The sequence below is a fragment of the Coffea arabica genome, chromosome 4e (assembly GCF_036785885.1).
Source record: "Coffea arabica cultivar ET-39 chromosome 4e, Coffea Arabica ET-39 HiFi, whole genome shotgun sequence".
In the NCBI taxonomy this organism is placed as follows: domain Eukaryota; kingdom Viridiplantae; phylum Streptophyta; class Magnoliopsida; order Gentianales; family Rubiaceae; genus Coffea; species Coffea arabica.
This window is the reverse complement of record NC_092317.1, coordinates 47,358,034-47,426,878: the sequence shown is the minus strand read 5'-3', so window position 1 is coordinate 47,426,878 and position 68,845 is coordinate 47,358,034. Positions and strand designations below refer to the sequence as shown.

At 35.1% G+C, this 68,845-nt stretch overlaps 3 protein-coding genes, 1 long non-coding RNA gene and 1 pseudogene across 11 annotated transcripts; 2 read left to right on the top strand and 3 right to left on the bottom strand.

Moving 5' to 3' along the window:
- Nucleotides 1-32,541: 32,541 nt before the first annotated feature.
- On the bottom strand, nucleotides 32,542-38,440 carry LOC140005654 (ABC transporter A family member 9-like; annotated as a pseudogene).
- A 419-nt stretch (nucleotides 38,441-38,859) lies between these two features.
- LOC113742329 (ABC transporter A family member 7) lies at nucleotides 38,860-47,591 on the top strand. 5 transcript variants are annotated; one of them, XM_027270154.2, is made up of 18 exons: nucleotides 38,866-39,302; nucleotides 39,601-39,892; nucleotides 40,077-40,141; nucleotides 40,289-40,388; nucleotides 40,693-40,803; nucleotides 40,909-41,027; nucleotides 41,309-41,467; nucleotides 41,966-42,128; nucleotides 42,205-42,330; nucleotides 42,405-42,488; nucleotides 43,512-43,861; nucleotides 44,253-44,453; nucleotides 44,593-44,702; nucleotides 44,821-44,905; nucleotides 45,646-45,774; nucleotides 45,863-45,968; nucleotides 46,302-46,390; nucleotides 47,144-47,591. In XM_027270154.2, exons 1-18 carry the CDS (start codon nucleotides 39,246-39,248, stop codon nucleotides 47,435-47,437), a joined length of 2,640 nt encoding a protein of 879 aa, XP_027125955.2. In that variant the 5' UTR covers nucleotides 38,866-39,245; the 3' UTR covers nucleotides 47,438-47,591. The 5 variants fall into 5 exon arrangements, with proteins under 5 accessions (XP_027125958.2, XP_027125955.2, XP_027125957.2 ...); XM_027270155.2 differs by having other exon boundaries at nucleotides 38,867-39,302; nucleotides 43,590-43,861; XM_027270157.2 differs by lacking the exon at nucleotides 46,302-46,390 and having other exon boundaries at nucleotides 38,860-39,302; nucleotides 47,144-47,340.
- Nucleotides 47,592-51,013: 3,422 nt separating this feature from the next.
- LOC140006144 (uncharacterized) lies at nucleotides 51,014-52,889 on the top strand. 2 transcript variants are annotated; one of them, XR_011813781.1, is made up of 4 exons: nucleotides 51,014-51,462; nucleotides 51,630-51,739; nucleotides 52,356-52,444; nucleotides 52,658-52,889. It is a non-coding gene; the product is annotated as an uncharacterized lncRNA (long non-coding RNA). The 2 variants fall into 2 exon arrangements; XR_011813780.1 differs by having other exon boundaries at nucleotides 52,356-52,889.
- Nucleotides 52,890-53,348: 459 nt separating this feature from the next.
- Nucleotides 53,349-61,081, bottom strand: LOC113742730 (ABC transporter A family member 2-like). 3 transcript variants are annotated; one of them, XM_027270659.2, is made up of 16 exons: nucleotides 60,666-61,081; nucleotides 58,946-59,177; nucleotides 58,580-58,749; nucleotides 58,299-58,484; nucleotides 58,075-58,170; nucleotides 57,800-58,000; nucleotides 57,249-57,408; nucleotides 56,921-57,147; nucleotides 56,314-56,434; nucleotides 56,091-56,167; nucleotides 55,901-55,990; nucleotides 55,588-55,731; nucleotides 55,198-55,500; nucleotides 55,037-55,117; nucleotides 53,919-54,095; nucleotides 53,349-53,802 (listed from the first exon to the last, which is right to left on the bottom strand). In XM_027270659.2, the coding sequence occupies exons 1-16, from the start codon at nucleotides 61,032-61,034 to the stop codon at nucleotides 53,542-53,544; spliced, it is 2,895 nt and encodes a 964-aa protein (XP_027126460.2). In that variant the 5' UTR covers nucleotides 61,035-61,081; the 3' UTR covers nucleotides 53,349-53,541. The 3 variants fall into 3 exon arrangements, with proteins under 3 accessions (XP_027126460.2, XP_027126461.2, XP_027126462.2); XM_027270660.2 differs by having other exon boundaries at nucleotides 56,314-56,431; XM_027270661.2 differs by having other exon boundaries at nucleotides 57,800-57,898.
- Nucleotides 61,082-62,083: 1,002 nt separating this feature from the next.
- On the bottom strand, nucleotides 62,084-68,444 carry LOC113741820 (ABC transporter A family member 2). Its single transcript, XM_072048009.1, has 16 exons — nucleotides 67,948-68,444; nucleotides 66,767-66,998; nucleotides 66,468-66,637; nucleotides 66,190-66,375; nucleotides 65,956-66,055; nucleotides 65,680-65,876; nucleotides 65,380-65,539; nucleotides 65,052-65,281; nucleotides 64,527-64,644; nucleotides 64,362-64,438; nucleotides 64,143-64,232; nucleotides 63,846-63,989; nucleotides 63,456-63,761; nucleotides 63,291-63,371; nucleotides 62,567-62,743; nucleotides 62,084-62,467 (listed from the first exon to the last, which is right to left on the bottom strand). Exons 1-16 carry the CDS (start codon nucleotides 68,314-68,316, stop codon nucleotides 62,207-62,209), a joined length of 2,898 nt encoding a protein of 965 aa, XP_071904110.1. The 5' UTR covers nucleotides 68,317-68,444; the 3' UTR covers nucleotides 62,084-62,206.
- Between the last annotated feature and the right edge of the window lie 401 nt (nucleotides 68,445-68,845).

The window sequence follows — 68,845 nt, the reverse complement described above, 5'->3', positions numbered from 1 at the left end:
GACCTCGACCAATGATGATGTTGATTATATTTTTCTTAAGCCCAAATAAATTGGGTTGTGGGAAACACTAAAGATAATGTTCACCAGCACAGTATTGAAAGTCCAGTCTATGGGTAATATATCATATTTGGGGTTGTCCAGTTTCCCTTAATGTGAAGTTTGTACAGAAAAAAAAAAAAAGAAAAGAAGAAGAAGAAAAGGATACTTTTTTTTGGTAGGTAGAAGATAAAAGAAGAATTGCTCATAGATCCTTGTCAAATTTTATATGCATAAGTCAAGCTGCAAAATAAAGTATTTATTTTTTCCTAACACAAGTAATTGCTTGAGTATATTCTAAACTCATTGTCTTTTTTTCTTTTTTTCTTTGCAAAATATGAATCTTTTATTAAAGAGTTCACGTGCATGTCTAAACGATAAATACAAATATAAGACCCCCTAAAATTAAGGATGTGGCCAATCTTTTTGTTTGTATCTGTCATATATCGCTTAGAGTAGGATTAAGATTTTTCTTTATTAAATAGAGCAAGAATTTTTACACGTTACAGTGTAGACTGGAATTGCTTACATGTGATATCAACACTAATAAATTATATGACCAAAGTAACTAAAAGAAACTAGCTATACATGATTAGAGTAAGATTTTTCTTTATTAAATAGAGCAATAATTTTTATAGAGTTGCTTAAGTGTAATATCAAAACCGGCAAACTATGTGACCAAAGTAATTTGAAGAGCTAGCTACTCATGATCAAAGCACTTTGAGTAATGCTCCAAGCCATAATTAGGCACCTATTTTCTCTTGATCTAGGAACTCCATGTCGAGAAAACCCAATATGCCACAACCAATGTTTTTAAATCCTGACCGTAAATAAAGTGAACCGGAAAACCTTCCAGTTTACTGTTCGATTGGTTCAATTAATTCGATCTCGGTTCAAAGGTTTAATAAGTTTTTATTCATTTTAGTATTAAGAATTTTGAATAAAACTAAAATATTTATTTTAGAAAATAAATACTTAATAAAATTTGGTTGAATCTCCCAGTTTTTGCCGGTTCAACTGGTTCTTGACCGGTTTTGACCTATTTAATTAATTCTTTAATTTTTTAATTGAACCAGACTGGAGGCATGGCCGATTCGCGATTCAACCGATCGAGTCTGCTGGTCCAGTTTGGTATTCAAAACATTGGCCACACCTCTTCCATTATATCATTCGTGATGCCAATGGGATAGGTAGGAACTTGCTAGAACATCATCATATTTCTAGCCTTCCATATATATATATATATATATATATATATATATATATATATATATATATATATATATATATATATATATATATATATATATATATATATATATATATATATATATATATATTAAAATTGTAATAGCCAGTGGTAGTCTCCCAAACTTATCAATAGAAGACTTGCTACTCTAATGCACACTGCCACTCTCTCCCCAAACACCAGGGATACAAGCTCCGGACATAGAGCATAAGACTTTTATTTTATAGACCTAACTGCAGCAGACATTGGACACATGAAGAACAAGTGATCAATAGTCTCATCAGCTCTGCGACATAGCACACATTCATTCGGATCAGACCTATTTTAACCATCCACATTTTCTCAAATCTGTCCCTTTGTGAGCAGTCTTCTTTTACACAATAGCCAAAGGGTAAAAGAAAATCTAGGAATGTGTTTCTTATTCCAAACCAATTTCCACCAAGACGCCCAAAAAAAAGGAAAAGAAAATCCAACCAAGACATCACAGGTTAGGCGGATCTTATGACTTTTAAAAGCAGACCTGACTGTAAATTCACCTGAAGAGCTGTTAGTCCATATAGTTTGTTCCATATCACATGGGTTGGACAAGAAAATAGGAGTTTGTTGCTGCAACATGTTAAATTTTCTGCTAGAAGGCCACTTCCAGATACCATTATGGATCCACTTCTCCACCTTGTCTGATGAGACAAATCAGGGCTGGAAAGCTGATTACCAGTAAAATGATGATAAAGAGGTCCTAGATGATGCATAGATCATACCAAAAGAAAGAATAAGACTCATTACCGATCAACTTTTTCACAAAAGCTTGTACTAGGTATCTCAGTTAAAGAATGTTCCTCTACACCCATACACACTTTTAGGTGTTTTTGCACCCTATAAGGATACATACTTCAACATGTTACTAAATATGCTGAAAAAAAAGAGAATAATAAGAAATATATTTTACTTGGTAAGAGGAAATATGGGTAATGGAAAATCATCAAGGATAGTTTAGAAAAAATGTAAAGTGACAAAAATTTGTTTACATAAAAAATTCCATTCTCTTTATCTATCTATTTATATCTACTAGTTATCGATACACGCACGACGCATGTACAACTAGTCTAAAAATATAATTAATTATTAGAATCAGATAAATAGTGCATGTGAATATAAATATTTTGCGTAATATGTAATCAAAAGTGTATTGTAGATAAATATGTACAGTGGACTGATGTTTATCAGTACCCATGTGTCAACATCTAAGTAATGTTACGATGAAAATGCCATTGGGCAGCAGAATTGTTGTATGTGAGTCGAATGACATCTTCATCTTCATCAAATGAGGCATTGCTAGAGACTGTAGTTATGAATCTAGTAATACATTTATAGGAAGATTAGAGGATAAATTTTAATTATAATTTAAAGTGCAAGGTACAATGTTTTAATGCAGTGCCCTTCTGCTGTAGCAGTTGTACCTTGCTTGTTCGCCAAAATTAGCAGCAATCAACATGTAATAAAGAAAATAAAACAGCAAAGCAAAGATCTGAGTACTTCACTTGAACTAAGAAATAAAAGATCATTGTAAAAGAAAATCCAGCAATTTGTGTGCAATTAGTAGTTCATTTCTACTTCTTTTTTTTTCTGGTAGTTTTAGTGCCGAACAAAAACCAAGCAGACCATAGAACAAAATAATGCAACGGATGCACTAATGTAGATACCCACAAAATTCCATTGATAAAACCTTAATACGAAACAAGACACCCATCAAATCAAACCCTTATGGTTTGAGGTAAGACATTTTTGTGCAAATTACGGGTGGAAAAAGGTAAATAATTTGTGCCTCAATAATATGTAGCAGAGATGATTGCCTTTGTCCGAATGCCCTTCGCAGGTACAGCTTTTACTTCCAAGCTTGTAACCTGTAAAAGTAAAAACATGGTTTGAAGCAAATTATATTGGCGTCTAATCATTCTTATATGCTGTGCATTTTTTATGCAGGTACAACTTCTGCTTCAAAAGTCCTAACCTGCAAAGAGTTAAAAAATGGTATGTTTCCAAAGTCCTGACCTGCAAAAGTTAAAAAAAAATTGTTTGGAGTAGATGAATAATAAAGTATACATTGGTACCAAGTGGTGCCAGTTACCTTTAGGGTGCGTAGAAACCTTTAGGTTGGCGTGATTCTTTGAAAGTTAAACCTGCACATGAAAGTGACCAATCGAAATGGATAACTAAGGGAGAAATTTAGACTAATGAAAGATTACAATTTTTTGTTGGAAATTTAGTAGGTGTAAAGAGAAGTAAATTAAGTTCTGTTCGAATGTATATTTGCCGTTGTTTGTCTTTATTTCCATATTCTTTCATTGTAAAGGAAAACTTTCTTGATGACACATATCATTTGAAGATATTTGGAGAAACCATAAACTAACAAACGCACAAGTGTGTGAAATTAATCCATCTCAAGGCCACAATTTTGCAATTGGCAATGAAATGAAAACCCCGAAAAAAGATTTCATTATAAAAAATATTTCATTACAAAAAAAGATTTGGAAACATTTACCCAATGAATTTGACCGGAAGCAATATGATCACTTAGTGTAGAAGAGTGACAATGTGAAGCAGCATTAAATTTACGGGTTGAGGAGAAAACTTAAAAAATTTGGGAGAAAATGTTGATTGAGTAGAGAAGAATCTACTAGGAGACTCTTAAAAGATGGTTTTGGAAGTTAAAAAAATGGTGTGGTAATATGTCGTTTATTAGATGATGCAAGAGTGAAGGGAGAAATAGTAGTTCAATGGGATAGGTAAAGGAGAACGTGGGAATTGGTGTAAGGTAATTTTGGTTGGGTAAGATTTGTGCATTAGTTGAGTATATGTAGTGGATAATAGTGGTAAGGGTAAATTTAAAAATACAAGAAGTGACAAGATATGTTAACATCAAACTAATTACGTACACAAGCTTTATTATTATAGATATATATATATATATATATAACTATATCTATACTCTTTATAAAAGTACAGTAGGTTTAGGAAGAATAGAGTGTAAGCAAGATTATCTTAGCTTTAGATTATGCCTAATAATTAGATTTGTTATGTTCTAATAATGGTTACAGTAAGTCTAGGAAGAATAGAGCGTAAGTAAGATTTGTCTCAGTTTTAAATTATGCCTACTAATTAGTTTATTATGCTCTAATAATAGTCAATAATTATTGACGATTCAAGGATGTTCAAATTTTTAAAAAAAATTTGAAAACCGACCGATCCAATCTAGATTGGATTTCGGATTTCAATAAAATGGAATTCCGTAAAATCAAAATATATCCAATTTTAATATTTGGTAAAATAGTTTAGAAATAGATACTAAAAATACATTACCAAATTACTGATTGTGGGATATTTACTCTGGGTTTAAGGTCCATGGGGGTACCCTTCTGTCACCAATTAGTTAGATGGGTATTCCTTATGGGTTCCCCTTAGATTGCTTTTGGGCCGGTTTGTGATGCTTGCTGCGTGTCTCTCATTGTTTGGGTGTGTGTGTATTATTCCGTTTCGGAAAAAGAATTACCAAATTACTGATTGCTGACCAAATTTTTGAAATTTTTACAATATATTTATACACTATATATATGTATTAATATTAGTTATATCTATACATATTACTAAAAAATAATTAGTAAATAGTAACTAATTATTTAACTACTAACTGGTGACTACATATTAGTACTGATTAGTTTAACTATTGACTATTTGACTACTGAGTACTAACTACTAACTATTTGACATTTTAGTTTTGATTTACTGCATTACGGAATTGGTTGGAGTTTGGTCAATGGAAATGGCAAGATGCAATATTGGCTTGTTATTTTTTGTTTATTTAATGTGATGATGAGTTGATGACTGATGTGCTGGTGTCCTTTTTTTTAATTTAATTTTGTTGGGAAAAACATATGGAATATTATTTTGATACAATAATATTTTTAGAGAAAATTGAAATATTTTAGCTTACTATTGCCATTTTGGATTTCGAATATTACCAAAGTACTGTTTCTCTAGTCGAAATCCAATTGTTTTTATTGAATTTCTGATTAACGGCCGATGAACATTCCTATGATGTATGATGAATTAATGGGTGGTATTCTTCTTTCTTTTCTTTTTTTTTTTTGTAAGTGAAAGGATTTGAATCCAAAACCTCTTATTTACAATTCCTTCCACCTTACCACTCAACTCAACCCTCCCCTCATCAGTGGAACTCTTCCAAATGAATCAATTCTATCTATTTTGACCTTAATCATCAATCAATTGTAAAAAAGTTAAACAAAACTTAACATGATGTACATAATCTTATCAGTGGTATTCTTCAAAAACATATCAATTCTATCTTTTTCAACTTTAATCATTGATTCTCTCTCTCTCCCTCCCTAATAAAATTTGCAAGAATAATTCTTCAAGATACTTTTCTTGCTTGAACTTGTTTAATTTGTGTTAGGTAATGTCTAACATTTTACTTGTATCCTTATTTTGTGAATTTTTATAAGGTATACCCAAAATGTTAGAATTTTATAAAGGGATAATTCTAGAAACCTAGATTTATGACCATTTGACCTAGCACTACTCTTATTTTAGAATTACGGTAACCTTTCCTATTTTTGTTGTTTGGGTAACAAAACCATAACAAATTATACGAACCTTAAATGAAAATCCCAAACTACCCTTTTGCTAATGACAGGAGTCGATCGAGCCTGTACAATAATAAATACCTACTCGAGAAAAATATAAATTTCGTATATAGCGGTGAGCAGAGTCGAATCCACAAGGACTGGAGATAACTTATTTCTTTTAGAGTCCAGAGATGGGGGATTTTTGAAAATATAAAATAACTAATTAACCAACTAATAAAACAACTAATAGAAATAAACAGGAATTAATCAATAACCAATATGAATCTAGCCAAAGGTATAACTTTTCAGACACGGTCCATTCAACTGATCATCGATGCAAAAATATTTCAATTACTCATTACCAGATTGGTTATAGCCATCAACAAACTCTGATAACCAACTTTTTCTTACTTTATCGATAACCAAGGTACGACCGTTGATTATTTCTCTAATCAAGAAACAACCTTAGGTACAACCGTAAGATTTAATTTCTCGATTGTATTAATAATTAGAAAAATCCAACCCTAACCAACAAACACGCTATGAGGGTTTGTTTAAATTAGATCATACGTTTCCCTAACATGAAACCAATTACGCTAGTTGCCACTAGTATTAATCAATTAAACAATTACGGATTCAATCAATTAATTTGGCATTAGATCATTAGGTTAATTCGAATATCGGGCCCTTGATATTCAAATAACATAACAAGTATAAACAATTAAATCAGGAAACGTACAAATACCAATGAATAAAAGAAATAAATAAAATTAATTCAATCTCACAGATATTTGGAACCGCGCTTTTAAGTTAACCCTTGATTAGAAAAGTTTAGTTCATCTCCATGGAAAAATTCATGTGCGAAATATTAGAGTTTATTGCCGCGGCTATTCTCCCCAAGAGTGTGATGAAGTATAGAAATTAAGAAGAAAAAAAAACGTGTGTTTGTTCCTTGCAACCAAGGAGAAAAAGAAGTCCTGATGCTATTGTTTCGGACTTCCCGTCTCTTTATTCCTATCGAAAAAAACTACTTTCCTAAACCAAAGAAAACTCCTCCTAGTCAGATAGATTAATCTCCTAATAAGAATGGAAAACTAGTTAGTTGATAAAGAGTCTCTTCCACGGCTCCAATCCAAGACTAGAAATCACGCGTCAACTTCCGAATTTCCGAACTTGCAGAATTAAATTTTGATGTGACCACGTTGATTAGTACAAAAATTCAATGAAAATCACGTCTTTAATCCCTTTTTGCTCCAAATCCCTACAATCAACACAAATTACCAAAAGTATATAGAATACACTAATTAATGCAATATTTGGTAAGATAAAAGAGGGAAATAATTATAAAATTAATGATAGAATTGCAACTTATCAATTTTCCCCACACCTAAACCATGCTTGTCCTCAAGTATAAGAACAACAAATCAAACAATCAAATTCAAACAATGATTGTTGTTCAAATCTTCTATTGCCAAGATACAATTACAACACATTTCAAGTATTAGTGGCAATTTATAAGAAATATCTCTCCAGTTAGCTTTCAAGATCAAGAACTCTTTCAATTTATGACTAACTAATCTAAGAATATAAAATATTCAACTAACATCTATAAGCAAATGGTTCGACTATTAAGCAAAATTTCAACATTAAAATTCATGGATCAGCGGGTTAACAATTCATTCAAACACTTTCACATTTTTTACTATTAACACATTTTTTTCTAAAATATCCCCACACTTGATTGATTTTTTTTATTTCAGGGGGAATGTTTAGTTTTTAGCCATTTAAGCATTTTGACGCGAACTCCGATATTGGCTACATGAAGGAGTCCGGTTACTCAGCCATCATCGCTTAAAAATCACATACTCATAGTTATCGTCGCTTTTTGACGCGAAAATCGACACTTGTAGTGAAGATCTCCGGTTACTAGGCAACAATACTAGCGGAGTATAGCCAAATACTATTCATAAATAAGTATTAAATTAAATTAAAAATCACACAAACCCGTTTCATTTCTTAAATATGGAGAACTAAGATTAATAGTTGAACCAATTTACATAAAAAAAATGGCTAGACAAATATTTACAATATTTAGAGAAGTTAACCAAAAAGTGTAAAAGTCACAAAATCTCAAATATTCACAAAAAAGATACCTTTAAACTTAACCATGTCATACTTAACACTTTAGAGTGTAAAATCTTAGTAATAGAAAATTTTGAAATATCTAACCATCGTTTATCAGGAACAATCACAAATATGCACAAAGATAGGCAAAATTTGGATAAAATTCGATAAAGTCAAACAAAAAAAATTTCAACAAAAATGCCCCCACTTGCACTTTGCCAATATATTATCAATATACTACTCCCCCCCACATCTAAATCTTGCATTGTCCCCAATGTAAGAAATAAAGAATATAATACGAAACAAAAGGGATAACGAAACTTCCCTAAGCATGTGATGGAGCTATGGCATAGGTGGGAATGGTCGGTTCTTTCTTTTATCCTTTGTTTGAGCAAAGACGAGAACAGGCAGTGAGGGACTGAGTAGAGGAAGAACGCCGGTGGTGAACGATGGCTAGTAGCGACAGCTGAACGAAGACGGCGGCTGGACCAAGCTCGGGAGGTGCTCGGTGCGTTGCCGACGAAGCAGCGGCGAACAGCAAATCCGACGAAGGCAGCAGCGGGAAAGGGGGGAAAAGGGAAAGAAAGAAAGAAAGAAAAAGAGAAAAAAGAAGAAGAACCATAGAATTTTTTTTTTGAATAAAGGAACCCCTGTGTTAGGTATGGGCACGCCTAACTGCTTTCGAGTCTTCTGACCAACCGTTCGAAATTAAGATATTTAATTGTGACCACCTGGCATGGGCACACCTAATTGCTATAGAGTCTTCTGACTGCGGACGTAAATTTCTTTCCTTGAGCTTGATCACTTGACGTGGGCACGTCTAACTACTGGAGAGTCTTCTGTCCGTCAATTCAAAACTTCATTCCTTAGGCTTGACCACCTAGCGTGAGCACGTCTAACTACCAGCTTCCTGCCACAACAATAACAAATCACTAAATGACACTAAAACTTAACAAAAATTCCAAAAATATAAGAAAACTAAAACAAAAAATCTTGGGTTGTCTCCCAAGCAACGCCTTTCTTTAATGTTTTTGGCTAGACATTGCCCTGTTTATTCACGGAGGATAAAATCGTGTAACTCGTTTCAGTGCTTCATCTTCTATGTATCCCTAATAACCCTCGTAAATAGAGTAATTCTTGAGCACACGAACTATAGTCTTCCATGGATTAGTAGATGGGGCCAAACAAGTCAACAAGAATCTTAATTCTTCACTCACTCCTCCATCATGAACACTTACTGGTTCGAGATATTTTGCTATCGCAACTCTTAACTTATTTCTGTCATGAAACTCAAAATCTTCTGGTATAATAAAATCAATTTCACCAACAGGAATTAAAAAATAAGAGTTAGGAAATTATTGATTAAGGAATAGAGGAGATGTCACCACACTTGGAGATTGTTTACTGGATTCATTCACTTCAACCATTTGATGTTGGGGTCTCATTTCTTGCACTTCAACTTTCTTTACAACTACATTTTTAGATTCTTTTTCTTGAAACTCTTGCAGTTCTATGTCATTTCAAGATAATTGCACTCTCATCTTCCTCATGGTCAATAATAGTCTGTGAGGGCAATTCTTCACACATTCGAGAAGTCAATTGCGTTATCCTAAATGTCAATTGATTCACTTGATCCGCCAGGTTACACATGCTCGCTCGTGTCTCCTGATGAAATAGATATATTTTAGTAACTAATGATTCAATTATTTCTTTAAGAGACATACCTGATGATATGCATGACGATTCTTGAGACTCTTGTTGTTGAAAATCCATTGGCCCGGTCGCATAATTAAAATTGGAATCTCCCACCATCCTTGATCATATCCGTTTGAATAAGGATCATACCACGTTTGATATTGAGATTGAAAATCTCCAAAAGTATCGATTGGAACACTTAGACCATTTTGAAATGCAAGGCATATGTCGATTGAATGATCTGAGGTAAAATAAATTCCACAATTTGCAATAACCCATTGATCATTAGAAAAAGCATGAGTTTCATAATCTCTTTTGAAAATAAAATCCAGTCTATCACCAAAATACGGAATGTTAGCAGCCATAAACTATATATAAAAAAAATAAGAGAAAAAATGAAAACAAGATGAATTCAAAAAAGAAACAAATTAATCAAACACCAGTCCTCTGGCAACGGCGCCAAAAATTGACAGGTTGTCGAACCTGTGCAATAATAATAAATAAAACCTCATTACCACCAAAAGCAGTCAATAATCAATTCTAGGTACTGGAGTAGGGACTCTAGGTGTGCAATGGGTTACTTGATTCACCTTGTTCCCGAAGAGTTTGTTTAATCCGATATACCAGAAATAATTATCTGACTAAATTCACTAACTAGTAGATAGTGGCAAGCAGGGTCGTCTTATCAGGGATTGGGGAGAAATTTATTTCCTTTAGAGTCAAGTTAAATGGGGGGTTTTAGAATTAAATGCTAATGAACTAAATAAATCAAATGCGAAAAATTAATTAATTAACAGAAATAATTGGAAAAACTCTAGTCAAAGATACACTTAAAAAATGGTTCATGCACTGATCATTAATTCATAGATAGTTCTAACATTTATTAATAGATTGGTTATACCTGTCATACACGCGATAAATAACCAATTTTTCCTTACTTATTCGATAGTCAAGGTACGACCATTAACTATTTTTATAATCCGAAAACAATTCTAGGTACGACCGTACGATTTAATTTATAGATTGCATTAAAATTTAGAAAATTTCAATCCTAATTAACAAACACGCTGCGAGGGTTTGCTTAAGTTAGATCGTATGTTTTCCTGACATAAACCCAATTATACCAGTTGCTACCGGGATAGAAATAATTGAACAATTACGGATCCAATTATCCCTAATTAGCAAAATAGCCTACGTCAATAATTAAATATTGTGCACTATTCAATCATACACAAGAGTTATAACAGTTAAAAACATAAAACATATAAATACCAATAAATGAAGGAAACAGTTAAAATAATTTAGATCTCACAGTAATTGCCGAATCAAATCTTTAGTTGTCCCCTAGACTAGAAGTATGAAATTAGTTCTCCACCATGGAGAGGAAGAGAATGTTTTCTGCTTGTCTCTTGCGGCCGAAAAGAAGGAAAAGGAAAAAGATATATGACTACTAGTCTGCCGCCCTCGTCTCTTATTGTTTCCTGCCCCAAGTACTAGTCAAACGGGAGCCGGCCGAAACTAATCAAATCTTCTCGCGAGATTGTTGCTGGCCAAACTCTTGATTACGCGGGAATCTGGCTTTTCCTTATTCTTTTTGTTTCCTAATGGAAGTCTACTACCAAATAAAACTAGTTTCCTAAAAATAGAAAAATAAACCACAAAAGAAAGTAGTTCAAGTTTCCTAATTCAACTATAAGACTAATAATTAGAATTCAAGTCTTCAAATCTTCCTCCAAAACTGCTCAGAGTTTGAATCGAACTTGAAAATCGGTCCTAAACGTGCCACCATCAAATTGATTGGAAGATTGCCCCTTTTTGTCACGTTTTGCTCTTTTTCCTACAATTTAACATCATTAACCAAATATAAGTAGAATCCATCAATTAACGCAATATTTGGCTAAAATCAAGGGAACAATAATTATAAATTTAGCAACAAATTATAACCTATTAACTAAACAAGAAAAGGAGAAGAAAAGAAACAACTATATTGCCCTTCTTTTAAGTATTACCACCACGAACACCATAACACCACTATTGCCATCTTTGTTACCATCAGAAACTGCCAGTCAAAAGGCCAAAAAAGAAAAGGAATGAAAATGATGTTTAATAATTAAAGAACTGACATAGGTTTTTTTTTAAGCAAGTAACTTTTACATTAATCAGAAAAGAAAATTACGAAGGGATGCAGAGTAGCTCAAATTACAATAAGGATTAAGATAATAAGGCACCAAAAAGATTTGAAAAAAAAGGGTGACTTGGATGTCCTCGCATGTCAATTGATTCTTAAGTGAGGATTAGTGTGATCATTAGAAACAAAAGAAGTAAGGATTATTGTTTTGCCTGTAGAGATTAATTTGATTTTGTAATTAATCATTAGATTAATTTGCTTAAGTAAGGATTAGTGTTTTGCCTGTGGAGATTAATTTGCTCTCTGTTATAGGCCCTGATGAAGTTTGGATTGCTATTGGCGTTAGTGTCACTGGTGGTAGGTTATGTTGATTTGTATCCGGAAGGTGGCAGATAGCATTGGTTTTAGGAAGAATTGAGGCCTTGATGAGGGTGTAAAGCAGCATTGGGAAATATTTGAGATGGTGTTTATCATTGATTTGGGTGGAAGCATTCTAGCAAATATTGGGGATTTTAGGATAGTTGGAGTTGATAGAATTTAGGGATTAAGTTGATTGTTTGCTTCATCAGTTTTCTGATAAGGTTTTTGGGTTTACAATTGATGTTGCAGCGTGTGTGGACAAAGGAAATGGGTAAATCTTTTTTTTTTTTCATTTTTTTAAATACATAATTCTAGTAGAAGGGTAGTTTAGGATATTCAAGGATAAATCTAATCTATTGCGTCTATAATGTTACACAAATAATAAAAGTAAGGGAGGTTTGTGTAATTTTGAAAACTCGAGGCCACTAGAGTGAAATTGTTAGAAACCTCAAGAGAGCTTTATGAAATTATCCCTATTCAAAAAACAGAAGGCTTGCTATGTAAAATTGTTAAAAACCTCAAGAGAGGTTTCCGAAATTATCCCATTTATAAATGGCCACAAGAAATATATAACAAAAATTCAAAAAATCAGAGGCAAAGTATAATCTCTAGTGTCATAATAGGGATAGTCCTAAAAAGACTAGCGGCAATATATGGTTGCTGAGGTATTAAATACTACTTATAGTTGCCTCTTGGCAATCTATTTTGGTGAATGAACATTTCATCTCATTGCAAAAACAACAACCCTTGCATGACGAAAATTCATCTAAATATTTCATAGCCGTGGAGAAACACTCCCAATGAATTCAAGTTTCTCCTCGAATTAGATGGAAAAAATAGAAATTCACGACCTTTTGCTAGTCACGGTGAAAGCATGCAATAGAATAAATACAACCCAGCGTGAAACAATGAAAAAAAACAACAAAAAAGAAGTGATTATCTAAAAAGGCATAGGGTTAACAAAAGAGGAAGCCATAAAACACCGTATAAACAAAGGAAGAATATGTTGTTTGTATAGTTCAATAGCTACTTAAGATTTTTGTCTCATCTATTTGGACAAATTTACATATGGTCTTTGACGTGTGCAGTGCACATTAGGACTAACACCGAATGTGGACAGAATGGCCATTAATACACACATTTTTGAGTTGAGTGGCCATTTTTAATTAAAAAATAATTGAATGGTTAAAAATGTATGATCAGAATATTTTACTAGCTGTTGAAATTTTTTGTCTTTGAGTCGAGAAGTTTAGTAGACATATTTACCCTTAGGTTTTGACACGTGATTTGCACGTGTTAGGTTTATTTTGTTGATGAAGAGCAAAATCTAACGAAATGGCTATGAGTGTATTGATCAGTTGATTAAATGGTTGAATTGAGACCAAAAATAATTTGATGGTCAAAAATAGGGATTAGTTTAATGGCCGCCAAAGTTTTTGCCCGAAAAAGTTCATACCTAATCATCAAGTTTCAACAGCTATTTCCTCCATGTTTTCAGTGGCATTTCGCTCCCGGCTTTGATCAAGAAGTTGTTCAGGGACATCATTGCAAGGGGAAACTCCCTCATTGACTGATCTTTCTAACTGAAAGCCATTACACTCAGACCATTCATGATCAAAACTTCATCTCTTGATCCCTTGATATAAAACAATGGTGGAGACCAAATCCGCGGACCTTTAATTGTTATGCAACACAAAGCCGTCCACGATTCCTTCACACCATACTCTTTCATGATTAGGACCTCAGTAATATACTCAGGATCCAAAGTATTCCCAAATTGCAACAAAGTCAAACATCCATCTGAAACACCTAATCTAAAAATGCCAGTAGATTCACCAACATCTGGCATTGGCAACTTGACAAAAACTATTTGTGTTTTTGTCAAAGTAAAAGTTCAAGCCGTGATCACCTTTCTCTTCTCTAACTACACAATGTATGTTTCCATTAACAATAGGGCCAGATTTAGCTGAAAACTTCGAATGCGGATGATTGATTTCTGCCTGTTCTTGACTTCTTAAACTAGCAAGCAAAATTATCCTTCCACCAGTAATTGCAGAAAGTAGGATAACTGTCTCATAATCATCACTGACTTCATCAAACCAAATTCCTGAGGCGACTACTATATAATTCTCTGTCAATAGGCCGAGTTGGAGAACTTCTTCACATCATCTAATGGAGGGATTCCATAAGTAGATTCACCAAATGGTAATCACTAAAGTCATCAAATAATTAAATAATAATATTTATTTAATCATTTAATTGGACCACAAAAAAATAATAATGGTACAACAAACAAACATTATTTATGCAAACAATTATCTTTTGCTGAGCAAGCTAAAAGAGAAGTTCACAATAAATTCAAAGAAATTCACTAGAGAAAACATAACAAAAGAGGGATACCTCTAGTTAAATTAAAATAAAGTTTTAAAGGTAATTGACCAAAATAGATGGAAAGTATGCAAATATTAAATTATGATATTAACAATAGAATTTTTAGTGTATCAGAAATATCATGTATCGTGACACTATAAGTATGTGCAAAGCACGTGACCCATTATTATTTGCTTTTATTATAAGTATGCAAATTATCTTTTGCTTTTAAAAATTACCAAAATACCTAGGATAAAAACAAATGAAGAAATCCTAGATAGATTAGTCATAACCAAGATAAATTTAAGTTTTTTAATTCGATAGCTTATAACATTGAAAAATTGACTACTTACCGAATGAGGAAAATCGTCTGATTAATGACTTGTAATGATGATTGTTGATTGATGACAACGGGTGAGGATGAGAATGATTATAATGGTGGTGATAAAAATGACAACTTTACAGATGGCACTAATGACAATGGCGACAGTTACCCCTGACTTGGGATATAGCTTTTAATTAAAGAATTGAAGTGATTATAAGGTAAAAGGAATGAGTAAGGGCTTTGATAAAACAAGAAAAAGGAAGAACTTTTAGAAGTGAAATAGACTTTAAGCCCCTATTGTGTCTTTAGCAAGATTTTTGATAAAGTTGTTGATTGACTCGAAAATTAACTCTGTCAGGACTTACTGATTCAATAAAATAATCCCTTTCACATGAAAATTGACATCATAAAGATATCATATATTAATTTAAGAAGTATTTTATTGTATTGGACACTTATTTGTACGCTTAAATCATGGGAAATGTTATTTGCACTCTTACTATCATTTTTATTATATAGTTTTCATTTATTAAACTACATGATATAATAAATGGTGGGAATGCAAATAACAAATATGGAGTACAAATAACACTTCCCTAAATCATATCTAACTTATTATTTACATATACATAATCACAATTATTACACCGCTATATTTAGACACTTATTTAAATCAATTAAACTTAAAAAAATAGACACCTAAGAGTCTAGGACTCCTCTTAATAAGTATAGGTTGGGCACCCATTAATGGATCCTTTAATTTAAACATATTACTTACCTAAATTAAAAGAATTGTAGAAACTTCCTTGTCATGCTGCAAGGCCATACTACTAGAGAAGAAATTTTCGTGCTAGAACAAATCTGCACAAAAAATCCGAAAATACCCTCTACTAGAATACGGTATTAGTAAAAGTCGTGGAAATATTTTATGATAATATTATTAGGTAATGAATGGTATTTATTTATTTAGGTAAAGGTAATCACTAAAGTCATCAAATGATTAAACAATAATATTTATTTAATCATTTAATTTGACCATAAAAAATAATAATGGTAGAGAAAACAAACTTTTTTTATGCAAACAATTATCTTTTACTAAGAATGCTAAAACAAAGTTCACAATAAATTCAAAGAAATTCCCTATATAAAAGAAAACAAAAGAAGGACATCCCCAATCAATTTAAAATAAAGTTTTAAAGATAATTGGTAAAAAATGATGGAAAGTATGCAAATATTAAATTATGATAGTAACAACAGAATTTTTAGTGCATATAAAATATCATGTATCATGATACTATAAACACGTGCAAAGCATGTGACCCATTATTATTTGCTTTAATTATAAGTAAGCAAATTATCATTTGCTTTTTAAAATTACCAAAATGCCTAGGATAAAAACAAATGAAGAAATCCTAGATAGATTAGTCACAAATCCAAGATAAATTTAAGTTTTTTTTTTAATTCCATAGCTTGTAAAATTGAAAAAGTGACTACTTACCAAATGAGGAAAATCATCTAATTATTGACTTGTAATGATGATTGTTGATTGATGACAACATTGATGATGAGAATGATTATAATGGCGGTGATAAAAACGAGACGGTACTGATGACAATGGCAATGGTTACCCCTGATTTGGGACATAGCATTTAATTAAAGAAGTGAAGTGATTATAAGGGTAAAAGGAATGAGTGAGGAGTTTTGATAAAACAAGAAAAAGGAAGAACGTTTAGAAGTGAAATAGATTTTAGGCACGTATTATGTCTTTAGCAAGATTTTTGATAAAAAATATGTTGATTGACTCGAAAATTGACTCAGTCAAGACTCACTGATTCAATAAAATAATCTCTTTGACTTGAAAATTGACATCATAAACATATCATATATTAATTTAAGAAATACTCTATTGTATTGGACACTTATTGGTGCACTTAAATAAAATCTAACTTGTTATTTACATATACATAACCACAGCCCCCCAGGGCTTGGTCTGGTGGCATGGGGCTGCTGAAGATGGGATGCTGTCCCTGGTTCGAGTCTCGCTGCCAATACTACTAGTGCAGAAATATGGTATTGGTAGAATATGGTATTGGTAGAAGTCATGGAAATATTTTATGGAAATAGTATTAGGTAATGAATGGTATTTATTTATTTAGGTAAATGGTAATCACCAAAGTCATCAAATAATTAAATAATAATATTTATTTAATCATTTAATTGGACCGTAAAAAGTAATAATAGTAGAGCAAACAAACATTATTTATGCAAACAATTATCATTTTCTAAGCAAGCTAAAAAAAATTCACAATAAATTCAAAGAAATTCACTAGAGAAAACATAACAAAAAAGGGATATCTCAAGTTAATTTAAAATAAAATTTTAAAGATAATTGGTCAAACAACAGAATTTTTAGTGCATCAGAAATATCGTGCATCATGATACTCTAAGCACGTGCAAAGCACATGATCCATTATTATTTGCTTTTAATATAAGTATGCAAAGTATCATCTCCTATTTTAAATTATCGAAATGCCTAGGATAAAAACAAGTGAAGAAATACTAGATAGATTAGTCACAAATCCAAGATAAATTTAAGTTTTTTAATTCCATAGCTTATAAAATTGAAAAAGTGACTACTTATCAAATGAGGAAAATCGTCTAATTAATGACTTATAATGATGATTGTTGATTGATGACAACATTGAGGATGAGAACGATTATAATTGCGGTGATAAAAATGAGATGACATTGATGACAATGCCAACGTTTACCCTGACTTGGAATATAGCATTTCATTAAAGAAGTGAAGTGATTATAAGGATAAAAGAAATGAGTGAGGGTTTTGATAAAATAAGAAAAAGGAAGAACTTTTAGAAGTGAAGTAGACTTTAGGCCCCTATTGTGTCTTTAGCCAGATTTTTGATAAAAATTGTTGATTGACTCAAAAATTGACTAATGGCCTGTTTGATAACATAAAAAAGTGATGAAACTTAACTTTTTTAGACATTCAGATGTGTTAGGTGTTTGATAAATAAAAATCCATCTGCTGAATTTGTTAAACGGTACTAAACTTGTGTGTATTTTTTCAGCACAGGAATTGTAACCGAATGCTTAATTCTGATAAGAATCAACAGAATTACTTCAACTACCTTATCTTATCTATCAAATCTATTCGTATTTGATAATTATTGTTAGCCCCGATGCAACCAAATACAACCAAAATACTCAACCAGACAAGTAGTCAAGTAAATACAATAACAAAGAATATAAGCAATTTTAAAGCACAAAAATAGAGTAACAATAAAGTAAAAGAAATTCAAACCAATCAAACTCCCAAACTTCTTCCAAACTTGGAGTTGAATCCACCAAATAGCTTCTTCAATTGATGGTAGTGCTAACCAACTTGTACAAGTGAAGGCTCACTCCTTCCTCACCTCAAACATATTTTGGTTGAGCAAAGAAATTTTACTACTCTCCAAGTAAACCCTCAACTAGCTACAATTGAAAGCTTACCCACTCAATTAAGAACTACTTTATACAAGTGAGGCAACCTTTATCAAGGTTTTACCACTCCAAGTGATAGGTTCACCTTCACCAAGGTTTTACTCCTCCTAGAGAGTAACCTTCACTTGAGCAACCTCACAACCCAACTTTCCCAACCCCTTATACAACCAACAAAAAATATTTCTACTCAAAGATCTCACTTGTAAGCTTGTATTTAGTGTTGGCAAAAGTCTGTGTCTTCTTGTGTTTTGGAGTATTTATAGAAGGTGAGAAATGGCTCCAAAAGGCTCTCCAACGGTCAAATATTAAATGCTGTCGAAACTAGCCGTTGGCCTGTCGGACGTCCGAACCATTTGCTCTGCGTCCGAACCATGCGTCCGAACCACCTATCGGACGTCCGAACCATTTGTTCTGCGTCCGAACCCTGCGTCCGATAGAAGTCAGAATGTTCAACTTTCATTTTTTTTGTGTCGGACGGCCGAAGCAATGAATGAGCGTCCGATCCAAGCGTCCGAAGAGTATCGTCGTCTGTCGGACGTCCGATCCTCTATCGAGCGTCCGATCCTCTACGTCCGAGCCTTCATATTTCTTAACTTCTCTTTGATTCAAATCTTTTCGATTCTCTTTTGGATCAATGACCTGTTCTAACAAATTTCTCACATAAAAACATTAGTCCAAATCTACATTTTGGTTTGTTAATCATCAAAACCAAGGACTGATCAACCAAGGTCAACAATCTCCCCCTTTTTGATGATGACAAACAAAATGAACATTTCTTTGATCAAATAAGTTCAAATAAAACTCCCCCTTAGAAAATGCCAACATACAAAGAAATTTCAATAAATCCTACTCCCCCTTTGGCATCAATCAAAAAGCAAACTCCCCCTTTATTTTTCAAATCAAGACCATATTGAATGTCAAAACTTTCAAATGTACTTTCAACCATTTAGCACTTTTTGGATCAAATATTCATGATGTACCTAAGTATGAGAAATTTCATTTGGTATTTTTTCTTTATAGGGTCCTTGGGAGTTAGTATAACATGATCTAGTAATTCACAAGGATTTCATACCTTTTCTCATATTTTTCTTTACATAACAATCATTTTGCATATGTCCAAATTGGCAACAAAAGTGACACATGATAGAAGTATTTTGCACATAAGTGGATTTAATGCAACTAATTTTCTTACTTCTTATCATAGCATACTTATTTGTGCCTTGAAAAGATTTGCTTTCTTTTGTTTGAGAAAACTTTTATTTTTCATTTTGGAGAAACTCGTTCAAGTCATTAATTCTTTTCTTTAACAAATTTTGTTCCTCCAACATTTTTTCATAAAACTTTGTTTTCTCTTCCAACTTCCTTTTCAAATTATTTTTGCAATCAAAAACACCTTTTTGATTTTTTAAATCATCATTTTCCATTCTCAAACATTTGTTTTCTTGAAAAAGTTTGGAGTTTTCTTCCAACAAATCATTTATTTTTGTTTTCAAATCTTTATTTTTAGCATAACATTCTCTCAAACTTTTATGCATTTTAATCATAAGAATTTTCACATCATCATCTTCATTATCTTCATCATTGGAAGAGTGATAAGAATTTACCTCATCTTCTCCAAAGGCCATTAGTGCCATTTGGGCCAACTCTTCTTTTTCTCTTTTTGAATTGCATTCATCCCATGTAATTTTGCAATCTCCTCTTGAATTTCTCTTGTTGAAGATCTTCTTGAAACTTTTGATGTGAGGAGTTATATCATTGTCCACTTCCATGTTTTCATTACCCATGAAGGATGGGTTATCCCCCACTTGAGATGCTTTAAAAGCTATGCCTCTCTTATACATTCTTGCATTTTCTTCCTCTTGCACTTTGAATTTCAGTTTTAATTCATAAGAGGTTAGGGAATTCACAAGAGATTCAATGGACATAGAATTTAAATCCTTTGCCTCTTCTATAGCATTTATTTTGTTTTCCCATTCTTTTGGCAAGGCATTCAAAATCTTTCTATTTTTCTCACCCAAAGAATATTCTTTTCCAAGCAATTTAAAATCTTGAATAATGTCACAAAATCTACTACACATCTTATCAACATTTTCAAGAGGATGCATTTTGAAAAATTCATATTGAGAAACAAACAAAGATTTCTTTTGTTCTTTAATATCTTGGTTACCTTCATGAAATTCACACAATTTATCCCAAATATCTTTAGCTGATTTACAACCTTTAATTCTACTAGATTCATTTACATCTAATGCATTGCACAATATATGCATGGTCTTGGCATTCAAAGAAAGGTATCTCTTGTCTTTTTCATTCAATTCTTGTCTAGTCTTTAATCTACTCAAATTAGTGGTAGAGTCAACTATTCTAGTTTCATAAGGACCATCTTCTACCACATACCATAATTCAATATAAACGGATTGTAAGAAAATCATCATTCTTTGTTTCCACATGCTAAAATGAGAACCATTAAACATAGGTGGTCTATCAATAGATTGCCTTTCTAAAAAAGAAACATTTATGGTTGCCATGATCTTTACTCTAAGCGGTTAAGCTTAATCTCTAGGAGACCAAGCTCTGATACCAATTGTTAGCCCCGATGCAACCAAATACAACCAAAATACTCAACCAGACAAGTAGTCAAGTAAATACAATGACAAAGAATATAAGTAATTTTAAAGCACAAAAATAGAGTAACAATAAAGTAAAAGAAATTCAAACCAATCAAACTCCCAAACTTCTTCCAAACTTGGAGTTGAATCCACCAAATAGCTTCTTCAATTGATGGTAGTGCTAACCAACTTGTACAAGTGAAGGCTCACTCCTTCCTCACCTCAAACATATTTTGGTTGAGCAAAGAAATTTTACTACTCTCCAAGTAAACCCTCAACTAGCTACAATTGAAAGCTTACCCACTCAATTAAGAACTACTTTATACAAGTGAGGGAATCTTTATCAAGGTTTTACCACTCCAAGTGATAGGTTCACCTTCACCAAGGTTTTACTCCTCCTAGAGAGTAACCTTCACTTGAGCAACCTCACAACCCAACTTTCCCAACCCCTTATACAATCAACAAAGAATATTTCTACTCAAAGATCTCACTTGTAAGCTTGTATTTAGTGTTGGCAAAAGTCTGTGTCTTCTTGTGTTTTGGAGTATTTATAGAAGGTGAGAAATGGCTCCAAAAGGCTCTCCAACGGTCAAATATTAAATGCTGTCGAAACTAGCCGTTGGCCTGTCGGACGTCCGAACCATTTGCTCTGCGTCCGAACCATGCGTCCGAACCACCTATCGGACGTCCGAACCATTTGTTCTGCGTCCGAACCCTGCGTCCGATAGAAGTCAGAATGTTCAACTTTCATTCTTTTTGTGTCGGACGGCCGAAGCAATGAATGAGCGTCCGATCCAAGCGTCCGAAAAGTATCGTCGTCTGTCGGACGTCCGATCCTCTATCGAGCGTCCGAGCCTTCATATTTCTTAACTTCTCTTTGATTCAAATCTTTTCGATTCTCTTTTGGATCAATGACCTGTTCTAACAAATTTCTCACATAAAAACATTAGTCCAAATCTACATTTTGGTTTGTTAATCATCAAAACCAAGGACTGATCAACCAAGGTCAACAATTATGTTTAAAATTCTTATCTAATTAAACAACTTGATATTCTCTATTCAAAATCTTTATCTAATTAAATAACCTGATATTTTCTATCGACGGTTTTCTACTTCGCTTTTCTCCCTTTTTAATGATTTTCACATTTTCTCCATACTCCTCTTATAATATATTTCATCCTTTATATTAATTTGATTTAAAAATAAATATGGCCACTTTAATACCTAACAATTTTTAGCTAATTAAATCATAGGTTCTATTTCTTTTTGGGTGAAAAGAAATAAGGGCAAAATTATAAAATTTAAATTATTAAACATTCGGTTATAAATGTTTATTAGACAGTATAAATAGGTTCAACATTGAAATTCAGACATTCATATTTTTTTTTAGTGCTTAAAATTCAACAAATTAATTGTTTCAGTATTCAAATTTCATATTTCAGAATTCAGATTTAAGTTTATCAAATGGAACCTAAGTCAAGACTCACTGATTCAATAAAATAAATCCTTTGACTTGAAAATTGACATCATAAACATATCGTATATTAATTTAAGAAGTAATCTATTGTATTGAGCACTTATAGTATAGTTAAATCAAATCTAACTTATTATTTACATATACGTAATCACAATTATTACGCCTCTATATTTAGACACTTTTCTGAATTAATTATACTTAAAAAAACCGACACCTAAGAGTCTAAGACTCCTCTTAACAACTACAGATTGGCCACCCATTAACGGAGCCTTAAACTTTAACATATTACTTACCTAAATTAAAATAATTGTAGAAACTTCCTTCTCATGCTGCAAGCCTAGCAATACTACTAGAGCAAAAATTTTCGTGCTAGAACAAATCTGCACAAAAATTCCAAAATATGCTATGCCAGAATATGGTATTAGGAAAACTCATGGAAACATTTTATGGTAATATAATTAGGTAATGAATGGTATTTATTTATTTGAGTAAATGGTAATCACTAAAGTCATCAAATAATTAAATAATATTATTTATTTAATCATTTATTTAACCATAAAAATAATAATGGTAGAGCAAACAAACATTATTTATGCAAACAATTATCTTCTGCTAAGAGAGCCAAAAAAAAGTTCACAATAAATTCAAAGAAATTTCCTAGAGAAAACATAACAAAAGAGGAACAGCTCCAGTTAATTTAAAATAAAGTTTTAAAGATAATTAATAAAAAATGATGGAAAGTACTATGCAAATATTAAATTATGATATTAACAACAAAATTTTTAGTGTATAAAAAATATCATGTATCATGATACTATAAGCACGTGCAAAGCATGTGACCCATTATTATTTGTTTTTATTATAAGTATGCAAATTATCATTTGCTATTTAAAATTACCAAAATACCTAGGATAAAATCAAATTAAGAAATCGTAGATAGGTTAGTCAGAAATCCAAGATAAGTTTAAGTTTTTTAATTCCATAACTTATAAAATTGAAAAAGTGACTACTTAACGAATGACGAAAATCGTCTAATTAATGACTTATAATGATGATTGTTGATTGATGACAACGGTGAGAATGAGAACAATTATAATGGCGGGTGATAAAAACGACAACTTTACAAACGGCACTGATGACAATGGCCACAGTTACTCCTGACTTGAGATATAACTTTTAATTAAAGAAGTGAAGTGATTATAAGAGTAAAAGGAATGAGTGAGGGCTTTGATAAAACAAGAAAAAGGAAGAACTTTTAGAAGTGAAATACCCTTTAGGCCCCTATTGTGTCTTTAGCAAGATTTTTGATAAAAATTGTTGATTGACTCGAAAATTGACTCAGTCAAGACTCACTGATTCAATAAAATGATCCCTTTGACTTGAAAATTGACATCATAAAGATATCGTATATTAATTTAAGAAGTACTCTATTGTATTGGACACTTATTAGTACACTAAAATCAAATCTAACTTATTATTTACATATATGTAATCACAATAATTGCACCTCTATATTTAGACACTTTTCTAAATTAATTATACTTAAAAAAACCGACACCTAAGAATCTAAGACTCCTCTTAACAAGTACAGATTGGCCACCCATTAACGGAGCCTTTAATTTAAACATATTACTTACCTAAATTAAAATAATTGTTGAATCTTCCTTCTCATAATGCAAGGCTAGCAAAACTGCTAGAGCAGAAAGTTTCGTGCTAGAACAAATCTGCACAAAAATCCGAAAATACCCTACTAGAATACGGTAATAGTAAAAGTCGTGGAAATATTTTATGATAATATTATTAGGTAATGCATGGTATTTATTTACAGTATTTGGGTAAATGGTAATCACTCAAGTCATCAAATAATTCAATAATACTAATTATTTAATCATTTAATTGGACCGTAAAAAATAATAATGGTAGAGCAAACAAACATTATTTATGAAAACAATGATCTTTTACTAAGCAAGCTAAAAAAAGTTCACAATAAATTCAAAGAAATTCCCTAGAGAAAACATAACAAAAGAGGGATACCTCCAGTTAATTTAAAATAAAGTTTTAATGACAATTGGTCAAAAAAGATGGAAAGTATGCATATATTAAATTATGATATTAACAACAGAATTTTTAGTGTATCAGAAATATCATTTATTATCATACTATAAGCACGTGCACAGCGCGTGGCCCATTATTATTTGCTTTTATTATACGTATGCAAATTATCATTTGCTTTTTAAAATTACCGAAATGCCTAGGATAAAAACAAATTAAGAAATCCTAAATAGATTAGTCAGAAATCCAAGATAAGTTTAGGTTTTTAATTCCATAGCTTATAAAATTGAAAAAGTGACTATTTATCGAACGAGGAAAATCATGTAATAAATGACTTGTAATGATGATTGTTGATTGATGACAACGGTGAGGATGAGAATGATTATAATGGCGGCGGTGATAAAAATGACAACTTTACAGATGGCACCAATGACAATGGCGACGGTTACCCCTGACTTGGACTATAACTTTTAATTAAAGAAGTGAAGTGATTATAAGGGTAAAAGGAATGAGTGAGGGCCTTGATAAAACAAGAAAAAGGAAGAACTTTTAGAAGTGAAATAGACTTTAGGCCCCTACAATGTCTTTAGCAAGATTTTTGATAAAATTGATAATTGACTCGAAAATTGACTTCGTCAAGACTTTATGATTCAACAAAATAATCCCTTTGACTTGAAAATTGACATCATAAAGATATCGTATATTAATTTAAGAAGTATTCTATTGTATTGGACACTTATTAGTACATTTAAATCATATCTAGCTTATTATTTACATACACATAATCACAACTATTACACCTTGATATTAGACACTTTTCTAAATTAATTATACTCTTAAAAACTAACACGTAAGAGTCTAAGACTCCTCTTAACAAGTACAGATTGACCATCCATTAACGGAGCCTTTAATTTAAACATATTACTTACCTAAATTAACATAATTGTAGAAACTTTCTTCTCATACTGCAAGGTTGGCAATACTACTAGAACAGAAATTTTCGTGCTAGAACAAATCTGTACAAAAATCCCAAAATACCCTCTACTAGAATATGGTATTAATAAAAGTCACGGAAATATTTTATGATAATATTTATTTAGGTAAATGGTAATCACTAAAGTCATCAAATGATTAAATAATAATATTTATTTAATCATTTAATTGGACCATAAAAAATAATAATGAAAGAGCAAACAAACATATTATTTATGCAAACAATTATATTTTACTAAGCAAGCTAAAAAAAAGTTCACAATAAATTAAAAGAAATTCCCTAGAGAAAACATAACAAAAGAGGGATACCTCCAGTTAATTTAAAATAATGTTTCAAAGATAATTGGTCAAAAAAGATATTAAATTATGATATTAGCAACAGAATTTTTAGTGATACTACAAGCACGTGCATAGCACGTGACCCATTATTATTTGCTTGTATTATAAGTATGCAAATTATCATTTGCTTTTTAAAATTACCAAAATGGAAGAGGAAAAAATTGGATCGCTTTGATAGATTCTTGTACTTTCTTGCTACGGTTTTAATCTTGTCTTGTCTGTTTATTTTTATTTTGTTTCATTGTTTCTTATTGCTCTTAATATGGTATTCGCTACCCTCAAAAAAAGAAAAAGAAAAAGAAAAAGTTGAAGTTGTAGAACTTATGTAATGTCGGTGCGCAGTATAAGAGGGCAGGCATTTGAAAATTTTAGCGTTAGTTGACTTGTCTAAACCCCTCCTCAGGGGTACTGTGGTTAAGATTGCAGGAGCTTTGAAGTGGATAGCCTTTAAGTATGAGAGGTGTCCTGATTTTTGCTATAGTTGTGGGTTAGTAGGACACAGTGAGAGATCTTGTAAGGATAGAAGAGTGACAGGGGGAAGCATGGGAGGCCATCAGTACGGGCCATGGTTGAGAGCTGGAAATACTAGGAGCTCACCCCAGAAACAAAATTTCAGGAATGAAGGGTCGAGTGACAAAAAATATTGGAGATTCCAGGAAGGAGAACTGATTGAACAAGATAGAAGCAGGAGCCTGTTGAATAAAAGTCTGTTAGAAAACTTGCTGTCTCCTGATAAGGAGGGCCATAGCTCGCAGAAAGAGAGGGAGGATAGGGAAAAGGCGAAGGAAGATCAGGGGAGGGGAGCCTCACCAGTAGTTGAGGAACACAAGGGAGAAATCCAAGAATGCAGTGAAGACTTCATGAACCTAGAAACGAGAGGTACTGATCTCCCTCTAGTGATCCAGGTTGAGGAAGAAATTCAGTCCCCTATGGCAGTGGAAGTAAGGGAGGAGGATAGAGAGCTAGAGATGCAAAACCATAATCAAGGACTAGTTGACAATGAGGATTCTGTAGGAGCGCTTGTGACTCACCAGGAATCAGTGGTGTCTGGAAAGGTTCAGGAGGCTATGGACAAACAAGCTAAGAGGATGTTCAAAAGGCTGAAGTCCCCAACCAGTGGCAGGAGAGCCTTGAAAGAGTTAAATGGAAATGGTGTAAGTCACTTGATTTCTGGTAAGAGAAAAGTCTTGTTGAGGGATGAAGAGATGGAGGAAGCTAATTCTGATATAATCAAGTGGAAAAAGACCAAACCTATGGTAGAATTCTATTCTGCTGAGCTCAAGGGAGAGGTTAGGGGGACCTGCCTGAAAGGGACCCCTCAAGGTTCATGAGAGTTTTGGTGTGGAACTGTCAAGGTGTGGGGAGCCCCTTGACAGTTCCCCATCTGAGGGAGGTATATAACCTCTCCTCTCCAAACCTGGTTTTCTTGAGTGAGACGAAAAATAGAAAGCCTGTGATAGACAGACTGACTAGAGTTTTAAATTGTAATGGTAATGTGAATGTTGAAGCTATGAACAGAGCAGGTGGTATGGCTTTGATGTGGAGTCAGGATACTAACATCTTGGAGATGTATAAATCTGCTTTCACGATAGAAGCTAAGCTAGAAGATCCTGATACTCAGGTTAGCTGGTGGTTTATTGGGATTTATGCTAGCTGTGACCCTATGATCAGAAAAGAACAATGGAGGGTACTAAGTAATAGGAGAAATCTGTGGGGACCTAGATACATTATTGCTGGGGACTTTAATGACATTCTGTCCAATGATGAGAAGTGGGGAGGAGTTCTAAGGCAGGAGAGAAGTTTCGAGAACTTTAGAGACTTCATAGATCAGAACAGCCTTATAGATATCGGGTTTGAGGGACAACCTTGGACGTGGAGCAACCATTGGGATAATGAAGGAGAGGTTAGGCAAAGGTTGGACAGATGTTTGTGTAATATGGATTGGTTCCAAGTTTTTGGAAAGGCTAGATGTCAACATATAGACACTTTTGCGTCTGACCATTCTATGCTTTTACTAGATACTGAACCGGGGAAAGAGAGAAGAAAGAAGAGATTTTATTTTGACAAAAGATGGCTCCAAAGGGAGGGGATCCAACAGGTGATAGAAAATGCTTGGAGTAAGGAAGAACAAGGATCTAGAATGTTCAAAGTAACTAGGAAGGTTAAAAATTGCAGAATTGAGCTTTTGAAGTGGAGGAATACTTTCCAAGCAAATTCTAGGCAAAGAATTACTGATCTGAAAAAGGAATTTGATAGAGTTAAGGATTCGAGTTTTGCCAATAGGAAAGATATCCTAGCTCACATAAAAGACCAATTGAAAGTAGCTTATAGGGAGGAAGAAAATTTCTGGTGTCAAAAAGCTAGGATCAGTTGGCTTAGGGAAGGTGATAAAAATACTAAGTTCTTCCATTCCTATGTTAAAGGCAGAAGAGTGAGTAATAGAATCAGAACCTTGCAGAAAGAGAATGGTTCATGGACGACGAATGAGCAGGAGGTTGTGGCTGAAATCTCAGACTTTTTTAAGGAGTTGTTTAACAGTGGGAGGAGGGGTGATATGTCAGAAGTTCTAGAGGGTATTCCTCAATCCATAACCCAGGAAATGAATGAAAGACTGACTAAAGATGTGGAGGAGGAGGAAATTCATGAAGCACTTTTTTCTATGAACTCTGAAAAAGCCCCAGGTCAAGATGGGATGACTCCTTTGTTCTTCCAAAGGTTCTGGAGTACCATCAAATGTGATGTTATCCCTGCAATCAAAGCCTTCTTTTCATCCGGATACATGCTTAAATCAGTTAATCATACTGTCATATCCCTGGTCCCTAAAATGTTGCATCCAACCAGTTTGAAGAACTATAGGCCTATCAGTCTTTGTAGTGTACTCTACAAAATCATTTCTAAAATCCTTGCTAATCGACTGAAGTCTGTCCTGGATAAATGCATAAGCAAAACTCAATCTGCTTTCATCCCAGATAGACAGATCCTTGACAATGTGATGATTGCACATGAATATATGCATTACCTCAAAAACAAAAGACAAGGAAACTATGGATACATGGCAATTAAATTAGACATGGCAAAAGCATATGATAGGGTAGAGTGGCACTTTTTGCAGGCTATGATGGAAAAAATGGGTTTCTGTCCGGTATGGATTAAATGGATCAATAGCTGCTTGAAGACTGTAACTTACTCTTTCAATTGCAATGGAGAAGCCAAAGGTTTTGTTACTCCAGGGAGAGGCATACGACAGGGAGACCCTCTGTCCCCTTATTTATTCTTGATCTGCTCTGAAGGACTATCAAGTTTGCTGAGGAAGGCTGAAGAGAGTAGCAGAATTCAGGGATTAAAAATCAGCAGGCAAGGACCTGAACTTACCCATCTTTTCTTTGCTGATGACTCCCTCATTTTTTGCAAAGCTGATAAGCAGCAAGCTACTGAGATCATGAATATTCTTAAAACCTATGAAGCTGCCTCAGGTCAAATGGTCAATCTAGACAAGTCTGCAGTATTTTTCAGCAGAAACATGATTAGTGATCAAAGGGAGGAAGTTCGCCAGGCATTAGGAGGGATGAATGAGGCTAAGCAAGGAAAATATTTAGGTCTCCCTATGGTGATTTCAAGAACCAAAGACCAGATTTTTGGCTTTGTTCGAGAAAACATTAAAAGGAGACTTCAAAACTGGAAAAGCAAGTTCCTCAGCTCAGCAGGGAAAGAGGTAATGCTAAAGTCAGTAGCTATGGCCATGCCAACGTATGTCATGTCATGCTTTAAGCTATCAAGGAAACTTTGCAAAGATATCAGTGCTCTGATGGCTAACTTCTGGTGGGGAGAAACAAGTGGCAGAAATAAAATGCACTGGACTTCTTGGGAGAGAATGGCACGAAAGAGGAATGAGGGAGGACTTGGATTCAAGGACCTTGAGGCTTTCAATAAAGCAATGTTAGGGAAGCAGGTATGGAGAATCCTCACCAAGCCAAACCTTCTTGTGAGCAAGGTGCTAAAAGCTAAATATTTCCCTAAGGAATCTATACTTCATTGCAATCCCCCCAAAAGTGCCTCCTGGATTTGGCAAGGCTTAATGGGAGCAAGAAGTTTGCTGGATAAGGGACTGATTAGGCGAATTGGCAATGGCAGGAATACACGAATCTGGGAGCATAAATGGATACCAGAGACAATCTCAGGAATGCCAAGTACAGTTAAGCCAAACAATTGTGATTTGGAAAGAGTGGATGAGCTCATTTGCCACAACAGATGGAACAAGATCACCATATTTAAAGTCTTCAACAGAAATGATGCTGAGAGGATCCTAAGTATTCCCCTAAGTCTTTCAGGGAGGGAAGACAGCTATTACTGGCAACCACAGGCAGGTGGGGAGTACACGGTCAATTCAGGTTACAAAATCCAAATGAAGAACAACAGACAAGTAAGGGAGGGTGGTTCAGAGGTAGCTGGTTCGAGTTATATAGAGGGGAGTCAGCAAATGTCACAAATGTGGAACACACTCTGGCAGCTTAACATCAAGCACAAAATCAAGCTCTTCATTTGGAAATGTATACAAGGAGCTTTACCAGTGAGAGAAGCCGTGAGTAGAAGAACAAAAATAGGAGATCCAATATGCAGAACCTGTGGTGAGGCACAGGAAACAGTTGAACATCTATTGCTAACATGCCCCCACACGGTTGACATTTGGAAGGCATCACCTATTCACTGGGAGGGGGCTCAGGATCAGCAGGGAGATTTCAGAAGATGGTGGTTTAGAATCTCAGAAGCAAGGGCAAGACCAGAAGGGAAGGAACATATTGGATTAACGGCAAATATCTTGTGGCAAATATGGAAAGATAGGAATAAGAAGGAGTTTGAGAGCTCAACTAGATCACCACCACTGAGAACAGTAGAGAAAGCACATAGAGAGTGGCTGGAGCAAGTGGAAGTAGAGAAATCAAAAGATAGAACGAGCACAGAAGAAACAGACCACATGCATGATCAACAAAGCCAAGGCAATGAAGCTCAGGGAGCTATGATCATGGACCTGTCAACAGCTACAAGGAAAGGTCAAAACAATCTAGGCATTGGAGTAACAGTTAGAACAACTACAGGCACCAAGATTGCAGAATGGAAGCTGAAAGAAAGAAGCCTGGGGAACCAAAGCCTAGATGATGCATTAGCTTTAAAGTTAGTCCTGTGTAAAGCTGCGCAATATCGTTGGAACAGAATCAAGCTCAATTTTGCCAACAAGGAGCTGCTGAAACAACTAACAAAAACACAGCCTATGGGGAGCAGAATGGCTACATTGCTGGAGGATATTGTGAATGTGAAAAAACTGTTTTGCATGTGCTCCTTTTGCTTGAGTAGGGAAGAAAATATGATAGATAGTAGAAAATTAAGTGTTGATGCTTTAGGCATTATTGTGGATGAGGAAAGGAATGTTCCTCAGTGTCTTTGAACACTTTTGTAAAGTTCTCTCGAGCCGTTGCTCGCACTTGTAAATTTTTTCCTTACTATAATGAAAGTATCCTATCGTTTCGACAAAAAAAAAAAAGTATAAGGCCCAACTAATTTTGCGAGATGTCTCCATCCTCGAATATATCATTAATTACATATAATAACAAAACTCTCAAATTTCACTGACAACAATAATAAAACTCCCTAATTATAGATAAGATTAAATGACCTAGTAAACATGTCTTGCAATCACAAAAATTTTCTAATAAAATACTAATTCTTAAATAATAAAAAACTAGTATGACTTGATTCCAATAAAACTAGTACTAAAAACTTGATTTGACTAAAACATTGCGAAATAACAATATAGAAACTTCTATTTCTAAGGCTTGATTTAATATTCTGTCATATTAAGTCTGTAATGTTGCTCGAGTATTATTACCGTATCTCTAGCCGAATTTTACACTTCAACTGGTGGGATTTATTTATTTTTTTAGCCCCTTTTTTTGATGGCTCTTAAGTGGTTTTCTGGTGCAAGAATGTACATCTCAATTGTAAAGGAAAAACTGCGATTACCGGTATATTCTGCAATTCTTGACTGGTACAATATAAGCAAAGAAGGGAATACAAGGACTGCGATTTCCAGTAGTCTAGGACTTAGTTTACTTTTGCATGATCTGTTATTGCCTTACAATGACCTTAAATTTTTGCACCTCAATGCATTTGCTTAATTGGCTGTTGTAGCTTGAACAAAAAATTGTGCTTCTCGATGGTTGGACTGCGATATTTGAGATCGCTTTAATCATGTTTTCATTTCTCTGATTATGCAGGATCAATCTCTTAATCCAGAGCAAAGGAAACAAGAAACAGCACTTTCATCCAGCTGACAAGGGGAAAAAAAAACAAATTCAGATGGAGTTTTGGATGTCATTTGAGCCTTTTGGTTTCTTTGTAGCATCTGTCTTCTTAAAACTAATGTCTTTGAGTTGCTTGGCTTGCATAAATTTATGTTTCAAATCATTTGCGCCAGAGGTAAGCTTTTTGTTATGTCCGCCCACCTTGCAACGTGAATCCATTGGCAAAGGCAAAATCTGCAACTGTATTGGCTGAAAGAAAATGTGCAGGACAACGTTTCCTTAGTTCTTTGACAAACAATTATCCTGCCAGATGATTGATGCCTGCACAACATTTCCTTCTCTCGCTAGCAACTGCAGCTTTTCCTTGTTGAAGTAACTGAGGAGGCAGCAGTTAGTTGGAGGTCTGGTGGCACTGGCTTTTCAGCTGAATGGCCAGAAATGCAGAGATTGCCTGTATCATCCTGTGCCCAGAAGATATCCACCATAAGGCCTCTGGGATTCTGGCGGGACTCCGTTCCTGGAATTTTAACATACTCCGCTCCAAGAGGCACCTGCAAGATGATTGTTGAACAGCATTCTTTTGTGATTTTTACCATATTCTTACCCTATCAAAATCATTCAAAATGCAAAAGCTAAACTAAAAGTTCTTGCCTGCAGTGTGGCCCCTGATGGCAAGGTCAAAGTTTTCATGTTCTCCTTAGGATTAAATGTTTGTAGCGCTGCTTTCTTTGCTATATTTAGGAAAACTTCTTCAAGCGTCCCGAGACCTATTTGGATGCTTTTGATGCCAAATTCGCTCTCTCTCTTTTCCAGCTCAGAAAAGAATCGCTGATGAAGGAATGGAAAATCATGCAGTCAAGAAGGACAATTGTAACTTTGGCATCAGTAATTACAAAGACGAACTCAGAGGAACTTACTGCTAATATCTCTTCCTCAGCACTTGGTAGAGTAAATGTCAACATGCATTCGTTTTCCACTTTTGGTTCAACATTGAGCCGCTGTAAGATATACAAGGAAAATATTAAACAGGAATTTATTGATGCGAGGAGAAACATTGACAATCTTATTATCAAGGAATCATACCTGTTGGAAAAAGAGTTTCACAGCTTCTCGATGCTTTGCATTGATGTCATTCTCTCGGGACAAAATATTGTAAAGACTTTTGGGGAATGTTACCTTTGCAGCGTAACCTGAACCAAATCTTGACTTGAGCACAATAGAGATGCCAATACAGCGAAGCATACCCTTTGCCATTATTCCGATGCGATCTGATAAAACATCAGCTTCAACCATAGAATGTGTTGTGAGGATGATAGAACGCCCTTGCTTTGCATTCTCAATTACATTCCAGATGCGTCTCCGAGTAACAGGATCCATTCCAGTTGTCTACAAATTTGTTAATGGATTTGATTTCAAATAATAAATGGATTAAACGTATTCAGGAGGAAAGTAGTTCAAATGCTATATACTGGTTCATCCAAGATAAGAAGTTTCGGGTCTCCAATAAGAGCAATTGCTAAACTTAGTCGGCGCCTTGTACCCCCACTGTAGCTTCCTGCTCTTACATTAGCAATCTTGTCAATGTCGACATCAGCCAGCAAACGTTTCACTTCCTGTAGTTGTGTAAATTGAGAAAGTTAATGTTAATAAGAAAAACTAGTTCTGTAAACTGCAAATGCTAAATGCAGAGTAGAGAGGTAGGACCTTTCAATATAGTTTTTTGCAAAACTCACTGATTTTCGTGTAGCCGTGGGCAAGCCTTTTATACTAGCGAACAGATGGAGATGTTCTTTAGCTGATAGTGCATTCCAAAGAGAGTCGAACTACACAAGGTAAAAATTGCTTTGGCTTCTTTGTTTTGAACTTTGTTGAAACTTTGGGAAGGATGAAAAGTTACCTGCGCACAGACTCCTACCAGTCTTCTGATTGTTGACATTCCTTTTGAGCTTCGAATAGAATTGCCGTAGATGATTGCTGCCAAAAGGAAGCGAACTTGATTATATCTGTACTTTTTCTATCAATCAATCTACAATCCTTATTTGAAAAGGTAATGGGGCAGCTCCATTTAAGTTTTCTTTCATTCAATCCGAGTTGATGTAATTCTTGCAAGATTTGGTATATTTCTCATTGAGTTTTTACATATAAGGAAAGTTGATGATTGCACAAAATGTCGTAAGAATTACACCAGCCAACGACAGATTCAGACAAAACTCAAGTGGGCATGCCTGTGTCCATTTCAAAATATAAAAGACAAGAAAAATCTTTACCATCTCCATGAGTCACAGGAGTGATTCCCGTCAAACAGCTTATTAAGGTAGACTTGCCAGCTCCATTTGGTCCGAGGAGACAGAACAACTGATTCTTTGGGAAATTCATCCAGAGATCCTGAGAAGAAAGTTCATATCACGTTGTAATGAATGCATTATCTTCATTGAGACCTCGAAATTTCGTGCGATAATGACGGGGAAAAAAAAAAGAGAACACATTTCGTTACTATTTTACTGAGGACACAAGTTGTTTTTCTGCTGAGGAGAGTACTAAATAAAAATAACCAAATGCTGTTGCTTAGATCTCAATTGTGCTCTGGAAACTACCATAAGCATAATCTATGTTCCCTTTGTTCCTAGACAAAAATTTAAAAAAAAAAAATTTACAGAAAACATTAGTGAAAGCCTTTGAGAGTTTGAGATTGCAAGAAACAACTGAAGCATTTATATGTGAAGATATGGCTTCTTTGAAGTTCACTGTTCAGTTTGGAAATCCAGATCTCTCATTACTAATTCCAGTTACGTCAATATGAAGATTTTTACCTTCACGGCCACAAAAGGTTTTGTAATCTTGCATGTACAGCAAAAATAGCAAAAGCAGAACCGGTGGCATCTTATCTTTAATGCCATAGAATATGACTTAGTAAGGCTACGCAACTGAACAGCAACATCTGGATCAACAGTCCCTTCGATTGTTGCTTTTTTGACAGATGCTTCCTCTTCATGAACATCCTCATCATCCGGAGTGAAATGATCCGGCTGTGTAGGGGACCTAGATGCAAGATGTCTGATGTCCTCTGCATTATGAGGTGAGAAATGTACTGTCAATTATAGCACCGATCGTGGATGCCAGAAATCATAATTACAACATGGGTTGCTGTTTTACCTGTCAAGTTACTATCTCCTCTCCCTGTCCAATAGCTTGGTTTCAAGAAGTATAGACGTGATTTTCTCAAACCAGCAGAGTTGGGGACTATATTATCAAAATAAATAGCCACAAGAGACCAGAAAAAGAACAAAGAGACAAGCCATAAATAAAAGTAGACCTGCCAATGATAAAAATTGATTTGTTAAAGTGTCGACAATAGATATCAGCTGTTCAACTTGAATAATGAATAAAGTGATTTGGTCACTGAAAGCATGAATACGTGAGATCAAAATAAGGAACAATAAATAGTGGAAGAGAACTCTGAACCAAGGATGCTCGTCAAAACAAGTATTGATGGAGCATACTTGTAAACGAAGAGGATTTGAAGCTTTCGTACCATTGAAACACAAGGATTTCCCAGTAATTTGCACTCCGCTCGTTGACTCCACCTAATGCCACCTTCCCCTGCTGCCTCTTCAAGCACGGTAAAACCTCCAGCAAAAGGATTAGGTGGAAAAAATGACCACAAGATGCGATAATTACTATTTTTCACTGTTCCGTCGTAGAATAGCGAAGAAAAAATCTAATAACCAAAAGCAAAAAGGGTCAATAATCATAGAATTATTACAATGAATGATTGTTCTGGAGAAGAGACACTTGCCACTGTCACAAGTCCAAAAGCAAGGATGAAGAAGCCCACAGTTGTGGCTGAAGACGACTTGCTGAGTAGGGTTGAAATCATGAATGCAAAGCTAACCTAAGATTTTGAGGCAGAAGATTTAGCCATAATTCCAACAGCGATGCTGACATTGATTGCAAAAGCAATCAGGGAAAGGCACAAATCCAGTGATGAAGCTCACCATGCTAATCATGAAAAGGAAAAATAGAAGGAATACTAGGAAAATATTGTTTTTCATGAAAACATCATCTCGAAACATTGTCCCAAAAGCAACAATAAGCAAAGACATCAGAAAAGCCATGAACCCTTCCCATATGAACCATGAAGTCCAGTAGGCACTGTCGTAGAGGCCCATTATACTCATTGTCTGCAACACAAATTGTAGTATGAGGGGAAAAAAAGTACCAACTTGATGTTGCTGATCTAAAATCAAAGTACATGGTCAACTACCTGTCGAAGTTTCAGCTCTTTCTCCAGAACCAGAGAATGAATTCGAAATGTGAAACCAAACATAGCAACTAAAAGATAGAAAATTGCTGGAAAGCTGGCTGCAAATAAATTATTCGCATCGCTATCCGCAGAGTCAATGTTTCTGTGAGGGTCTGCAGAACCAGCATCAATGCTGAAACTGAGATCTGATGCTGGAATATCACATCACCAGTTTATTCAGGTGCTTGATGAAAATTAAAAAAAATCAGAGAACTTAAAAAGTTCAAGAACCTAAAAAAGCAGAGAACTTAAAGTTTTCGGAAATGTGAAAAAACATGTAATGAATCTGAGCTATGAAACCAAACAGAGAAACTGCAAAAGAGAATAGTGCCGGAAAACTTTCTGCAAATGGATTACCATCGTAGCTATCTGAAGAGTCAATTCTTCTGGGAGGGTGCGCAAATTCTTTTAAACCAACATTAAAGCTGAAATTGGGATCTGAGAATTAGGTATCAAACCACGAGTTCATTCAGGTAATCAACAAAAATCTAATAAATCAGAGAACTTGAGCTATTCGTTGCAAAGCAAATTACAATAACTACCTCCGATTAAGGATCTAGAAATTTCACGCGATACAGCATACTGAAGGGGCACTTGAAACTTGAAAACAGGATCCTCAATTTGCCTTCCAAATTCAAAAGAAGAAGATGAATTGATTTCTATACCATATCTTATTTCCTCGGCATTTCTTTCAAAAAGGTGTAGAGCTCCAGGGCAACGCATTGGATTATCCAAAAGCCATTTATCCAATTCATCTTTTGTTCTAAATGATTTGACCTGCACAGAAACATAAATCCCCTGATTGTGCCAGCAAAGCTTAAAACGCATAACCATATAATGTCAGTAAATAAACAAACTCAGAATTCTCCGTTCTTGGTTCCATTAACTCAATTAAACTGTTTCTTATTCAACTGCTACATATAGTCGTGAAACATCATATATGTATCATATCCGCCAAAAAAGAAAAAAAAAAAGAAGAAGAATACAGTGGCTTGATTGATAGCTTTATTGTATACCAAGGAGGGCTCTAATCAACATGGCAAAAAAACTAGCAAAACTTCACACACCATGGAAAATCTAAAGGATTTCACTAAACGAAGTGAAAAAGAAAAAAAAACTTATTCCATATCCATGCATGCAAATGATTATAGAGGGAGACAAAGAGGAATTCATCAATCAGTAGAATCTTTACCGAATTCCAAAATGGGGGAAAACAAAGGGGGAGACAAGAAAATTTACCTTACTCTGAGGAATTGTGCGACCAGGGTTGTTAGTCATGATGCCATTGACAATGGACTCAAGTCTTTGGTTTCCACTGCCACTCCAAACAAAGTCAAAACATGGAACATTGATGATCAACTTGTCCTCACATGCAGGAATTGGAGGATTAGTGATGGGCTTGGGATCACGAACTTTTGCAGAGAAATTAGGTCTGCTTTCTGTGTAGTTATTGGTCTTCCTTAATGCAAACATAAAAGCAATGAAGAAGAATGAAGAGAAGAGTTGAAGAAATGTTGATCTTCTGTTTCTCCATGCAAGAATGAAGTTCTTCCTAAGCAAAGCATTGATTTGCTGCAGCAAGAGTGAAAACCCACTTAGCAATTCCATTGATTCAGTAGTCTCAAATGCTTCTTTGCCTTCAAAGTTTTCCTTTTGATCCCTTTCTCTGGAACTCTTCAGTCTTCTTCCCTATATCTTTGTCATTTTGTGAAGTTTAAGGTTAAAATGCTGACAAGACTCTTTCTGGTTTGCGGTGCCCTTGGGAATCGTGAGACTTCAATTCATCCCGGCAAATTTGTTCCGATTTTCTTCAAATTGCCCAAGCAAAAGATCACCAACTCAAGAAGATTTCTTGTTTCACAGTAGTTAAAAAGGAAAAACTGCTAGTAACAGTATTAATGTGAAGAGAGTAATGGATAAGATATTATCCTTGAAGCATTGAATTTGAACCTCTTGAAAGTGTTTGTACCTTCTTGAAAGGTTCATTGAATGTGTCATAGATGTATACTTTCAAGTTTGTTACGGGATGGTTATTAGACACTCAGTTAAAAGATATTTTACTTTTTAAAATATAAAATTAATTAAAAAAAGCAAATAAATATAAGAGAGAGTATAATATGCAAAAATATGCAAATGTAGAGGAGGAGTAATAATTGTAATATGCGCGCGTATATATATATATATATATGGTAGATTATGTGAATTTTGGATGTGTTAACGAATATCCAATGCTGGAAAAATCCGTATATAAATTATAAAGCATGATGCCTCTTGTCGTGTTAAAAAACTTCAATTCCAATGAAAAAATAAATAATTTTTTTTAAAAGCTTAAATCTAGGAATTAGTTGCATTAATGAAGCCGATGTATCTTAAACCTTTGTCACTAGTCCAGATAAGCATTGTCCTCGTCAATCGTAATTTGAATTTGAAACGTAAGATTTTTGTGTGACTGTTTCCTCTTCTATCTTGGCTTTTTGTCGAGTTCAATTTTCAAGAAGGAAGTGATACTACTACCGAAGAGGAAGTTTGTTTGAACAGTTGGGAGGCACTGGAACTTGAGTCCTCCTTGAGAAATAGGGAAACTTCCAATTAAGAAGGTGAATAATGAGAGATTATTAGGTGAATCCCAACAGAAAAAGAGAGGGAGGGGGTTGAATCATCATTTGATGTTTTAGGCCTGATCAGTTGTCTGAGACAAGTTTCTTCTTGCTAGAGAGCACAGCAAAAGAAGCATCCAATCTAACAATGGCAGGATTCTGGAATCAAACAGTCGCTTTGACTAGAAAGAACCTCATATACCATGTATGTTGTAGAACCCACTTCGTTTAATTCATTTCATTTCTCTTGGATCGATCATCTGAAAATTTCTGCTTCTATGAACACTGTCAATTTTGTTCTTGTAGTTATGTATTGAGAAGTTGTAGCTTTGTGAATATATTCATGTAATTCATGCATGCATTTGGTTTTGTATAGTTGTCATCTCGTTAAACACCTAGTACTATCAGGAAGCTGTAAACAAGAAATCAGCATAAAATTCTGTCTATTTTAATTTTTGATTAAAAGTTTACAACTACTATGTTTCATGTTTTTAATATTTCAGAGACGGCATCTGAGGTCGAATTTAAGGTTGATTCTGTTCCCTGTTATCCTTTTTCTGTCGGTTGGTTGGCTCCGACGCTATCTGGCGAAGAAGAATGTGTTTGGGGAGCATTACAACGCAAAAATGGCAACAGAAGGGACTCCTTTGCTTCTAATCCCAGCTGCTGAGTTCCGAGCAGTGAAAACTAACCAAATTCCGCAGTCAAATGATTTGCCAGACAAGTCTTGCAGAATAAACGGCTCTTGTCCCGCAATTATACTAATAACTGGGAACAACAGAGAATTTGGAGAAAGTATTACACCTTTTCTAAGGATTTTTCTACTTAATACTTTTTTTGGGGGGGGGGGGGGGGCGGCGGGGGGAGGGTGGTGGGAGGGGTTTGTTGGTAAAGGGTGTGTGGCTTAGTTTACATATGATGAAATACAGTCTCTAAAATTTTGAAACTTCGCCTCACCTTCATTGGTGACTATTGACAGGCGTGGCTGGAAATATGTTCTCAAATTCCTCCTGCGGTCTCAATAATACAGCAGATTGTGTTTTTGTAATATTTTCTCTTTTTTGCTCTTTTGGTTACTTGTTCTTACCTGTATCAGACTTTTCCCCAACTATGAGCCCAAAGTATCACAATCTATTCTTTGCATTCATCTTATTTTGTATCAGCAGTGTGAATTTTTTTTGTGCATTTCAGGGGAAGACTGATAAGACTTCTGAGAAGAAATATTACCATCTTCAATCTCAATGCAAAGCAAATTTCACAATTCCAGTCCGTACTCAGGATGGAACAGAAGGTATGACTTACTACTACAGACCTATCAAGTGAAATGAATCGATGATGAAATTGTCTATGTTTTTCACCTGTGACGTGATAGACAGGGCAACTTTGTCATTCGAATTTTGAACACTCAACTAATTCATCTTTTATCTTAATAACCGTCAACTTTGGCCTCCTCTAATATATACATACATACATACATATATATGTGTGCGTGTGTGTGTGTATGCGTGTCTATAGTCATGCACATATTCATACTTGCAGTGCTTGTTTATTCTGGTGATCAAATACTCAAATTCTCTTCCTCTGATTCTATTCAGTGACTGAATGTCTTCAAGGCTTACTTGCGTGGCGCAAGAACTACATGGAAATTAATGATGAACTGTATGATGGCCAGTACAAGAACGGGGAGATAAATGAAATACTGGCTGGTCGGTCATTACTTTTTTCCCCTATCCATGCTTCTGTTTGCTGGAACTATGTGCACTCCTGTTGTTTCTTCTGTGTTAGTAAGCACTGTTTTTTTATTTTAACAGCATATGACTTTCGAGATTCAGACATGAAGCATTTTGATGTACATCTGTGGTATAATACTACCCCTACAAGCTCAGAGAAACCACCAAATGAGGTGCCTGTTGGAAGTACTTTGAACATGGTACCATCCCTTAACTTTTTCAAAATTTTCTGCTTCTTGTTTAAGATTCTAATTATGCATTTCCAAGATTGAAAATGATGTTCATTAAGCCTCATTTATTGTTAATTAGGAGGACAATTTTGGTTGCATAAAGTTTAAGTTGATGATTCCTAAGTGAAATATCTTTGCAATCCTTAAGCTTCTCCTCCATATTGGTGTTACTTTAAGGCATTTCTTGATGACCACCAGTATACATTCGCCACAATTTTTTTATATATATCCCTATTTTCATATGTACACAGGTTTGGAATGCCTATCTCCAATCTTTGCTTGGGCCTTCTGTAAGAATGATCTTTGAGTTTATTGGAGAGATGCCCAGAGCAAGTACTAATGTCACATATGATTTTGCATCTTCAATTGGGCTTGTGTTTTTTACATGGGTAATACTGCAATTATTCCCGGTAAGTGCATGAATGCGTGTCTCACTGAATGAAAGTAACTGACAGGTGGATGACGATACCAAAATCCATGCATTTGGTTTCACCTTCCGTAATCCAATTAATTTGTCTAATGTCTTTTTGCCGCAATTACTTTAACAACTGAAGGACTTTCCAGTCTCTATTATTCTTTGACATAATCATCTCAGTTGGACTAACGATATTGAACCTGGACTATTCAGCTCATAATGTGCTCATCCATATATATTTGGTCATCATGGCAATTTTTTTGAATTACGTGGATGGTAGGATCCTGGAACTACACAAATGATTTCTATGAAGAAAACACCAGCTAACTGAACTTAAGCTCATTTATTTGACATTTCACAGGTTCTTTACATGTTTCGTGGGGAAGCTTCATTTTACATAAAGGATCAGAGTAAATTAACATTACTATTTTTCCTTGTGAAACATTATCAATTTTCTGACTGTTTCAATTTTCATTTTGTGATTCTGAATTAGGTCATTTTAACATCCCTGGTTTATGAGAAGCAGCAGAAGCTAGCAACGATGATGAAAATGCATGGTCTTGGCAATGCACCTTATTGGTTGATTACATACCTCTATTTTCTCCTCATCTTTTCACTCTACATGGTTTGTTTTGTAGTATTTGGCACACTGGCAGGTAAAACATGAACTTAAGGCTTTCAAGTTACTAAACAATCTGTTCACATTGCTTCACATATCTGGTTATTGTGCAGGGTTAACCATCTTCACGTTGAACTCGTATAGCATCCAAAGTGTGTTTTATTTCATCCACATAAACTTACTAATTTCTGCAGCCTTTCTGCTCTCAACGGTCTTTTCAAGTGCAAAGAGTGCTTCAGGAAAGTACAGCATAACTCGGTTTGAATTAGATGTATTTTTCTGATTAACATGTCTAACGTGCTGGGTATTGCAGTTTTTGGATTCGTGCTGGTCTTTGGCAGTTGGTTAGTGGGGGGATTTTTTTTTAAGCGCTTGATTGCAGATGTTTCATTTCCAAGTATGTTGAAATCATTGCTCTATCCATTACCTGTTATGTTTCCAGAAAATGTTTTAGATTTTATTGTTTTCCTACCCAAACATTGACATTCAGATATTTTACCAGTTTTATTTCCTTCATAGACTGTTGGATATGTAAATTAGCAAAGTCTAAAGCTACTCGTTTTGAAGTTTTACATTCCACTTTTATTAGGGTATCAACTTTTACCATCTTGCTTGAACTCCAGGTGGCACCTTTTGCTATGACTCATGTTGCATACCTATCCACCTTTTCATATTCGGATTTTGGGATTACATATCAGTTGCTACCCAAGGAAGGTGCTAGTTTCAGTGGGGAAAAAGAGCATTAATTTATCTGTTCATTCTCCTTTCTACAAAATGACTAACACTTCATCGATAATCAATTATTTTTCAGTAAGCAAGTCCACTAAGAACTTGCCATTAACCTTTGATTATGGTCAACTTGTACAAATTGTGTTCATTGTGAGTTTGTGATGAGAGTGGATGTGCAAAATTTTGTGTTTCATTTAAGGACCATCTGATGTCCTTGTTAAGAAATATGAACATGCAACGTTAATGGTACTACTAGATCTTTGAGGTTCTAGAATGCGATCTAAAGTTTGTTTTGCTCTTATTTATATGTCTATATTTCATTAATCCTAAAACTGTATACAATCAGAGATGCAGTTCTATGTTTTAAGTTCTACTCTTCCTAGAGCACTGAGACTTCTTGGTACTCTGTAGTGAAATAAAAATCACAAGGTTTTAAGTTCATAAGGTTGACGCATATTAGCATACACTAATGGAACACTCAAAGTCAACTGTAGTATATAAATTTTGCCTCTGAGTATGATTTATGGCCTTCTTTGGCCCGCTATTTTGGTTCCTACAAGGATCTCTAGTACCATTGACACCTATGATGTAAATTATGGTTTAACTTTTGGGCCTTGCCATCCATTTCTGTAACCTTCATATATTCATGCAAGCTCTAAATAGCTCATAATCACATAATGCTTGTCTTTAGGAGTGTGGCTCATTGTCTTGGAGCTCTTTCCTGCATTATCTCTCTATTGTGGATTAGATGAACTCTTCAACTTTTCAGAGGCTGCATTTGAGATGGGGGCATATGGAATGCGGTGGCAAAGCCTGAGGGATGAAAATAGTGGAATGAGGGGAGTTCTAATAATCATGTCAATTGAATGGTTGGTGTTTCTTTTCATGTCATATTGCACATTAGGAGGTTGCTTTTGTAGAAGTCCTCTATCCATCTTCCGAAGCTCTCAAGAGAGGCCTCCATCTTTCCAGAGTCCTAGACTGCAAGTTCAAGAGTCTGGGGTTCTTGTTCAAGTTGATAATCAGGATATTAATCAAGAGGTACATTATATTCATAAATGTGTACCAATGGCTGTGGGTGAGTATAAAACTTGAAAAACATATCCACTATTTCAGAATTTCCAAATAGGAATTTGTGTTTCTGCATTCTGTCCAATAGAAGGTATACCTGGTTGGAGTATCTAAAGCATCAAAAGTATTAATGTAGCTGGGTAAAGCAATCTGATCGTGTAATATTTACAGCTTAAGCATTTCTATGTGTTTTCTTGTTTGGTTTCTCCCTCATTATACAGGAAACTGTACAAAGCAAAACTGACAGAATGTTAATAGTTGCACACTAGCACCTACTTGCTATTTGGATAATATCTTGCTTGAATATCACTAAATCATTATGATGCAAATTTTAACTGTTGTTGTTTGGTGTCTTTGTTAGATTTTAAAAGTTGAACACCTGCTCAATGAACCTGGTACAAGCTACCCGATTATCTCCCATAAACTTCAAAAGACATATCCAGCAAGAGATGGGAACCCTGAGAAGCAAGCTGTCAAAGGGTTGTCTCTTGCAGTAGCTCGAGGGGAGTGTTTTGGCCTGCTAGGCCCTAATGGTGCTGGGAAAACTTCCTTCATTAGTATGGTAAGTACGTATTATGCTAATAATATTTCCTATGTATCTATATTCTTGTAGACATGGAAGGAACCAGTGGTGATTAGTGTGTGATCCTTGTGCTCTCTTCCTTATTAATAACTTAACTATGATTTGTCATGATTGGTAGATGACTGGACTTATAAAGCCAAGCTCTGGCACAGCATATGTTGGGGGTCTCAATTTGAAAACACAAATGAGTGAAATCCATTCCAGCATGGGTGTGTGCCCACAAGAGAAGTAAGTTGAATAACCATCATGTTGAATAAAAGAGGGTTTATATGACCTTTTTTTTCTGATCTTAGAATCATGAAATGTTTATTCTAACAACTTTTATACTTTGTGATTAATCATACAGCCTCCTTTGGGATACATTAACTGGAAGGGAACACCTGAATTTTTATGGCAGACTTAAAAACCTCAAAGGTGCTAATCTATCACGAGTAAGTTGATGTGATCCTTTCCCTGATATCATAACAATCTAACTTTATGCATCAAGTACTTGATCATTTTTCTGCCTGTCTACTGATCCTACATCAATCCTTTATTCGATAATTGGTCCAAAAAAACACGGAGCATTTTGATCTTTCTGATGCAAAAGTAGACATATCTGGAATAATTAATAATACTTCACAAAAGTAGCGTTGCACTCTTGAAGAGGAACTGCAGACAAACGTATTCTTCTAGTATTGGCTGCAATGACATTCTGAGGCATTGTGGTTGATAATTGATATGCCTTCTGAACATTGACAAGCTCAAACTGTATTGGGAGACTTCAATTCACAGGGTGCACATACTTCCTATTAGTTTGAATCTTTTCAACAACTGCCCGACTTTCTTTGTTCCAGTCATTAGGAACTATGCACATGAAGTTGAATTACCCTGTTATGCTAAAATAGCAAAAACAAAAATCGCATGAATTAAGGCGTCACCATTTGCTCCAGAGACATTTCCAAACTGCCCACCTAACCACTCCTGTAGAGTACATTTACAACCTCAATCTAAAGTCAAGCCACCAGGGAAGAGAAATTTGAGATGGATGCCATAAAAATTGCATTCCTGTTGCTTTTTTAGATGAGTAAGAATATGGAATACTGGCAGAGGAGAAAATAAAGGAAACTAAAAAGAACAAAAGAAGAAAAAGGAGTAGAATTTTCAATTTTCTTTGTCATAAATGCAACAGGCAGTTGACGATGCTCTCAGAAATGTGAACCTGCTTCAAGGAGGAGATGCTGATAAACGTGTGGGATGCTATAGCGGTGGAATGAAAAGAAGATTAAGCATCGCAATTTCCTTGATAGGGGACCCAAAAGTATATCCCAGTCCATCTACTATATCTTGCTTCTTTAACCTTCTGAGATTCTTTATTTTATCCTAGGTGCCCTTTTGAACGTTTTCAGGTGGTCTACCTGGACGAACCTAGCACAGGGCTCGACCCTGCTTCACGGAAGATGCTGTGGGATGCTGTGAACAAAGCAAAAGAAGATAAAGCAATTATTTTGACAAGTACGTTCATCCCCCTCCCTCCCTATTCTCATGCCCTCTTCTTTTGGTGATAGCTTGTCCTTGTGTATGTCGATAAGCCTGTATTTTGTTTTACATTGCCTGTATCTATTTTTTACTTAAGACAGAAAAGCTGAAAATTGAGAGAATTAAATGATAACTAGAGACAACAGGGTTTGGTTGAAGTTGCAGTTTTCTTGAAATCAGATCATTGCTTGGCTCCTCATGCTGAGTGATCCATCTTTGTCCTGTTACCTCTAATAACTGAACGTCATTAACTATGAATTATTGATTTATAATAAGAACATGACAACTACTTTTTTGCATTCGATTCAGCTCATTCTATGGAGGAGGCAGAGCACCTTTGTGACCGTATAGGAATTTTTGTGGATGGAACTTTTCAGTGCTTAGGGAGCCCTGATGAGGTAGTCCTTATGTTGTTTGTCCCCTACATTCTAAACTTTGCAAAGTGGGTTATCATATCAGCATCTGCGTAGAACAGCTGTGCTTTGCAATTCCATAGATGTTCTTCTTGACCTAGTGTTTTGACAGAATTATCATGCATATAGGCTATAGCAAGTGAATTACTAATTAGGCTATGGACCAATAGCCAATTATAAGTGATTATTAAAAACATAACAGACATATTAGTTCACTGATATATCTTATTGTAATCTTTACCTAGTTACATACTGGAAGGATTAGAAGAAATTACTATAGCACCGAAGAAAAGCATTGAGCCTACACGGTTTTTGTAGGAAGGAGGGAAATTTATATCTTTCCATCTATACTGTACCATCATACATTAACATGTTATACCTCCAAACTTAAATACATTGATATGATTGTTGATGATATTTATGTAATTCCAACATTGAGTTGTACTCTTCTTAATCATCTTGAAGAACAAAATCTTGAATTGGAAGGCAACTGTTTGGAAGAGATTTTAGAACTTTTGGAGGAAATGCTTTTAGAAATCAAAGAAAATACAAAAAGAAGACTTAATAAACATGAAATGTTGATTGGTAACAATTGGGCTTAGAAGAAAAACATTAGGAAACAGAAACTAACAATGAGAGCAAGCTAGGTAGCTTTTTGCCCCATATAATGGTTAGCTCCATGTACTCTTGCTCATTGGATGACCTAACATGCAAAGGTTTTTGTTGCATGTTTAACAGCTGAAGGACAGGTATGGTGGGACTTATGTATTCACCATGGCAACTGCACCTGAGAATGAGAAGGAAGTGGAGGATTTGGTTAAGCGTCTCTCTCCAAATGCCCAGAAGACATACTACATCTCTGGAACCCAAAAGTTCGAGGTTCCAAAGAGAGATGTTAGTCTGTCTGATGTGTTTTTGGCAGTAAAATTTGCAAAGGAGAGATTTGGAGTTGAAGCTTGGGACATTGCTGATACTACTCTGGAGGATGTCTTCGTGAAGGTGGCAACAGAATCTGAGGCATCTGCATCTTAGACTGCAGAATCACTTAAGATGTTGATTATCTTGTTCTTTACATTAGAACAGTTATTAGGTTGGGGGAGGACCAAAAAGATTTGAAATGTTTTACTCAATGCTCTTAATGAAGTTGGACATATGTATGCAAATATGGTATTATAGTTTTGAAGAAGCTCTTGGTTCAAGCTCCCACAGTGACATAGTAATATCACAGATAGTATAACCGTTCAGATGATATGTGCTCCTTCATTTGATTAGCCTCTCATTGCTTCCCAAAAAAGGAAAAAAAAAAAAAATTTAAAAACAAAAGGGATTAAGAATGAAATGAATTCGAAATGTACACTTTCAAAGTTGCTTTTAATAGTCAGTCAAAAAATAAAACTTTGTTCGTGAACTGTAAACATTGAATTACTTGGGAAGAAAAACCAGAGTAATAAACAACCATATAAATCTTCAGCACTTGTGGAACTTAAAGGACTTGCCTTTCTCCTTAATGGCTTGATCAGTGACTGATCTTTCTGTGTACCTGTGTCAAATATTTGGGTGGGATCTAGCACAAATATCCCATCAACCTGTTTGAAAATCTTAAACACTTTATATAGAAAGCACAATAGTTTATGTAAGTATATGCTAAATATTGTCAGAAGTGAAATGATTGGACCAAAGACTCATGTTGTCTTGTACTAATAGGTTATGTAAGTATATGCCAAATAGTTTATGTACTTTAGATAGTTGCTATGTTTATAGTTTGTATCTTCATTTTGTACAAGACTGAATGATCAAATAGTTACTATGTTATTTTATATCTTAATTTTACATACTTATGTTGTCTTGTACCTTAAGTAGTTTTGCTGATCTCCCATGATATAATACACTGATTCTTCAATTTAAGGATGATAATCAAAACTAGTATACTTCATCCATCTTAGATCAACTTAAAGATTTCTATTTTGTAGTAACTAGGGTAAATGACTCCAAAACTTTCTCAATAATTATTAAGGTAGCTATTTAGTTCTTCAACTTATCTAATTGAGTCTAAATGGTCCCTCCAAGTAGGCATGGCCACGGTTCCAGAACCAACGGTTCTGGTTCCAGAACCGCCGGTTCTGGTTCTTCAAAGAGGTAGAACCAGAACCGCACCATATAAGATGGTTCTGGTTCTGGTTCCAGAACCGGCGGTTCTGGTTCTTCAAAAAGGTAGAACCAGAACCGCATAGTTCTGATTTCGATTCCTTATGGTTCTGGTTCTGGTTCTGGTTCCGGTTCCGGTTCCGTATGGTTATATACAATTTTATTTAATTTCTTATCCTTACCAATTTTAATACGAATATAACAATATATTTAAAATTTTAAATAAAATGTAAAAAAATAAATACAAAATAAATATCATATTTTAATTTTATTATTATTCTACAAAGTACGAAATAATAAATAGATAATAGATGAAGAAATTGAGAGTAGTTTAGAGATGGAAGAGAGAAGATTGATTTTGGTGTAGTAGAAAATAAAATTTCAAGTCTTATTTATAGGACAAAATGAAATTAAAAATTTGGAACGTTGTATTGTAACGTTCCAAATTTGTAACGTTGTATTGAAAATTTGGACAAAATTACAACGTTGAATTGTAACGTTGTAAACTTGTAATTCACCCTAACCCCCAATTTGTCAAATTTAGCAGGCAGCCACCTTTCTTGTTTTTTTTCTATCCTTTGCTTTGTTTCTTTCTTCCGTTGAGAGCCTGAGGACCTTTGTGCAAGTCAGGAGGAGCCCCCGAGAGCAAAAATTGAGAGCAAAAATTGTGGTGGCATCATGATGACCTTGGTCATCATGATGCCTCTACTTTTATTATTTTTTATATTAATTATTTTTAAATTTTTTAACGGTTCTGGAACCGGCGGTTCTGGTTCTGGTTCTATTTTTTAGAGAACCAGAACCGGAACCTTTATCCAAGGTTCTACTACGGTTCTGGTTCCACGGTTCTGGTTCCGGTTCTGGTCCGGTTCCAAACGGTTCGGTTCCGGTCCGGTTCCCGGTTCCAAGTGGAACCATGGCCATGCCTACCTCCAAGTCAAAACTAAGTATAATAATTTTCACTTTGCCTTTAAGGTTGATTTAATGTCCATTTTCCACCTCTATGTTAAAAAACAAGGCACATTAATAAGTCCCTTTTGATAGTTTTGGGTTAGTATTTAATAGTTAACTAATTTGACTAACAAATATTGACAACACCATCCTCCTAAAATTTTACATAAACTAAACAAAAATGATAAATTACTCTTCAACCAATAACAGGCTTAAAATTACCTACTATTACATAATTTTATTAACTTTATTTATTCAAATTATTGATATCTCATTATTATTAATCGATTTAAAGTCTAATAAACTGAAAAGTGAATACAAATAAACATTAATCTAATGAGAACAAGAAATGATTATTTACCTAAGCTAAATAAATAAATATCTCTTATAGTTTGGTTAGCTTATCTTTTTTCTGTAATTGGTTCTAAGGGTATGCCTCTTATATTGTGTACTCGCTTTGCTTCATCAATACAAATATAGAACTTACAAAAAATATTATTTAAAAGAAAAAAAAGAGAATTTTTTCCTTTACCAATTAGATATATGGATAGTCAATACTATAAAGAAGATGATAAATTTCACTAATAGAAAGATGAAAAATATATAGAAAAGGCATTCCCATTTTTTGTTTGTTTGTCTTTTTACGTTACAAAGTATGGAAATACCTCTTTATTTTCGTTTTACAATCATCTTTTTAGTGCCAAAGTTTACCACTTAGACTACATCTTTTTAGTCTCTTTTATTTTTTTCTTACTATTTCGTCTTACTTGTGTTGGATTATGGTTTATTTTTCTACATACTATTTTTCATTTTTTAGACTTTAATTCAAATAATGACAAATAAATTTAGGAAAAATTTTGTAAACAAGAGGTAATATTATGCTTGATCTTCGTTAATTAGTAGTTTTACATTTTTTATGTAAATTGATAAAAAAAAACTAGCATTGTCATTTTTTTGTTAGTCAAATTAGTCAACTACTAAATAGTTAACCAAAACTATAAAATGGGGCTAACATGCCTTATTTTCAAACTTAGTGGAGAACAGTAAGTATGAAATCAAACCTCAAGGGGCAAAGTGAGAAATATTTACTTAGATTTAGCTTGGAGGGATCATTTTCATTTTGAACCAAAATTTAAGTTGAGGCTGCTAGACCCTTTTGAAAGCTGAAGGATGAAATAGGATCATGGATAAAAATTGAGAGAATTTAGAACCAAAGCTTCCTATCTATTATGTTTCATGCCCTCCTAAGTTTACTGTTGTTCCTATAAAATAATTTAATGACAACAAATAAAAATTTAATTAAAAACTTTCTACTTTGAGTTGCAATTAGAAATCATAGTGACCGATAACCAAAAATCTATCCAAAATGTAGTAATGTCACCACTACTCATTGTATTTCTTCTTCTTTCTGTTTTAAGGTATTTTTGTTTTAGTATATTTTTTTAATGTTTTATAGTATTTTTATTTCTCTTTAACGTCAGGCATTCCATGCTGAAGCAGCAGTTGGTTGGTTATCTGGTGGCACTGGATTTTCAGCTGAGTGGCCAGAAATGCAGAGATTGCCTGTATCATCCCGCGCCCAGAATACTTCCACCATAAGGCCCCCGGGATTCTGATTCTGAGGGGATTTTGTTCCTGGAATCTTAGCATACTCGGCTCCTAGAGGCACCTGCAAGATGATTTAAATAATACTCTTCTATCACTTCCACCATACTTTGATCCTCTCAGAGTCAGTAGAAGTGCAAAAGTTTAAACTAAAAGTTCTCACCTGTACTTTGGCCCCTGATGGCAAACTTCTCATTTGCTCAATAAACCTGATACAAGCTATCCGATCATTTCTTGTAAACTCCAAAAGACATATCCAGCACAGGATGGGAACCCTAAGTAGCATGCTGTCAAAGGGTCGTCTCTTGCAGTAGCTCGAGGGAAGTGTTTTGGTTTGCTAGGCCCAAATGGTGCTGGTAAAACTTCCTTCATTAGCATAGTAACAACGTAATATATGCTAATAATGTTTCCTATATATGTATTATTACCAATGTAGATGTGAAAGGAATCAGTGGCTTTTAGCATGCGATCTTTTGCTCTTTTCCTTATTAATAAACTTCATAAGATTTGTCTCGCTTGTCAGATGACAGGACTAACAAAGCCAAGCTCTGGCACAGCATGTATTGGGGGTCTCGATTTGAGGACACAAGTGAATGCAATCCATTCTACCATGGGTGTGTGCCCACAAGATGAGTAAGTTGAATAACCATCATCTTGAAGCAAAAAAAGGTTTCTATTACTGTTTTTTGGTCTGATCTTAGAAACAGAAACAGAAACATTTATGTTACAAACTTTTTTGTTTCTTTTTCTTATTTGTGGATGGATCACAGCCTCCTTTGGGATACATTAACAGAACGGGAAAAACACCTCAATTTTTAAACTTATCACAAGTAAGTTGATGTAATACTTTTGCCAGAGATTATAACCATCTAACTTTACATATGGAAGCATTTGACCATTTATGGACCGATCCTATATTAACTCCTTTGATCATCATTAGTACAAATTTTGGTCCAAATAAAAACAGACTATTTCGATCTTTCCGGTGCAAAAGTAGAATACTACTTTTGTCTCTCTGTAAGTCTGTTTGTTGTTTTACACTGCCCATATCTTCTTTTTTTTTTTTTTCTTTTTCCCCCCACTTTTGAGTAAACAACAGAATCGGGTTGCGAGTTTTCTTGAGATCTCATTACTTCATGGCTCCTCATTTCATCTTTACCCAGTTACCTCTAATAACTGAACATTATTAGTTATCAATTATGTGTTTCTCATAAGCATGTGACAACGTACGTTTTTGCATTCATTTCAGCTCATTCCATGGAGGAAGCAGAGCACCTTTGCGACCCCATAGGAATTTTGTTCGATGGAAGTTTTCAGTGCTTAGGGAGCCCTGATGAGGTAGTACTTATGTTGTTTGTCCCCTTGCAAAGTGGTTACCATATTAGTATCTGCATAGAAAAGTTGTGCTTTGAGATATTGTTCTGATATAGCGTTTTGACAGAATTATCATGCATATAGCAAATGAATTACTAATAGATACCAGAAGAATTAGAAGAGGTGTGCTTGAATTCATGTACTTCATCAGTTAATTAATTGTCATGTCTTGTGCAGTGATGAAGTGACTAAAACTAGCTCCAGCATATCATCCACTGATCCTAACGTATAGCTTCCTATAGTTGTAGTATAGAACTTCTCTTCTTGACTGTTGTTATTGTTTTTGTTGCTTGTGATATTATTGCAAGTCTTGCTGCAATAGTTTCAACTATGAGTGTATAATGATATTCTCAATCCCTTAGTTTTACATCTAGAAGGAAAATAATGTCCCTGCTGATTCAAGCACCTAGGCTGCTAGTCTTCCTTCGCATTCTGACTTCCAAAGTTCCCAACTCAAAAGCCATTATAAGTGTACACAGTCTCTCTCCAAATGCCAAGCAAACATAACATAACTCTGGAACCCAAAAGTTCGAGTTTCCAAAGCAAGATGTTAGGTTCTCTGATGTGCTTTTTGGCAGTAAAATGTGCATAGGATAGGTTTGGAGCTGATCCAACTTTGGAGGATGTCTTCGTTAACTTCTTCTTAGACAGGAGGATCACTCAAGAACTTGATTCTCTTATTAGAACAGTTTGAGGAATAGGAGATTTTGAAGAAGCTCTTGGTTCAATATGACATGGTATTGGCATGTCCTCCGAGTTCCCAGAGTAATATGCAGTAATAGCACAGATAGTATATCTATTCACATGATACTTGCTCCTTCATTTGGTTAGTTGCCATTACCACCAAAAAAAAAAAAGGGTTCAAGAATGAAATGCAATCGGAATGTATAATTTCAAAGCTGCTTTCAAAAGCCTGTCAAAATATAAAACTATGTTCCTAAATTATATACATTGACTTGCTTGGGAAAAAGCTAGAGCAATAAACAACTATATAAATCTACAGTACTTTTGGAGCTTTAGAGGACTTACCTTCCCCCTTATAGCTTAACTAACTGATCTTTCTATGTATCTGTGTCAAATATTTGGATGGGATCTATTACGAATCCATCTACCTGTTTTCGTCGACCAGAAAAGTTTCTACGAAGAGCTGTTGAAGAAGCTCTTAGCTGAACATGAGATGGTATAGGCATCTCTTGTGAATGATGAGAAATACAGAGTGCACCACAATCATCTTGTTCCCAGAATATTTCTACCATTATGCCATTTGGATATTCTGTGGATTCTGTTCCTGGAATGCCAATGAATCTTGCTCCCATAGGTATCTGCAGAATTAAGATTACATTTAATATTTTCTTAGCGGAATTTGAGTGTTTTCTACCTAGGTTTATACAAGAGAAATGTTTGGAAAAGTTGAGAAGTATTTGACATTTAGACTTACTTGAACAGACAGTCCCGAATTTAAGGTCACGGTTTGAAAGCTTCCCTCAGCAGCAGCACTTTCTAGCTCTGCCTTTTTCGCAATGTTGAGAAAAACTTCTTCAAGGGTAGCAAGTCCAAGCTGAATGTCTGCAATTCCAAATTCTTCTTTTCTGTCTTCAAGTCCGGCAAAGAAATTCTGGTGAAGACCAAATACAGTCACAAAAAATGAAACAAAGTTTGCCAGTAACTGTTTATTCGTTAAATACACAAGCATATTCCTCCATTTAGTAGTTAGACTTGTCTAATAGTGGTCATGATGCTTGGACATAAAGTATATTATTCTAGGGAAGACTAATTCACAAGAACATGAACATCAATCAATCTAAAGAAGCAAAAAGTAAAACATATAACGAAACAAAATGGGTTCCAGCTCCTTATAGATGAAACTTCAGTAGAAGTACGTAATTAGAGAACATAAGTTAATGTTCATACCAAACCAGAAAATATAGAATTGCAGAAGAAGCGTTAACTTTGGGACGCAACATTTTTGGAACATTGATCTCCGTTAAATAGACATTTTCCAAACAAGACATAATTATCATCCAGCTATAGAGTTTTACATAGATATGTGCTTCTTCCCTGGCCCCCCCCCCCCCCCCCCCACAACAACCCCCACCCAAATCTTTTATTACATCATAAGTTTTTCGTTTCTGTAATATTAATCCAATAAACTTTTCCTTCTAATGCAAGGACCTAACAATGTGAAGGATGTATAACGGATTAACTTTATATTACCAAGATATCCTATTAATGACTAGATGTTCTAGAAGAATGTCAGATCAAGTAGCCAATGTCAATTACATCATTACTTTCTCTACATCTCAACCCTTTCCCCACTCCCAAAAACCTGCCGAGGTGTTTATGTTGCAGAAAGCAGAAGGAAAAAGAAAAAGGAAAGAAAAGGATTCATCTTCATAATTCAGTTTTTTCAGACATTTAGGCACTCCATATGAGCTGAGTATCAGCTGTGCACATTTTTTTATGTATGAAAGTCATTTTCAACTTGAGCAACTAGAAAACCTTAACCTGGTCTAAAATTAGAAGAATTACACTAGATAATAGAGTAAGGTGCTTTACCATCAATAGCCTCTCCTTGTCATGAGGAATAACAAACGTCAGGAAGGACTTATTCTCATATTTGGGTAGCACATCCAAGTGCTGTCAAAATAGCTTTCAAGTGAAGGCAAGAACCTTGCAGCTTGTGTAAAAAACTATTAACCAACTTTAAATCCACCTACATGTTTGAAGAACTGTTTCACTACTTCATATTGAGCTATTGTAGAATTATCTTTGGCTGCAGAAGTCTCATCAGTACTCCCAAGCAAGCTTATAGTCGCAATAAAACCAGTTCCAAACTTTGACTTCAACCTTATAGAAGTTCCAATGCAGCGAAGCCTACCCTTTGCCATGATCCCTATGCGGTCGCTTAATATATCAGCTTCTTCCATTGAATGTGTAGTTAAAACAATGGCACGCCCTCTTTTAGCATTTTCAATTATGTGCCAAACGTGTCTTCTACTTATTGGATCCATGCCAGTAGTCTACAAGTCAAAATGAATAATGAGAATGAACATCTGGATCAGCAGAAGCAATAAAACAAAAAGGATAAAACTGCACATACTACAGACCGGTTCATCCAAAATAACCAATTTAGGTTCACCAATTAGGGCAATAGCAACACTAAGACGCCGTTTCATGCCACCACTGTAGCTACTTGCCCTGATTCTTGCCGCCTCTGTAAGTTTAACTTCTGCTAATGACTTTTGTGTAACCTGTGAATTGATACATCTCAGAAAATAGCAGAATTTTGAACTCATTTAAACGACCAGTCATTTAATTACAGCATCTTTAGTAACTTACACAATAACACAAGGAAATAGCTACAACTTGACCAAAAAAAAAAACACTTAAAGACATAACTTAAGCTTACACGGTGCGCACCAATTTGATTGAAGCAGGGGGTAGACCCTTAATACTGGCAAAAAGATGAAGGTGCTCTTGGCCAGACAATGCATCCCAGAGAATATCAAACTATAACCAAGAAAGAAAAAAGGGTCTTCAGCTATGCTTCCAGAATGAAGTATTTCTAACAAGAAAATAAATATACAATAAATATAGGAAGAATAGATACCTGGGGACAAACTCCTATCATCCTCCGGATGTTTGACATGCCAGTTGAGCTCCGGATGGAGAATCCATAGATTAGTGCTGATAAAAGACAATTATTGTACTCAGATTGATCCTTAATGCGTTCAAATTCCACAAGATTTAGGAATTCTAGGACATAGCTAGAAAGACATAAATGATCCTTTCAAATCCCCTAAAATTCATAAAATTGTAGAGAAGGACATTACCATCACCACTGGTCACTGGGGTAATTCCAGTCAAGCAATTAATAGCAGTAGTTTTCCCAGCTCCATTTGGTCCAAGAAGACAAAATAACTGATCTTTTGCAATGTTCACCCACATACCCTGCTAGAATGATCAAATATTTTGTGATCAAGTGAATGAGTTTGTATGATCATAACAAGTGCCAGAAGAACAAAGAAAGTTTGGAGATTTGTAATAACCCCAGACAGAGAAAATTTTAATCCAAGTTGAACTCCTTCTCCCTCAGCCTCTTAGTCCCCATCAAATTAATGGTGAATGGAGCTTCTATTAGAAGTTTTGTTCTGTTTTTTTCTTAAGTAGCTACATAGTAGTAGCCACCAAAATATTCTTAGCTTTAATTTATACACCAAACTAAGGGTAACAGAAATGTTTTTATTTGTTTTTGTTTATATACACCTAAGCACGTGCAAACATGCCTGTCACGTGACATTGACATATGCATTTCCTGAAAACAGAAAGACAATCCTGAGATGGTACCTAGTGAATTCCAATTGTTGTTTTCGATACCTAAACTATTTTGGTCCACCAACGTGACCTAATTCTCATAGGCATATAAGCTAGAATGTTTACCTTGAGAGCATGGTAAGGTGATGTCCTCTCGCACTTACAGCAGCTGATCTTTGTTCTTCCAGGAAATATCTTGACCAGACCTCTTATTTGAACCACGACACTTGCATCAAGCACACTTTCGTCCATTTTCTGTTTCACAATGTTTTCCTCCTCAAGGACATCCTCATCGTCTAAAGTGAAACTTTCCAAGGGTGGAATTGAACCTCTGCAGCTACAAATGCCTCCCTCTGGACACAATATTCACAAAGGCCAAAGAAAAATTTATTCTACCGGCCGAACAAAAGAAACAAGTAAGAAAGAGATATTACTACATACCAGTGACAATTACCTTCAGCTTTGTTTCCACCTCTTCCCATCCAATATCCAGGCATCAGAAAATACAACACTGATTTTCTAACACCAGATACATTTGGAAGAATGTTGTCAAAGTAGATTGCAAGTATGAGCCAAACAAAGAATGTGGATACAAGCCATACATATATGTCGTTCTGTCAGACAGAGAAAAGATAATATATAAGCATATCAGAAGCACAAGTGCAACTAGATTGCTTGATTAAGCAGATAAATACATCCTTCTATTGTCAGCAAGTGCAACAATCAATATAGAAGAATGCTAGGGTTTGAGAAAAGCATAGCTACACAGAAATATATCTCCAAACAGACACAGGGACACAAACTCACAGAAGCAATGTTTGCAATTTGCAAGTTTCACATCCTCTCTTCTTCTTCTTTTTTTTTTTTTTCTTTTATCCTTGGTGCCTTTGTACCTGACTGGAATCTAATATCAATGGTTCAGACCAACTCCACTGTGCACCAAGATCCAAAAAACATAGATGCCAAGAGGAAAGGAGGGATAAACAGCAGGAGCGGTAGACATACAATTGTTATCAAGCACTCCGTATCATTTGGTGTGCATTTAGCTCTCCTATTCCAGCTGACACCATGATCTTGTGGTGTTGAAGTTGCATCAGAAAGCAACTGAAGACCTTGAGCAAATACATTTGGTGGGAAAATGGACCAGATGATTCGGAAGGTATTAGAGAACTTCTTAGTGTAAGGAAATCCAAATACCGTAACAATCTGAGGAAAAGTGAAAGATATCCATGAAATGACTATGAAAATGAAATGTGAAGGATTAAAAAAGAATTGCTTGCCTGAGTCAGAAAACCAATGGTAAAGACAGAGAAACCAACAGTTGTGGATGAAGATGCCTTGCTAATGAAGGCAGAGAGCATGAAGGCAAAACCAATCTGAAAGTTGATAAAAACAACAGGAATTCATCTAAACGAGTACTTGATGAAAAAACGGATAGTGAGAAGTGTAGAAACTATATCACTAACAATGGTTCATAGTTGAACTTCAAAAAGGGGAACCCTACCATGTTAAGTTGAAAAAGGTAGAAAAGAACAAACAACACTGCAAAGCTGTTGAGTAAGAAAAAGTCAAACTGAAACATCATTCCAAAAAGAACTGTGAAGAGTGCTGAAAGAAGTGTGAGAATTCCCTCCCACGTGAACCAGGATAACCAATAGGCACTATCATAAAGACCCATCATGGTCATGGCCTGTCAATAAAACACGACATGAGAAATGAGAATATGGTTTGAAAAAGTGGAAGGATTTAATTCTCTCACAAAATCAGATGCAATCTAGTTTATACCTGGCGGAGTTTTAGTTCTTTTTCTGCAATTAGAGCACTTATTTGAAAGACAAAACCAAACATGGAAATTGCAAGGAAGAAGATTGGTCCAGCAGTACTAACAGCGCTGAAAATTTTATTTCCTGGGTGTGCGAATTCCTTAAGACTGACAGTCCAACTGAACTTTGGATCTGAAATTTTATGTGTAGCAACAGAAACAGATGATGGATCAACAATCAAGAAGTAAAAATTTTATCATTTATGGCATATGCAATAGTGAGAGGTGTTATTAATGAAAGCCCATAGTGAACTGTGGAGATTGGTAAGTAGCAGTTTTATCAATACAAAGGATATCCACAATTAATAGGACATGCTTTGTTTGTTTACCTCTAATTAAAGATCTACCAATTTCCCGTTCTGCAGCAAGTTGAAGTGGAATCTGGAACTTAAATGTAGGGTCTTCAAAACTTCCTCGCTTAGCAATGAAAGTAGAATTAGTCTGTATACCATAACTAATCATGGAAGAATTTCTTTCCCAAAAATGCAGAGCTCCAGAGCACAGCATGGGATTGTTCAAGAGCCAATTGTCCACTTCACTTTGTGTTCTAAAAGATTGGATCTGTAATAAAGCAAAAACAAAAGTAGAACTAAATTTCAACAAATGGTTTTGGAAAGAAACAAAGTGCAAGATCAATTTCAAATAATTGCATCAGATGAAGTTAAAATGTAAAATTGAAAATTCACATAAAGTTTGACATTTACCATCACATAAATGTATACACTAAACAATAACAACACATAGGCAACAGAAATGCAATTAAAAGTAGAAACCAAAGTTCAAAGAAAGAACAATTTTATGTGAGAAATGATGGTGTGCCACTAAGAAAGAGAACAGCTAAACATATTTAGCTATGCATGGCTAAATGAATGGCCAGAACACTCATTAATATGACAGCCATGTTGCATGAGACATGCATAACCATTAACCAAAATTGGCCGGATTTCTGGGTGCTAATGGAACTTTAGGGACTAAAATATTGTTCTAGAAAGTTTGGTACTCATTCTGTAACTAGCAAAATACTAGATAATACTACAATTAGATTTGCTTGTAATCTGAGCATGCAGAAAATGAAATTAGGTGCTAAACTTTTGTAGGTACTTTTGGACTGAGGGTTCAAAGGACGTATATACATTAGATTGCAGAGGAAAAAGCCACTATGGAAATGCTATCTAATATACTACATTAACTATTAGTGCTATTTTGCAAAGATGAACACAGTGTACCAAAGAAAAATTAGAGTGTTAGCATAACAGATAGTCCCTTAGACTCTAAAATGCCTTCTTGAATACTTGCTACTTAAATTGGGCTCAGTTGAAATCAAGGGAACAAATATTCACCCCAAAAAAAAAAGAAAAAAGAAAAACAAGTAATCAGATATTTGACAAGTCACTGAGATCTAAAATTGGGCCAGAGAGATTTCTGTTAGTAATATGATTGACCAATAGTTTTGCACTTTCAAATTGAAAAATTCTTTACGTGAGTGATTTAGGTGTTTACTACATAAGCATAGATTAGATAACACAAACTGTTGGCTTAGGATCATAAATATAGGATGGAAATCAGACATCTTTCCAGCCCTTTTTTATCTATTACTATTCATGTAAAACAAGCATACTATGTAAGATTGGTTCAAAAAAGAAAAGTTAAATATTAAGCAAAAAACTCAAAACATAAGACAAAAAAGAAGGCAGGCCAGCACTCGTTATCCATAGCAAAATCATTATATTGACATGTCTTGCAGCGTAACAGTTGCAATCACTACAGCCAGCATTGCCATTCCATGTAAAATAACATTCAAAACTCAATAATTTTAGCTCCAGTATTGAATTTTTCTTCGTTTTTTTTTTGTCTTCCTTATCCCGCAAATTCGACAACGATATTTAGGTAGACCTGGTTTACCTTTTACCAACCGTTGCTAAATTCAACAATGATACCAACGATGCTGGTAGAACGAGTCTATTTAAGTAATTCAAAATTTGAACATCGAAATTTAAACATAATTCCAGCAAAATTGAAAAGAAAAATCGACAGATTAACAGTAATTACCTTGGTTGAAGGGATGGGTCTACCAGGATTATTAACCAAAATTCGATCAACGATCTCCCTAATTCTCCTGCTATCATTTCCGCTCCAGACAAAATCGAAGCACGGGAGCTTCACGAAATACTTCTCCTCACAGGGCGGAATCGGGGAGAAAACCAGAGGCGTGGGGTCGAAAACGTCGGTGAAACTGGTGGAGGAAGAATAGCGAGATTCAATTGCCTTCTGGATGACGAAAATCAGGAACATGAAGAAGAGTGAAGAGAAGAGCTGTACAAAGGTGGCTCCCCTGCTCCTCCATGAAACCAAGAGGTTTTTGAGGAATAAAGCTTTGAACTGCTGAGATAGCAGAGCCATTCCGCTCTGCAACTCCATGGCTTTCGTCTCTGGTTTTCTGGTTGGTGAAATGTGAAAACGGTTGGGTCGTTAAAAAGAAGAAAGGGCGCGGGGGTTGGGGGGTTATAATGGGGAAAAATGTACAACCATTGATATGCATGTACAAGTTATGCAAGCTGTCATTAGAGATTTTATTTTTTTTGGTGTGGGGTAGGCTGTAAATCAGTTGAATCCTTAACAAATATTTGGGCTTTTGTTTTGGGGGGTTTTTGGATGGGGTTGAAAAGTTGTAGTATGTTTGGTGTATGCTTGGATGGGGTTTTTGGTAAGTGAGGGTGGTTTTTTTTTATTTTTTAAATATGCTGGGACTGTGTAATAGTAAGAGTATAAAAGAAAGTTTTTTTTTTTTTTTTTTAGTTTTAACGACACATCTAACCTAGTCTATTTCTACTGGAGGGGAGCCTACTCCTACTAAGTCAAGAGAACCTAACGGAGACTGAACCACTATTAAATCAAACGGGTGCACTACGCACCCATATGAATTTAAAGCAATTCTCATATAGAGGCACATTGATGGAAGGCAAGGTTTGAACCCTTAACCTCCCACCCCACAATTAATGTGGTGGCCAACTCCTCTAGAGGGAGTTGGTAAAGAAAGTGTAAAGATGACAAATGTATTTTATCATTACATAGTGTAGATGGTAAAGATATAGACAACAATTGCTCGAGTGGATGAAATATCATGATAGAACTGAATCGATTTTGAGTTTGAGGCTAATATTTTCGAACCAAACCGAACCAAAAAATTTGTGAAGGGCAGCGAGCTAGGTAATTTGAACAAAAAATTTTGAAGGGCAAATTAGTCACTGCAGAGTATCCAAAATTCTATTTCAAGTTCAACGAATTATTAGAGTAGCACATGATACTGACACACGTTTAATATTTGGGAATTTGGTGATTAATTTGTGCCTCTTTCTCATTCTTCTAAAAACAGATTATCGATTAAGATTTGAATTGAATTGTATTAAGATTATCTCATTCTTCTAAAAGTGTTTTGTATCCATTCCTGAGAAGGGCAGCAAACAAGATTTCTGCGAAAGAATCTTATAGCTGTAATAAGTTATTGAAACAAAATCCTAACTCAAATGAAACACATCAAGACACATACAAGCATATAGCATGTATAATGTTTTGGATTTGACAAAGAATTACTAAGAGTTTACATGATTGATTTGATCAGGATCAATTAGAAATCCATAAACTTGTCCTGATCGGCCTAAAATTCTTCTACGAGATGTGACTGCTGATGGTCTTGCTTCAACATGAGGTGGTATTGGGCTTTCTGCAGAGTGACCAGAAATGCAGAGGCCTCCCGTGTCATCTTGGTCCCAATATACTTCAACCATGGTACCTCTAGGATTTTCTGCAGTTTCTGTTCCAGGAATTCCAACAAATCTAGCTCCTACAGGTACCTATAACGTTGACAAAGACAGAAAGAAATGTGGACATTAGTAAATTGAGAATTGATCTAGTTTTCTATGATCAGAAAAGAATACAAGGGAAACACATACTTGGATAGATGTGCCGGAGTTTAAAGTCAGAGTTTCGTATCTTTCTTCAGCTATAGCAGTTTCCAGCTCTGCTTGCTTGGCGATGTTCAGAAATACTTCTTCAAGAGTTGTAAGACCAAGTTGGATGTCTGCTATACCAAATTCTCTCTCTCTTTCTTGGAGCTCAGCAAAGAAATTCTGAAAAATGTTTCGCAATTTTAAGGAGCTAAAAGAGAATAGGTTCGAATCTGATCCTATCTGGATATACGTAAATCCCAACATCTTAGAACTCAAGAGAAAGTGTACGAGAACAAAGGCGTATATGCTTGCAAATGCACTAAATGGTAAAGAGTGGAATGTTTCCTCCGAAGAATAACGAATTTAGGAACTTTAAAGAACAAGAACCTCTGCATGTTACAGAAGCTTCAAAAACCAACATCTCAGAAGGATAAACATCGTGTGAAATAATGGTATTCTGATGATTGATGTTCTTTGTTGATCGAGTGACACCAATGAACTTGTTTCATCCATATCAACTTGGCTTAATTAGTGCCTGCTTCTTCTTTGTAGAATCATGCTTTGAGAAAATTGAAGACCAGATTGATTGAGATTATATCCTGAGTAACTATGGTCCATATGCAAATGTGCTTATTTCCTGAGTCTATCTTTTCACCTCAGAAAAAACCTTTCTTGAAACCCCAAATCATATCTCATCAAACAAAACATATGAAGTAAGAGTGATTACCTTCAGGAGCTTTTCCTTGTCATGCTGAATTACAAAGGTCAGGAAAGACCTGCTCTCCTCTTTAGGTACCACATCTAAATGCTGATGGAAAAGTGAACAAGGTTCTGTCAGATATGCAGTACCCTAATTTCTTCAAGACTAAAACAAGAAGGTTGTCAGACTTACGTCTTTAAAGAACTGTTTCACTGCTTCAACTTGTGTCGCAGTAACATTATCTTCTCTGTTGTTTGGAGTTCCATAAGTGGCCCCTGAAAAACTTATGCTAGCAACAAAGCCAGTTCCAAACTTTGATTTTAACCTTATTGAAGTCCCGATGCAGCGAAGCCTTCCTTTTGCCATAATTCCTATTCGATCGCTCAAGATATCAGCTTCTTCCATTGAATGAGTAGTCAGAATGATTGCACGACCTCTTTTTGCATCTTCAATTATGTCCCAGACATATCTTCGAGTTACAGGATCCATACCAGTTGTCTAGAAGTGAAACAACATGCACATCTATTATGTTTCATATCAAGGAGACAATTAGGTAAGAGTAAATATTTCTGATCTACTAACCGGTTCATCTAATACAACCAATTTTGGTTCACCAATCAGGGCTATGGCAACGCTAAGACGCCGTTTCATTCCGCCACTATAGCTGCTAGCTCTCATTCTGGCTGCCTCAGTAAGTTTAACTTCTGCTAATGATCTTTCCACAACCTGTTTTTAGAATCAACATTCAGGCTAAAAACAATGAACCCTGTGACTTCATCTCGTCTAAATTGAACTTTGCATAAAACAACATAGCACTTCTACAGGTAAAAGAAAAAGAACTGGAAGCGAGAACTTGAGTTAAGTTTGTTTAGCACTCACAGATTTGATTGAGGCAGGGGTCAGACCTTTGATAGTTGCAAAAAGGTGGAGATGCTCTTTGCCGGACAATGCATCCCAAAGAATGTCAAACTGCAGAGAGGTAAGTGAATGAATCTCATCTCTCTAACTGGGTAACAGAAACTTTAAATTTCAAATTGAGCTAAAGTCAAACATTAGCCAATAATTTAGAAAAAAAAAAAAGTTTCAAGGAAGAGTCACCTGAGGACAAACTCCTATCATCTTTCGAATGTTTGACATGCCTGTGGAACTTCGGATGGAATTTTCGTACACCAATGCTGAAAAAGAGGTTTTTTATCTACTTGAAGCGATTGCTTTTGTCATGTACATTCCAACACTAGCCAAGGAAAGTGTAAGAAACATTACCATCTCCACTGGTAACTGGGGTAATACCAGTCAAGCAATTGATAGCAGTAGTTTTTCCTGCTCCATTCGGTCCAAGTAGACAAAATAACTGATCTTTTGGAAAATTCAGCCACAAACCCTGACAAAAAGCTTCACCTTTTAGGTACCGCATGCATTTTGGAGACTTGGCAAAAAAGAGGAAGAAAGTTGCAAGCACATATGCAAAGAAGTGATTGATCATAGCAAATGAGACTGCTAAGGCACAAAAATTCACTCTGATTGTTATAGTGTGTCAGTGTTTTGTTAAAGTATAGTTCCTTCTGCTTCATAAAATGGAGAAGAACCATGTGGTTATATATGTTTTACCATAACAATGCCTTACATGATCTGATCGCCATAGCTAAGATTGTAATGTGGCCGAGTACTTCTGATGTAAGAACACCATATTTGTGTCTTTATACAAACTAAGAAACTCGTTTGACTGTAAAAATCTCCTTGACAACCAAAGAAGATGGTTTGTTATGTATGACCAAGTGGTATTCTTACCTTGAGAGCATGGAAAGCTGAAGAGCTCTTGCAATTACAACAACAGATGTTTCTTCTCACACCAGGAAATGTCTTCGCGAGACCACGTAGCTGAACTGCAACATTTGAATCAAGCAAACCTTCTGCTGCCTGCTGTTTAACAAGGTTTTCCTCTTCCAGGACATCTTGGTCATCTGGTATTATATTCTCTGCGGGAAGATTTGACCTCGTGCAGCTACAAACGCCACCCTCTATATCATGGGTGCAATTTTGGCTCAAATTATGAGTCATCAACACAAGAAACCAAGGTCCAATAAAAGGAGACAGATTTAGTTTTAAATATCAGTACCTTCCACTCTGTTTCCACCTTTTCCCGTCCAGTACCGAGGACTCAAGAAGTAAAACGATGCTTTTCTCACCCCATTTGCATTGGGCATAATGTTGTCAAAGTAGATTGCAGCTATGAGCCACAGGAAGAATGTTGCTATAAGCCATATGTAAATATCATTCTGTCAGAAGAAAAGGTATAAGCAAATCAACTAACCGCTTTGTGCAACCTTAAAGCATTCGAAACTTACAACAACAGCATACACTCTCTGCATCACTAATGGTCAAATACTCGGTCTCAGGCAGCAAATTTTTAACTTACAATTGATATCACGCATTCTGTGTCATTTGGTGCACATTTTGACCTTCCACTCCAGCTAATTCCAGGGTCTTGTGGAGTTGCAGTAGCATCAGAGAGCAGTTGAAGGCCCTCAGATAGAAGATTTGGTGGAAAGAAAGACCAAATGATTCGAAAAAAATTCTGGAAGTTATGACTGTATGGAAATCCAAACACTGTAACTACCTGAAACAATGAACAGATATGAGTTATGTTTAATTCATTTGCTGCTCCATTCACTAACTTTTGAAGATAGAAAACCTGCCTGAGTTATTGTACCAACAACGAAAATATAGTATCCGGAACTTGTGGATGAAGATGTCTTGCTAATGAACGCAGACAATAGAAAGGCAAAACCAATCTGGCAATACAAGATACCAAACACATCTCAGTTTGAGATAAATAAATAAACTCACTTGGTTCTTTATTACAAGACGTTTATATAATCACAGAAAATGGCAAAATTCTTGGCCAGGAATAAGAGGAAGATCTTACCATATTGAATTGGAAGAGGAAAAAGAGAAGGAACACAACCCCAAAGCTGTTGTTGAGGAAAAAGTCAAATTGAAACATCATTCCAAAAAGAACTGTCAGTAGTGATGAAAGCAGAGTGATAATACCCTCCCAAGCAACCCAAGACAACCAGTAGGCAGTGTCATAGAGTCCCATCATTGTCATGGCCTGCCATTCAAATGTGACAAGGTAAAAAATGAGAACAATATCGTGAAATGGCAGATACTCTTTTTAATATTAAAGCTCATACAAGCTCACACCTGGCGAAGCTTGAGTTCTTTCTCTGTCACCAATGCATTGACTTGAAACACAAAGCCAAACATGGCAATAGCAAAGAAAAAAGTTGGCCCTGCTGTACCTAATGCGGAGAAAATTGTAATTGCAGGGTGTGCATATTCCTTCAAACTGACCTGCCAACTGAATTTTTGATCTGAACACATTCAAAGGATGTAATTAGAAGATGCATTTAGGCGAGATAAGAAATAAGTAAAAAAATTTCATCATCTTTAACAAGACAGGATTGAAATTTCAAGAAGAACTGCTATTTTAAGTGCTATACCTCCAACTAGAGAACGAGCTATTTCACGCTCCACAGCAATTTGAAATGGAATTTGGAACTTGAAAGTAGGATCCTCGTAATTTCCTCGCTTAGCTAATGGAGTGGAGTTTGTTTGTATGCCATAACTGATAACGCTAGAATTTATTTCCATAAAATGCAGAGCTCCAGAACAATGCATGGGGTGATTGAGTAGCCATTCATCAACTTCACTTCTTGTCTTAAATGATTGAACCTTCACAAAGTTACAAAAAGCTGAGAGCAAGATTGTTCCCCCGGATGCCAACTTTTGATAATTGCACTTGATGCAGTAAATGATCACAGAAACAAAAAGGCGTATGTGCATGAGATGTTGCAGTTACTTTCCCTTTGTCATCTATCAGAAGCATTGCAAACGAATGGCCTCTAGTTTTCAGTGGATTAGATCAAATTTTAACATGTCTAGTATGAGAAGGTGAGCATTAGAGAGAATATTTCTGGCATTTAAACATGCAAGATTGTAGCGTTTGTTTGGGATGCAGGAACTGTTCTGTCTGTTAAAATCCCTTCATGTAATCTGCATTAATTCTACCTGTAGGATACATAATATTAATTCAGCAGTTGCACTAGACTTTCTTGAACTCCCATGCATGCTTTCATGAATCAAATCCTAGAGCTAATCATCCTATCTACTTTGCCCAGATTCTACTTTCATTAATCAAGTGTCCCAACTATACATTTCTTATTTATTTTGTTTTTGTTTGCATATGCAGTTTTTCTCCAGCATTGATATATTAGTATATACTAGTTAATTTAAGATGTGAAGTCTTTAGCGATTAGACCAATAATTACTGGTGTATCCTTAATCCCTTTGTATTAGTTAGTCATTGGAAATGACCCAATTGTTGAATGAATGGCCATAATGGTTTGACATATGCAAAGAGACGTGGCTTTTTTACGAAATTGCCCCTTTGCTACTGTCCAAAATTAAAAAAAAAAAAAAATTCCATGATGCTGGACTTTGGTCAAAAAATGACTAACTAGCCTAGAAAATCAAAAGTTTACGAACTAAATATAAGTTTAGGGACTAAATCTGCTTTAGCAAACAGCTGAATGACTAAACCAGTGAATTTTTCCACCAAAAAAGAAGAAGAAGAAGAAGAAGATACAAATAAAGGTTAAGTAAAATTTAAACAAATGCATACCTTGGTTGAAGGGATTGGTCGTCCAGGATTGTTATCCATAATCTTCTGAACAATGCCAGCTATCCTTTGACTATCATTTCCACTCCAGAGAAAATCATAACAGGGTAGTTTGGCATAAAACTTGTCCTCACACGGTGGAATTGGAGGCCCTGCTAAAGGCTTGGGATCGAAAACGTTCTTGAAATTCGTGTTGCCCGAATACCGAGCATCAATGGCCTTTTGGATGCAGAAGAGAAGGAAAATGAAGAAGAGGGATGAAAATAAGGAAACAAATGTGGACCTCTTGCTCCTCCAAGAAAGTAGGAAGTTTTTCTTGAAGAGGGCTTTGAACTGTTGAATCAGTAATGGAAAACCACTTTGAAGTTCCATTTCTTTTCAGTGAAATCAGTAGTGTGTTCTGGGTGTTTATTTACTCTGTGTTTTTTTCTGTGTTTTTTGGAGTTCAAAAGCGGAGGTATTTATATATGAGAAGAAGAAGAAGATGATGATGAAGAAGAAGCAAGCGTTGAAATTCATGAAGGAAGAAAGGAATGTGGGATAACGTAAAGTAAAGAATAAGCGCGGGTTGAGCTTGGGATAGGAACTTAGGAAGTTGACAGTTGACGGATTAGAAATGCCCCTGGTTTTGGTTTGAATTACCAGATATGCCCCCTGCAATTTTTTCTCACCCACTGCGAAAAAAATATATATAAATCACGAGGCTTTGGCTGATGACCATCATTAATGCATTAAAACTTGAATCCTTGCCTCTCATCAATTTGTCAAATTAAGTGGCTCTACTTAAAAAATTCAGACGGGTACATAGTACATCCATTTGGTCCGGTGATGGTTCAGTGCCTTTCGAATTATTCTTGGATCTTTTCAGGTCATCTCCCTCCCTATAAGGTAGGATAATCTA

Excerpts from the sequence above, each read along its gene's own strand:
- LOC113742329 (XM_027270154.2), top strand. The coding sequence starts at position 39,246 with ATGGCAGGATTCTGGAATCAAACAGTCGCTTTGACTAGAAAGAACCTC. Across the intron at positions 39,893-40,076 it reads CAACAGAGAATTTGGAGAAA|GCGTGGCTGGAAATATGTTC; the intron begins GTATTACACCTT and ends GACTATTGACAG. Across the intron at positions 42,129-42,204 it reads AGTATTTGGCACACTGGCAG|GGTTAACCATCTTCACGTTG; the intron begins GTAAAACATGAA and ends GTTATTGTGCAG.
- LOC113742730 (XM_027270659.2), bottom strand. The coding sequence starts at position 61,034 with ATGGAGTTGCAGAGCGGAATGGCTCTGCTATCTCAGCAGTTCAAAGCT. Across the intron at positions 55,732-55,900 it reads CCCCTGCTTCAATCAAATTG|GTTACACAAAAGTCATTAGC; the intron begins GTGCGCACCGTG and ends ATCAATTCACAG. Across the intron at positions 55,118-55,197 it reads TGAAACAGTTCTTCAAACAT|CACTTGGATGTGCTACCCAA; the intron begins GTAGGTGGATTT and ends CTATTTTGACAG.
- LOC113741820 (XM_072048009.1), bottom strand. The coding sequence starts at position 68,316 with ATGGAACTTCAAAGTGGTTTTCCATTACTGATTCAACAGTTCAAAGCC. Across the intron at positions 66,376-66,467 it reads AAGAACTCAAGCTTCGCCAG|GCCATGACAATGATGGGACT; the intron begins GTGTGAGCTTGT and ends TTTGAATGGCAG. Across the intron at positions 63,990-64,142 it reads CCCCTGCCTCAATCAAATCT|GTTGTGGAAAGATCATTAGC; the intron begins GTGAGTGCTAAA and ends TTCTAAAAACAG.